This window comes from Brassica napus, chromosome C9, assembly GCF_020379485.1.
Source record: "Brassica napus cultivar Da-Ae chromosome C9, Da-Ae, whole genome shotgun sequence".
Lineage (NCBI taxonomy): Eukaryota > Viridiplantae > Streptophyta > Magnoliopsida > Brassicales > Brassicaceae > Brassica > Brassica napus.
The window spans coordinates 42,338,387-42,405,231 of record NC_063452.1 but is presented as its reverse complement, the minus strand read 5'-3'; the positions used below and the strand labels follow the sequence as shown (position 1 = coordinate 42,405,231).

At 35.5% G+C, this 66,845-nt stretch overlaps 5 protein-coding genes across 16 annotated transcripts; all 5 read right to left on the bottom strand.

The window, feature by feature from the left end:
- Positions 1–22,634: 22,634 nt before the first annotated feature.
- Positions 22,635–24,856, bottom strand: LOC106417865. 7 transcript variants are annotated; one of them, XM_048768884.1, is made up of 6 exons: positions 24,616–24,856; positions 24,437–24,504; positions 24,023–24,121; positions 23,757–23,856; positions 23,617–23,654; positions 22,635–23,229 (listed from the first exon to the last, which is right to left on the bottom strand). In XM_048768884.1, exons 3-6 carry the CDS (start codon positions 24,062–24,064, stop codon positions 22,891–22,893), a joined length of 519 nt encoding a protein of 172 aa, XP_048624841.1. In that variant the 5' UTR covers positions 24,065–24,121; positions 24,437–24,504; positions 24,616–24,856; the 3' UTR covers positions 22,635–22,890. The 7 variants fall into 7 exon arrangements, with proteins under 7 accessions (XP_048624841.1, XP_048624845.1, XP_048624844.1 ...); XM_048768888.1 differs by having other exon boundaries at positions 24,023–24,065; XM_048768887.1 differs by having other exon boundaries at positions 24,437–24,498; positions 24,616–24,847.
- On the bottom strand, positions 24,691–28,708 carry LOC106417864 (importin subunit beta-1). Its single transcript, XM_048768883.1, has 4 exons — positions 28,690–28,708; positions 28,578–28,647; positions 25,542–27,963; positions 24,691–25,438 (listed from the first exon to the last, which is right to left on the bottom strand). The coding sequence occupies exons 3-4, from the start codon at positions 27,947–27,949 to the stop codon at positions 25,240–25,242; spliced, it is 2,607 nt and encodes an 868-aa protein (XP_048624840.1). The 5' UTR covers positions 27,950–27,963; positions 28,578–28,647; positions 28,690–28,708; the 3' UTR covers positions 24,691–25,239.
- Positions 28,709–29,836: 1,128 nt separating this feature from the next.
- Positions 29,837–33,335, bottom strand: LOC106418369 (probable plastid-lipid-associated protein 14, chloroplastic). Of its 3 annotated transcripts, none has more exons than XM_013859058.3 (14): positions 33,098–33,335; positions 32,700–33,007; positions 32,567–32,610; positions 32,399–32,477; positions 32,199–32,318; positions 31,930–32,112; positions 31,753–31,839; positions 31,560–31,666; positions 31,382–31,470; positions 31,228–31,307; positions 31,038–31,114; positions 30,812–30,947; positions 30,650–30,712; positions 29,837–30,562 (listed from the first exon to the last, which is right to left on the bottom strand). In XM_013859058.3, exons 2-14 carry the CDS (start codon positions 32,991–32,993, stop codon positions 29,924–29,926), a joined length of 1,998 nt encoding a protein of 665 aa, XP_013714512.1. In that variant the 5' UTR covers positions 32,994–33,007; positions 33,098–33,335; the 3' UTR covers positions 29,837–29,923. The 3 variants fall into 3 exon arrangements, with proteins under 3 accessions (XP_013714512.1, XP_013714513.1, XP_013714514.1); XM_013859059.3 differs by having other exon boundaries at positions 31,228–31,284; positions 31,383–31,470; XM_013859060.3 differs by having other exon boundaries at positions 31,228–31,281; positions 31,383–31,470.
- Positions 33,336–39,339: 6,004 nt separating this feature from the next.
- LOC106418551 (histone-lysine N-methyltransferase ATX5-like) lies at positions 39,340–45,478 on the bottom strand. Of its 2 annotated transcripts, none has more exons than XM_013859275.3 (23): positions 44,257–45,478; positions 44,142–44,197; positions 43,845–44,058; positions 43,650–43,778; positions 43,506–43,574; positions 43,337–43,405; positions 43,152–43,243; positions 42,973–43,068; positions 42,700–42,835; positions 42,510–42,612; positions 42,319–42,418; positions 42,025–42,149; positions 41,678–41,823; positions 41,469–41,573; positions 41,309–41,373; positions 40,986–41,199; positions 40,814–40,900; positions 40,661–40,720; positions 40,481–40,570; positions 40,306–40,392; positions 40,143–40,217; positions 39,954–40,054; positions 39,340–39,852 (listed from the first exon to the last, which is right to left on the bottom strand). In XM_013859275.3, exons 1-23 carry the CDS (start codon positions 45,037–45,039, stop codon positions 39,762–39,764), a joined length of 3,093 nt encoding a protein of 1,030 aa, XP_013714729.2. In that variant the 5' UTR covers positions 45,040–45,478; the 3' UTR covers positions 39,340–39,761. The 2 variants fall into 2 exon arrangements, with proteins under 2 accessions (XP_013714729.2, XP_013714730.2); XM_013859276.3 differs by having other exon boundaries at positions 43,506–43,556.
- A 2,230-nt stretch (positions 45,479–47,708) lies between these two features.
- Positions 47,709–50,244, bottom strand: LOC106416437 (putative zinc finger protein CONSTANS-LIKE 11). 3 transcript variants are annotated; one of them, XM_013857316.3, is made up of 4 exons: positions 49,943–50,244; positions 48,591–49,145; positions 48,362–48,493; positions 47,709–47,976 (listed from the first exon to the last, which is right to left on the bottom strand). In XM_013857316.3, exons 1-4 carry the CDS (start codon positions 50,048–50,050, stop codon positions 47,899–47,901), a joined length of 873 nt encoding a protein of 290 aa, XP_013712770.1. In that variant the 5' UTR covers positions 50,051–50,244; the 3' UTR covers positions 47,709–47,898. The 3 variants fall into 3 exon arrangements, with proteins under 3 accessions (XP_013712770.1, XP_013712771.1, XP_013712772.1); XM_013857317.3 differs by having other exon boundaries at positions 47,709–47,965; positions 49,943–50,224; XM_013857318.3 differs by lacking the exon at positions 49,943–50,244 and adding an exon at positions 49,242–49,570.
- Positions 50,245–66,845: the final 16,601 nt, after the last annotated feature.

The window sequence follows — 66,845 nt, the reverse complement described above, 5'->3', positions numbered from 1 at the left end:
TAAAACTTCAGAAAAAATCCAGATAATCTGAAAAAATATTATTATAGTTAAGGTTCTTAAGGATGTAACGTTTATATTTTCAAACCTGTCGTAGAAACATTAATAATTTGGCCAACTACTAGATCAATGACTGCTGAAACATAATGCATATGATCTTGCAACAAAGATTTATTTAGACAGAAAAAGTTACTATTTGTAATTGTAAATGTTCATGAAACCAAGTGAAGTGTGAGCCATTAATTGTATGTAATTTTTATTTGTGCCTAAGCCATCCGATAAGGTTTTTTTAAGTGGTTCGGATTCATAATGAAAAATGGTTTGATTGATGCAAGAAAGGTGACCTAACTCATTAACTTGAAGAGGAAGTTCCTCTTGACTATTTATATATACGTATACTAGGACCAGCTTCTTCTTCTTTTGGTTAAACCCGCCTAAGGACCACTCCAGAAGTAAGCTGCGATTAACCGGCTAACTTCCACTGTCCTAGCTCTACTGTATCTTTTGTTTCATTTCATAAGGGAGGGGCCTATATATTTGCATGACAGGTCTTTTTTGAAGTCTATCCGAACCGAATTAGCACTTCTCAGATCAGACTATGTAGTACCTGTCTAATGCGGTAACTGATCTCATAGAGTAAGAAAAGGAGAAAAGCTTCAAGGTAGAACCTATCAATTGACTAACTAGCTGACTTTCCAGCCCGCACGCACCAGTTGAAAAAACTCTTTCCCCTTTCTCTGATAATAAGCATCTGCAATGTATTACTTCATTTTTACTATAAAATGGTGTAACACTAAAATAGAGTTGAATTTTACTCCAATGTATTACTACATTTTTTACTCCAAAAAGTATATTCCAAAATAATTTCACTTTTATTTAATTAATAATTGTTAGTAATACTTTCTACTTATAAAATTACCAATTAACCCCAACTATTTTATGTTTACAAACTTCCAAAAATATATAATTTATTTAAATTAAAACTTATTATTAAAAAGTACCATAATCGTAAATATATATATATATATATATATATATATATATATATATATATATATATATATATATATATAATATATAATAGCATTTTTTGTTCAATAATGAACGTTATAATATTTTTCCACAAATGATCAACTAATGTATTTTATAATGAATAATGAGTTTATTTTTATTCGATTTTCCTAAATCAAGAAAAAAATCTAAAAACTCTCATTTTTATCGTTTGGACACTACTTCACCGATTTTGGAGGGTTCCATAATTGATTTACAAGATTATTAAATCACTTATTTTATTTATTTTATATTTTTATGTTTAGTTGTGGTATTTTTATTAGTTTATGCATATTTATGTAAAACCATCAAATATTCAAATATTATCTTATGGAAATCATATTTTCATGTTATTGTATTATTTTTAAATAGTTAAGTATTAGATAAAAATGAGGAAAATGTATGAAATAAAAATATTTAAAATATAAAGGACTATTCTATAAATAAAAAAAGTTCAACTCTATTTATGGAGTAACCCTAGCCATTACCCCATATTGGAGTTGAAAATGGAGTGAGGTTGGAGTATAATTTATTCCAAAATGATATTTGAACTAGAAAATAGAATAGAATTAGAGATGTCCTTAGTCTATTACGGGTATAACTTTTAGGTCTAGCACTACTCTCTTTCACTATAAATGTTATTTTTATCTTCAAATGTTGAAAGCAATTTTTTTTTTTTTTGAGCAAATCGAAAGAAAATATTCACATGTCTTTTTAATGTAATTGTGTTTTATATAATAGCACCAAACAAACTCTTTTTCATATGAAATATCATTAAAAACCTTATGTGTATAGATCTAAGAACTTGTAAACAAAATATGTTTTCCAAATTGCTAAAATTATATATTATCCAAAAGAAGAGTAATATAAGTTTGGATATATATAAACATATGTTTTTTATAAGTAATGAATATTTCAAAACCAATCGGAAAGTTTATCATTAGCTTCTATAAAACTTTAAATAGTCAATATATTCCTATTTATTTTTTATGTCAAAAAATTTAAATGATTTATCCCGCTTTACTTTCTACGATGTCAGTTTTATTTCTCTTTTTCATACTTTAATCTTTTGTAATAATTGGTTGTCAACTTGTCACTAATCAAAAATTGTTACTTCGTATATGTAAGTACTGCTTTATTGTAGACAAATATAAATTTTTAGTGAGCGCCAATATTTTCAAAGTCTAAAACCCATTTGTTTCACCACGTTTTTTCCATACAACTGTAATGTATTATATTTATAGGTTCTATGGAGTACCACGTGTGCTCATAAGTCAAGTTTACTTATCGACGCACAATTTAATTGAAAATTGCATTTTCGTCTAAGATAATTGGGTCCATTATCAAAAAGTAAGATGGGATCGTACCAAACTCGTACGTAATTATGGTTTTGTTTCATGCTGTTAATAATTCATAACGACATTGAATTTTTCATACCACGGGTACAATATATACTCAAAATTGAACACACTAACAATTCAATAATTTTATTTTTGAATAAATGTTAAATTTTATTCATAAATTTTTTTTTTTTGTTACATCAATGTGTAAACCAAAAATTTAATCTACTCCAACTCCAACTCTAGAAATGACTTTTATCTACATTCTTGTTGCAAACCAAACTTGGAGATTTTCTTCTTTACTTCTCACCTTTGTTGATCTCAATAAACTTAGCTTGTTCCTTATCCCTTTGTCAATGAACTTCATCAAACTTGGCATAGGAAGAAATTTATCTCCATGCCTTATCTTGTTTCTCTCCCTCCACACTGCATGAACACAACCTTGGAGAGCATATCTCAAACAGAAAAGAGTTTTCTTTTCTCTGTTCCCATCCGTCAACAATCTCATAATCTCTGGTCAAATTTTTGTATTGATCACGCAAAATCCCTTTTGTGAGATGCTCCCATACCTGAGCAGAGTATGAGCATTCAAAAAAGAGATGATCACGCGTTTCAGCTGCTTGCTTGCATAATACACAAGTTTTGTCCACACTCTGGTTCCATCGATAGACTCTCCCCATAGTAGATAGTCTATCTAACATTGCAAGCCAAGTAACAAACGCAAATTTGGGTGTGGCCTGTGAGAACCAAACACCTTTCGCCCAGAGACACTGCGATTTTGATTCTCTCAACGTCAACCACGTTTCCTGCGTCGAAAAAGTGTCTTTATACCCAGCTCATCTTTTCCACATAGACAGATCTTCTTCATTGTTTCTCATTTTTTCTTTGATTACCAAAAGTTCAGCTTCAATAGAATTATGAACCTCAGTTCGATATCTCTACGCCTCATACTTATAACAGCTTCCTCAACACTAGCTTCTCTACTTATACCCATCTTAATTATACCTCTCTCACCCAATAACTCAATTAGAACGCCCTGTTCTGGCCAATTATCATACCAATAAGAAGTATGTCTGCTATTCCCAATTTCTTTTTTATAGAACTACTTTGCCACCTCTCTTAACTTCAATAATTTCCTCCACATCCAAGACCCACTCTGAGTTGTAACCTTCACCTGCCAGAAGCTTCTCCCTTTGAGTAGATAAGTTTTAATCCATCTCCCCCACAACGACTTTCCTGTTAGCATCCTCCAAATAAGCTTCAGACCACATACCAAATTTACTTCCTTAAAAGCTCTAAGTCTTAAACCCCCATCATTCTTTGTTTTACATATTGATGTCCATGCTACTTTAGCTCCAGAAGTTTTGAGTTCTGGACCCAACCAAAGAAACGCAGCACATAGTTGCTCTATCTCCTTCATACACTTACTTGGGAGTCTGAAAACTGCAGCCCAAAAGTTCACAATGCTCATCAAAACTGACTTTATAAGTTGAAGCCTTCCTGCATATGAGAGGAATTTACAGGTCCAGGTACTTATCTTGCCTCTGATTCTTTCAAATAATGACATATAGTCCTGTCTTCTCATTACACGAGTCATCAAAGGGAGTCCCATGTTTCTTACTGGAAGAGTACCTTGAGCAAATGGAAAATTCGAAAAAATCCTTCCCTTCTCTACTTCAGATACTCCTGCCATGTAAACCATAGATTTCTCCAGATTAATACTCAATCCTGACCATACCGCGAACTCCTTAAATACAGATAAAGCCCCCTGTACTGATAATTTCTTCCCCTCTACAAATACCATCAAGTCGTCCGCAAAACATAGATGAGTAAGAGACAAAGATTTGCACCTCGGATGGAAGTTAAATTTCTTTTTCCTTACTGCCTTGTATATCTTGTGAGAGAGGACATTCATGCACAAAACAAATAGGTAAGGAGACAACGAGCAGCCTTGCCTCAGCCCTCGAGAACTCTGGAAATACCCTGCTAACTCACCGTTCACTTGCACTGAGAATGATGGTGTTGTTATACAGAGCTTTATCCAATGAATGAACTTGTCAGGAACTCCTAAAGCAGCCAAACTTTTCAACACAAAACTCCACTGAACAGAATCGAATGATTTCGAGATGTCGATTTTCATGACACACCACGGGGAGATATCATTTTTATGATACTCTTTCACCAGCTCTGAAGCTAATAACACGTTCTCCATTAGAAGTCTTCCTTTGATAAATGCTGACTGGTTCTCAGTCACTATTCTTGGTAGAATCAGCTTCAAACGGTTTGCCAATATTTTTGAAACCACCTTGTAGATGACGTTACAGCAAGCTATCGGCCTGTAATCTCTCATCTCCAAAGAGTCTGTCTTCTTAGGGATTAGTGCTAATATTGTAGAATTCACTCCATTTGGTAGAAAACCAAATTGAAACACAGACTGTACTGCAACCCTAAAGTCGTGATAATCATGTAACTCATCCTCTGTTACACCTTGATAATCATCAGGTATCTTATTCAAAAACTCTGAGAAGAATATTTCTCCTTCCCTCTTAATCTCCATCTGATTTGTAACCATAACCCCATTTTCACACCGGATTTCTCGGATAGTATTTTGCGCTTGACGGATTAGATGGCAGAATAGAAAGATTTATTATTTTGATCTCCTACCTCAAGCCAATGCAGCTTCGCTCTTTGTTTGTGAAAATCTTCTTCTAAACCCGCAATAACAATCCATTTTTCATATGCATCCGCTTCTTCTTGAATAGCTATTGCACTTGGAACTGAAAGAATTTACTGCTGCTTTTGACACAATAGATCATATGCCTTCGAAGCTCGTTTGTTAGATTTCCAAGTTGAGTTTTACCCACCTCCCTTATGATTGGTTTCAGACTCTTTAGCTTCTTTGAAAATCTAAACATCGCAGATGTGGAATGGAACAAAACCAGAGTAGAGTCGCAGAAATCATTTATCATCGGCAAGAAAGCTGGTAATCTTCCTATTGCATTCACATATTTAAATGGCTTCTTCAACTTCTCAGTAGGAGGACGAACTTGAATCTTACATCTCAGATGGTCAGAACATCCTCCTGCCTCAAACAGTGAGAAAGAATTGGAGAATCTGTGTAATGCCACATCATTTATGAGAACTCTGTCTAGTTTCTTGCAAATTACTCATTATTTTCTCTTGTTGCACCAAGTAAACTTAGGACCCTGATACCCCATATCTGATAGATTGCAGTGAAGAACCACACGTTGAAAATCCCTCATTCCCCTTAAAATCCTACGAGCATTAATAAACTCCGAACTTTCTTCCACTTCTAATATCTCATTAAAGTCTCCCATTACCATCCCAGCCTTATTACGAAAAGACATACTGTTCTTATGATGACTTAAGCCCTCCCATAATTCCCTCCTATCTTCAACTTCATTATTAGCATAAACAAATGTGCAAAAAAACTCATATTCATCCTTCAAACCCACAGAACAGGTGATCATCTGATCTGTTTTATACACCGGAGACATACAAACTGACTCTCTCCAAACCAACCATATTATTCCACCCTAACTGTACTCATAATTTGTTATCGATGACCAGCCACTGAATAATGTGTTTAGAATACTATCTGACTTCCTTTCCTTTACCCTTGTTTCAATAATACACACGAACTTCATTTCATTACTGTTAACCCACTCTTTTACTATGGAATGCTTCAACTGCTTGTTAAATCCTCTCACATTCCAAAAGAAACCAGCCATGTTAATGATTTCGTCGAGAAACCCTTGTGCTCTTCAGACTTGCATCTTGAGCCTTAGGTTTTCGACCTCTCTTCTGACCTTTCTTCATTCCCGTTCTTTCCTTGTCTTTTTCTTGCTGATCTAGTATGTTATTCTCCAACAGATCACTCTCACTTCTCTCTTCTTCTACCCTCATTTCTTCCTCCATTAAGCTCATTTCTTCCTCTAAAAATTCTCCCTCCTCAACATCTTCCTCATCCAAGAGAGAGAATTTAGATGCTGAGATCAGTATCTCTTCTGTTTTTTTGGAGTAGGAGTTTGTGATCTTCCTATCTTAGCAGGCGAAACCAAAGACCAGCTGTTCCCCTCCGTTCTCACATCTCCTCCTTTATCAATATCTTTGTCTTTTCCTCTATTCTTCGAGTATACTTTCTTCTCAATACCCTCCTGTTGATTTATATCTTCTTTAACAACATCCGTTTCCTTTGTTTCTTTCCCTTTGCTCTGCACCATAGCTTCCCCTTTTCCTTTCATCCTACAGACTGACTCATTATGACCCCACTTCTCACACAACTTGCAACGTGATGGAAGCCAAGGATAATAATACTTCAATGTGAATTCACTACCTCCCTTTGAGAAGGTGATTTCTCTTGGAAGGACCTTAGAGACATCGACCTTGACAAACACTTTTGCAACCTCCAGATTGGTACATGAGCTTGTCTCCGGGTGAAGCTTCACCAGAAACCCTACAGTGCTAGTTATGAAACTGAGCGCTTCCCATGAAAACATGTTGAGTGGAACTTTCTCCAAATGAACCCACATTGGAATAGATTCTTCTTCTTGTTTCTCTTCCTCACTCTTTGGTGTCCATTTCGAGACTATCATCGGCACACCCACCACATTCCATGCGAATAATCTTCTCCCTCGTTTTTGGATTTGGAACTCTAAACCTCATCGTCGTGGGATTAACTTCATAAACCTCCCACTACAAGAAAACAGGGGGATTCTGATGGCCGAAATCGTCGGAAATTCGTCGGAATAGACCGATTCCGACGAATTTCCGACGAACCCGTCCGTCGGTATCGTTTCGTCGGAAAAAAAAAATTCGTCGGAATTTCGTCAGAACTTCCGACGACTTTCTGACGAATACCGAGAAACGTCATTCTGACGAACTTCCGACGAACCCGTCCGTCGGTATCGTTTCGTCGGAAAAAAAATTCGTCGGAATTTCGTCAGAACTTCCGACGACTTTCTGACGAATACCGAGAAACGTCATTCTGACGAACTTCCGACGATATTACGATGCGGATACACGAGACCAGAGTTCATCGGAAAAACTACGTACCGACGGAGAACGTTCGTCGGACAATTCCGATGTAGAGTGTTCCTCGGTGTATTCCGACGAACTTTGGGCGTCGGAATTTACCGTCGGACAACGGTCGTCGGAATATACCGACGAACCTCGTTCGTCGGTATATTCCGACGGAAATGTGGTTTGTCGGTAAATTCCGACGGATATATGTCCGTCGGTATATTCCGACGACCATTGTCCGTCGGTATATACCCATTTTTTTTACAAATTAATTTTGCATTTTAATATATTTTTTGATATTAATAAATTTAAAAAATCAGAAATTTAAAACTAATAGTATTATAAAATTTAAATTCATAATAACCGAAATAGGAAAAAAACATTCATAAAGTTTAAAATTCATACAAACCGAAATAGAAAAAAAAAACATTCCGAAAGTTTTAAAAAGCCGAAATAAACTAAGATGAACTCGAAGACATCAAACGATCTAGCTTCTGCATTATCTCGGTGTTGAACTTCTTCTGGGATGCCAACTCAGCAAGGATAGTGGCATTCTCCGAACGGATAGTGGCATTCTCCGAAAGGATAGTGGTGTTCTGCTCCTCCAATGCCCCAATCCGTTCATCTTTGTCATGTAGCTCCTCGAGAATCATGGGATCGGCATACGGAGCTTGCGAAGAAGATGCCGGATACGAAGAAGCACGACGGGCCAACCCAACTAAACGGCCTCCTTTCCTTTTAGGAACCGCCTACAAAAATATTTAAAGTAAGTAAATAGGGACAAGTAAGTAATCGACATTATAAAAAATATATTAATAAAAAAAATTACCTTTTCAACCATCTCATTTATTTGCAATAGAGACAGGTTGGTTGAAGCTCCCGTGGAGTCGCCGTCATCAGAGAGAGGCTGAGATTGGGAAACTATTTCAGCTTCCACCAAATCAACTACACCTTTGATCACGGGGTCCTGAATTTGACCCGTCGTCTTGTTAGTGTGAGCCACCTTAATGAGTTGGAGACGATCAACGGGATTACCGTCATTTGCTTCGATCTAAAAAAACCGCCATTATTAGCCAAGAAATATATAAAATATTTATTTAAAAAATATAAAGATAAATAATAATAAAAAACTTACAAGTTCATCCTCCTTAGTAGACATAGAGCAAGCGCCGAGGTTGTGCACATACATACCTTTCCCGCCACGATCGCTCTTCCGGTTCCTGGAGTTCCTAGAAGACGTCTCTGCAGTTTCTTCCTTCTCCCAATGAGCTATCAACTGCTCCCACACCGCCCCGTTGATGAACCGTGGCTTCTTGTTCTTCTGCCAAACTGTCTTCCACGCGTTTATCTGCTTTGTGTAAGAGTCCATGGCCTTTTCGTTGAATTTCTTACGGACTGTTTCCGTAAGATCGGAGTGCCAGTTGAACTCTTGCTACAAAACAAACACAATTTAATAAGTAAATATATTTAAAAAATGTAAAAACTTTAAAAAAATGAAGAGTTACTATACCGCAAACTGACGAAACCACAACTCTCGTTCGTCGGAAGGGATCACACTCCACTTTGGATATCCAAAACGGAGCATGGAGTACATCATCTGGTTGATGCTCCGGCTAATGCCATTTTTCGACTTGGTGAACCTGTAAAAAAAAATACAAGTTAGCAAGTTAATTAAAGGAAAAAATATAACGGTACAAATAAAAAAAAAACTAACCAAGTGCTATGGCCTCGTCGTGGGTTGGGTTGGAGAAACGGGAGATGCTCTCGACCTGGTTGTTGAACCAAAAGATGAACCGGCGTGACCCCCGGATCCTGTTGAGCAGCAGCGTGAGGGGCAGCGTGAGGGGCAGAGGGAGCTGGAGCGGGAATATATGCGGGAACCGAGTCATGAGACGATCCCGATGCACGGGAACTGCTCACCGAACTACGTCGAAGACGGGCTGCGGGGCGGGCTTCATCCTCGGCCCTAAAAAAAAAAATTAATACATCAAACATATTTTCAAATCATTTCAATTTTTAATGTTTTCATTTATATATTTACAAAAGGTTTATAAACGTTTTAAAAAAAACTATTAAACCCTTTATATATATATATATATATATGTATACAAAATTATAAAAAATTTATAAATATAGAAAAATGTTGTTAAAAATTTATAAATGAAGAAAAATGTTGTTAAATATTTATATTTTTTTTAAAAAAAACGTTTTATTATACATAGTTTATTAGTGGAAACTTATAAAAAATTATAAAAAATTTTAAAATTTTTATTATACATGATTTACATATATATATATATGTATACAAAATTATAAAAAATTTATAAATATAGAAAAATGTTGTTAAATATTTTTAAAAAATTCTAAAAACGTTTTATTATATATATTTCATTACTGGAAACTTGAAAAACGTTTTTAAAAATAGAAAAAAACGTTTTTAAAAATGAAAAAAAACGTTTTAAAAAATCAAAAAACGTTTTTAAAAATAAAAAAATGTTCCAAAAAAACTTAAAACAACAATCCAAACAACAATCCTAACTTATATATCCTAAACTATCAATCAAACAACCTAAAATCCAAGATCTAACATCCAAAACCCTAAACAATTGAGATTAAAGAAGGTTTGGGATGATTCTTACATGATTTAGGGTTTGGGGGAGGAATCGCCGGTGTAGAGGGATGAATCGCCGGTGTAGAGAGAGGAATCGCCGGTGAATCGCCGGTGGAGAGAGGAATTTAGAGAGAGAGATGCGGAGATAACGAAGAAAGAAGAAGGAGGAGGGTTATTATATCAGGCGATTCCGACGGACACGGGTTCGTCGGTATTCCGTCGGTATAATTAAAATATACCAAATGCCAATTCGCGAAAATTTTCAAGCGGTTTGGTTCTCCCGGGCAAATTTAAATTCCGACGGAATGTATCCGTCAGTATATTCCGACGGACACATTCCGTCGGTATATTCCGACGGAATTCCGACGACTTAGTGTTTAGGGTGTTGTTTCAAGTTTCTAAATGCGAAATCCAAATCTTTGATAATATATATAGTATTTTGCATAAAGATTTAACAATAAAAATGTTTTATAACACGATTTTACACAATAACATTTTTTGTAGTGTAAGCTTATATAAATATGATTGTATAAGTATATAATGTTAAGATGAGATGTTATGAAAACAATGATATGCATACATAAATATTTTAATGAGTTGTTATATTTGAACGGTTGCGATCTAATACTATACTAAACACTTATTATGTGTTATTTTCATAGTTTTGGCATCTAAATTTATAGATTTTTATGATTGAAACTTTATAGAAACACATGTCGTCGGTATTTCGTCGGAAAATACCGACGACCTTTCCAATTTTCAATGAAACCCATTGTCGTCGCTATGTCGTCGGTATATTGCGAGGGATTTCCGACGGACCATTAAAAAAAAAAAAAAAAAAAAACTAATCAGAATCTTCTGAATCTTCATCAAACTCCCCAACCTCGGCTTCCGGCTCTGAATGTACGACAGCATCATGTCCAAACACAGTCAAATTCTCAACGAGTTGAACATTTTCCAAATCTTCAACTGCCTGGGCGTTGCTGGTAGACTCTGGTTGCAATGGTTCATCATCATCAGAAGTTCCATCCACTCGTCCTCTTGGGTTGATTTGCGTTACAGTAACCCATGGATCGTCTCTGTACGTCACCCGAGGGTAACTGATGTAGCACACCTATACATATCAATTATACAAGTATTAGTAAAATATATAACATTAATTAATTATATTGGTAAAAAATTATGAATAGATTGACATACCTGATCAGCTTGCGAACCAAGAATGAAGGGATCATAATATTGAAGTTTCCGCCGCGAATGAACTGATGTAACACCAAACGCATCAATCTTCACTCCTCTATCTGGGGTGGTGTCATACCAATCACAATAGAATACTACACAACGCAATCCAACCATTCCAGGAAATTGGATTTCCAATATTTCTTTTATGTTGCCGTAGTAGACATCGTCACCAGAAGAAGATGAAACACCAGCATCATATGTTGTCTTAGAATGACCTTTCCTTGTGAATGCATATCCTCGCGTACAAAATTTAGGATATGATTTGACCACATAGTTTGGTCCCTGCACAAATTCGCGTATCCAATCATCGAACACAAGACCTCTGGCCAAACCATCATTCACCTATAAAAAAAAAACATATATGATTGCAAAATTAATTAGTTTATATATATTAAATTTAAACTAATCATTTGCATAGGGTAATATGATATATGACTCACATAACTACGAAGCCACGCAGCAAATCCGTTATCTCTAAGTTGTCGAAGCTCATCTTCTGTTGCATGCCTGTGAGTCATACGCAACTCCGCCATATATACACTATATACAAAAATATTATCAATATGAAATAAATTTATTGAATATTAATCTAACAATAAATGAATAAATATTTTTACCTCTCATATTGTAGAACATCTTCACAGTTGGTGAGCAAATATGTTTGCAAATGAGCGTGCTCAGTGTCCGTAAGTCTCCGCTTCGTGAATTTTCCACTAAGTCGTCCTATTTCCTTGAACATGCTTGGGACAGTAACATGATATGTTGCTCTCTCCCCTCTATCATCATGCCGAGCAGGTCTTCGGTGGTTTGTATGCACTTCTGGTGGAAAATAATTTTCAGCAAAGATTGCAGTTTCTTCATTGATCACCCGTGCCACTATAGATCCTTCCAGCATGCTTTGATTTTTGACCATCTTCTTCAGATGATGCATATAACGCTCAAAAATGTACATCCATCTGTACTGCACAGGACCACCAAGTTCCAATATTCTTGCGAGATGAATAGCAAGATGTTCCATTACATCAAAGAATGATGGAGGAAATATCTTCTCAAGGTTGCACATGCTGACTGGTGCGTTTGTCTTCAAATTATTAATACCCTCTTCAGTCACTACTCTGCTGCATAAGTCGCGGAAAACACTAATCCCTACATAGATAAAAGACATAATTTTCGTAAATATTAAGTTCTTATAAGCATAATTGTTAAATATAAAAATAAATTAAATTGTAAAAATATAATATACCTGCAATTGCTTCATGAACATTACGTGGCAATAATGCTGAAAAAGCAAACGGAAGGAGGCGCTGCATAATTACATGACAATCATGACTCTTCAAGCCAGTAAACTTTCCTTCGCTTCTGTCAACGCAGTTCCCCAAATTTGGTGCATATCCGTCAGGAAATTTCACTTTATCTGTAATCCAATCAAAGAACTCTTCTTTTCTAGCACCATCTAGCCGATAAATGGGAAAAGGGGCCGTACCGTTCTCATCAACGTGAAGTTCAGAACGATCACAAATATCGACTAAATCCAACCTTGACTTCAAATTATCCTTCGTTTTACCTTGGATGTTAAGGACTGTGTTCATCAGATTATCGAAGAAGTTCTTCTCAATATGCATGACATCTAAATTATGCCGCAATAGATGACTCTCCCAATATGGCAGATCCCAGAAAATACTCTTTTTGTGCCAGTTATGTAGCTCTCCAACCGCATTGACTCGAATGTTTTCATGTCCACCTACATCTGGCGTCCTTTCTGCATCAAAATACCTAAACTGCTTCAACAAATCTTTCCCACTAACTTCCTCAGGTGGACCATCAAACACCTGCTTGTTCTTCGTAAACGAAGTCTTACTCCTGCGGTATGGATGATCAGGTGGTAGAAATCGTCTGTGACAGTCAAACCAACACGTTTTCCTTCCGTTCTTTAGTTGGAAAGCATCTGTGTCATCTTGACAATATGGACATGATAGCTTCCCATGTGTTGTCCATCCAGATAACATACCATATGCTGGAAAGTCACTTATTGTCCACATAAGTACTGCCCGCATCTGAAAGTTTTCTTTGCGCGAAACATCGTATGTCTCAAAACCATGCGCCCATAGTTGTTGCAACTCATATATTAGTGGTTGAAGAAACACATCTAGTGATCTTTTAGGATGATCTGGCCCGGGGACGAGAATTGAGAGAAACAAAAACTCTCGTCGCATGCACAAGCTCGGCCGTAAGTTGTACGGTGTCACAATAACTGGCCATAGAGAATACTGCCTTCCATGCTTTCCAAATGGGCTGAAACCATCAGTAGATAATCCAAGATAAACATTTCTTCTCTCTTCCGCAAATTCTGGATATGTTGACTGGAAATGTTTCCAAGCCTTTGCATCTGAAGGATGTCTAATCTCACCATTTGTGGAATGCTCTGCATGCCATCTCATTGCTTTTGCTGTGCGCTCACACTGATACAACCTCTTCAATCTTTCCGTCAAAGGCAAATACCACATTCTTTTGAATGGGATCGGAACTCTTCCCCTCGTCTCCTGATAACGAGGTTTCCCACAAAATTTGCATACATTCCGTGTCTCATCCGCTCTCCAGTAGATCATGCAGTTGTCAATACATACATCTATCACTTCATACGGTAGTTGAAGACCTGCAACAAGTTTCTGAACCTCGTAGTATGAACCCGGTGCAAGGTTATCCTCAGGTAGAATACCTTTGACAAAATCAGTAATCGCATCCATACATTCTTCAGCCAAATTATAGTCTGTCTTAATACCCATTAATCTAGTTGCAGATGATAAGACTGAATGACCATCTCTACAATTTTGATACAAAGGTTGTTTTCCTGCATCCAACATGTCAAAAAATCTCCTAGATTCGGGGTTTGGTTCTTCCCCTCTATAATGATCATGTACCATCTGCTCAGTACCTACACCATAATCTATATCCGTTCTAGATTCTTCTAACCTAATATCAGGCTGAGGTTCACTAACAGGCTGAGGTTCGCTAGTACTACCATATTCATAACCAGTTTCCCCATGAAGGTACCAAACTTTATAATTACGTGAAAACCCTTTCATATACAAATGAGTCCAAACATCAAATTCTTTTATAACCTTATTATTATTGCAAGAAGAGCAGGGACATCTTAACATACCACTTTTTGCATCCGGTTGCTGTTGAACAAGCCTCATGAATTCTCCAATCCCTTGAACGTATTCTTCCGTAAGCAAACTGGTGTTCGGATCCAAATGAGGTTTATCCATCCACGAACGATAATAAACTTCTGAAGACATGATTTTCACGGAATTGTTATGACTCAAGAGAATGAAGAGAGAATGAAGTGTGAATGAGTTGAATGAGGAGGGGTTGTATTTATAGAAAATTGGTTACGGACCTCCGACGAAATTCCGACGGATGTAAAGCAGTCCGTCGGAATTCCGTCGGTATTGTCCAATCTCAAACGGCTATACAACGGTCATATATATTTGTCGGCAACGGTCACATGGTTCGTCGGAATTCCGTCGGAAAATACTGACGGAATTCCGACGACTTTGCTGTTAATCGGAATGTCGTCGGAAATTCGTCGGAATATACCGACGAACTTCCGACGACTACAACGGTTACATTTTTCATCGGAATGTCGTCGAAAAGTCGTCGGAAAATTCCGACGAACCATATTTCGTCGGAATTCCGTCGGAAATAGCCGACGGAATTCCGACGACTTAATTTTTTTGGATTTGGTCGGAAATTTGTCAGTATTCCGTCACAAATGTCCGACGACCTTGGTGTCCGTCGGAACCTCCGTCGGAATTCGGTGTGTTTTCTTGTAGTGTCCACCTTTGCAGCTTCATCTCCATATTTCCAGATTTTATTAAGAACCATATGAACCTTGGCAACAAGAGGCGCTAGATCCAAGAACTTCCCTACCACAAAATCTTCCCACAAAGGTGTTGTACTCTCTAGGATTTCATCTGGAATCTCCACCAAATGCTTCCCATCCTTCATCAAAACCTCAACATCGTGCTTCTTCAATCTTTTCTTATCCTCCACGACCTCAACCCAACTCTGTTCGCCATGCCTAACCTTCTCTTCTCGATCTAATTCAACATTCCTGCCCTAATTCTCACTTACTCCAATCTCTTTTCCCCTCTCCGGTGAAGCCAATACACCCGGCGGCCTCGCCGAATCCGTCTCCGAAACCCTCGTCGCTATCCCACTCGAAATCGCCCAGAAAATCACCTTTTCTAAACGACCTTCCTTTTGTAATTTTTTTCAAAATTAGTTTAAGGCTTCCAACAATTCAGTAATTGATTGACAAGCTCCTTAGCAATCAATGCCTAAAAATTGGCTGTTCAATTACAGATGAATATGTACATGGATTATCATAGCACTAGTGCATATCAAATATCTATATGCGAAAATTTTAAATTAATTACCCAATTGTAGCAGCTTATGTAAAATTTACAATGATTATATATGAAATCTATGCGTATAAACTAAAATCCGACAAACACATGGTAGGCAATTGCTAGGTAGAAAAGTTTTAAAGTGTATTTAGGAAATTAATTATGAATTCAAAAAATGTGCTGGGCATATTTCAAAAGCCGTGGTACCAAACAATAAACAATTAGGTATAAGTAAAGAGAAATAGTGGAACTAATCCTTCCATTTTCGACGTTCACAACTTTATAAGAAGTCAACTTAGATTGGGACAGACATAGCGAGTGGCCTACAAATGTATCAGAGAAGTGCAACTTTTTGAGTGACCCATTATAGTGAGAGACCACTATCCTCGAAATCTTATTTTAAATTTAAGATTTTGTCTCAATAATGCTATGTATTTGGTTTGACCTATAAATATCCACAGTTCTACTCTTAATTACACCATTTTTATGATCTAAACAACAATTTACCCACCTAAAACTTTGAAGTGCCATAAAAACGCATAAACATACGCTTAACGTTTGACCACAAGAAACCCTGCAAAGACATGTAATACATTTCAACGTTGAACCGGGACACATTAAATATATATTATCATGGTTTAGTGATAATTTAGACAAGCTGCCTTTCGTCAAACATTTTCACTAATGGTCTAATGTATCCAAAATTTTCGCAACGGTTATAAAAATGTATAATCGCTAACTTCTCTCAGCAGTACTGCTTTTGTTGTAGGGACCAGAGAAGTTGCAGCAATCGTGAACATCTACTTCCCATAGTCACTCTGGGCAGGGTAACCTAACAATTCAGTATACTACATCGACACAAAATGACCTTTAAATAAAGACATAAAAAAAATTTCCTTCGTAAACATACATTAATTGAGTACGAAGAAAATCGTCGCGGGCCACATTATAAATGTGTTGGTGTTGGTTTTCTGCGTAAAAATATTTTGGGTTTGCTGGACAGTTTTGACAATAGAAATGGTCCACTTAATTCTAATTACCACCGATTATTTCTCAACTCCATTTTTATCCTCGGAATGGCGTCTTCTATTCATCTCGTGGATGTTAACTATTTTCTATTGTTTTTAGTTTTATATTTTTAATTTTTTGAATGGAAGATAGTGTATGGTCCATTTGATTGAAAGATAGATGAGTGTTATTGTTGGTTATTAGGGGTTGTAACTCGTAAAATTGTGAATTATATACTTGGAGATTGAATAATGATTGAATCACCGTGCTTTCTTTAAAGAGTATTTCGACTTTATTCCAAACCTTGGGTTACACGAAATCCCTTTATAGGATAATACAATCAAAGTCTCACTCTTGTTCTAAGCTAAGATACAAGAGAAACAAATAGAATTTTAGTGTTTATATGTGTTTCTTCAAAGTCTTTAATGATCTTTGAACAATGAATCTTTTTCTCTCTATCTTTCTTACTAACTATTAGTTTCTGATTTTTTCTATCTCTATTTGTCAGTGCCTACATTTCCTTATATAGAGAGTGAAGAGTTGCAACCCAATAGTTGCAATGGTTAAACCAAAAGTTGCAAAAGTTAATGAAGAGTTGCAATGATTAATAAAGAGTTACAATGGTTGACCAAAAGTTGCAATTAATTAATATGGTTATTACCAAAGGTTGCAATCATCAATAGTTGCAATATTTTATTTCTATAGTTGCAATTGTTCATATAAACAATTGCAATGGTTCACATGAATCATTACACCTATTCACTTAAATATATAACATTCCTCCCATATTTAAGTGTAATCATAGATTCATTAAATAAATAATACATATATCAAACTCATGCATAAATGAAAATGTTCGAAGAATTGAATTTCCATCTTAGTGTACTACACATTCCAAATGTCCGAGAATCAGGATGTCCTACGGATTGAATCCTTCAACCCATTTTGGGCACATGAAGATAATATACACATGTGTTACCACACTACTCTAAGTGTTTATACTTGACATTGTTATTAGCCATGTGTCCCTATCCATTCTTGAGCGCTTACAAAGTCAGGTCCCAGCTTATTGAAGCGGCATCACTTCACATTCATATAGGTAAATACTTTCACTCATGTACCTGCAAATGCATTTTTTCAAAGTATTTATTAAGATTAATATTTCAACCTATCTCATTTTTGCAGGTCCAGGCACATACCTTGAGATGATATAAAAAAAATGTGCTTCAATCTTTAAGTGCAGGCTTTCCACATTGAATTCAGCCGCTAACGTCGTATTAGAGGGGAATTGGGTATCCCACCATTAAAGATTTAAAATGGACTTTAAACTCATCCCTTTAACCGACTTAATCACTAAGTCCCTAGCTAATCCTTTGGTTAAGTGATCAGCTAAATTTTGTTGAGACCGAACAAACTCTATTGTAATCACCCCATGAGTGATCAGCTCACGTACTGCACTATATCTAACGTCCAAGTGTATAGACTTACCATTATACACTTGGATATAGGCCTTAGCCAAGGTTGCTTGACTATCACAATGGATAGAAATTGGTGATACTGGTTTCGGCCACAATGGAATCTCGTATACTAAGTTTCTTAGATACTCTGCTTCTTTACCAGCAGGTGCTAATGCTACGAATTCTGACTCCATAGTCGAATTTTTAATGCAAGTTTGCTTCTTGGAAGCCCATGAAATTGCCCCCCCCCCCCAAGCAAAAACACCCAACCACTTGTAGAAGAATGATCTTCTATGTTAGTAATCCAACTTGGATCTGAATATTCTTCTACCACCGAAAGAAATCCGACATATGACAAACCATAATTAATGGTTCCTTTCAAATACTTGAGCACCATTTTTAAGGCTTGCCAATGTTGAGTACTAAGATTACTAGTGTATCTACTCAACCTTCCTACAGCGTAAGCTGTATCTGGCCCAGTGCTCGTCATTGCATACATTAAGCAGCCAATCACTTGTGAATATTCGAGTTGTGATATTGCTTGTCTTGTATTAGGCATAAGCTTCACCCTCGCATCCATGAGAGTGCTCATTGGAGAACAATTCTCACAATTGAACTTCTTAAGAACTTTCTCAATGTAATGAGATTGTGTCAAAGATAGTCCTTTGTTTTCACGTTTGATTCCAATTCCAAGAATCACATCCGCCTCCCCCGTATCTTTCATTCCAAAATTTGATGACAAAAATGCTTTTGTAAGCTCTACTTGTCTAAGGTTAGTACTAAAGATCAACATGTCATCAACATACAAGCAAATGATTACTCTGTTTCCAGATTCATCAAATTTGCTATATAAACACTTATCTGATTGGTTTAACTGGAAACCATTTGATAAGACAACCTCATCAAACCTTTGATGCCACTTCTTAGGTGCTTGCTTTAGTCCATACAATGACTTGATGAACTTACACACTTTATGCTCATTACCAGGCATAATAAAACCTTCAGGTTGCTTCATATACACCTCTTCTTTCAAAATACCATTTAAGAACGTTGTCTTAACATCCATTTGGTGAACCACAAGGTTATTAATTGCTGCCAAGGCAATTAATAATCCTAGAGAAGAGATCTTAGCAACTGGAGCATATGTAGTGAAATAATCAATACCTTCCCTTTGTTTAAAGCCTTGAATAACTAATCGTGCTTTAAACTTATCTATTGTTCCATCAATTTTCATCTTCTTTTTGAAGATCCATTTACAGCCTAAAGGCTTGCAACCAGGTGGGAGATCCGACAAGATCTAAGTATTATTTCCCATGATGGAGTCCATCTCATCATTTATTGCTTCTTTCCAAAAGGCAACATCCTGAGAGTTCATAGCTTCGCTATAAGTTCTTAGATCATTATCAATATGATAACATTATGAGTGTTTTAAACCAATCTCATCTTTTGATCCTTCAACTAAATATATTTGAAAATCATGACCAAATGATTTTCCAATCCTTCCTCGCTTGCTCCTACGAAGCATAGGTGACACGTTAGGAGACACAAGAGTTTTATCCCCTTTATTAGTTCCACTTGAACTTGAAACCAAATCCTTTGGTATAGGCATAGATGAAAAACGATTTTCATCAAATATTGCATCTCTTGATTCAATTATAGTGTGAACTGCTACTGAATCATTAGGTTCTATTACATAAAACCTATAAACTTTGGAATGCTCTGTATATCCAATAAAAATGCAATCAGTACTTCTCTCTCCAAAAGTTTTAATTTTGGGTTGGGGTAGTCTTACAACAGCCCTACATCTCCAAACTCGAAGATAATTCAAGTTTGGTTTTCTCTTATACTAAAGTTCATAAGGGGTAATTTTGTTCTTTTTTTTAGGAACTCTATTTAATAAATAGCAAGCCGTTAACATGGCTTCACCCCCAAAATCCGTCACTTAATCCCGAGTAAGATAACATGGAATTAACCATTTATTTATGGTTCTATTTTTCCTTTATGATACACCATTTTGTTGTGGTGTATATTGAGCTGTAGTTTCATGAATAATGCCTACGGACTGGAAATATACAAGATCATAATACTCTCCACCTCTATCGGTGCACAACTTCTTAATCAAACCATTTTGTTCTAATTCAACCTCAGTTTTATAAACCTTAAATTTATCTAGGGCTTCATCTTTAGCATGTAATAAATACACATAACAGAAACGAGAATAATCATCTATGAAAGTGACAAAATACTTCTTGTTTCCTAAAGATATTGTAGCATGCAAATCACATAGATCACTATGCGTAAGTCATAGCACTACATAATTTCTTTCAATGCTTTTAAATGGTTGTCTAATTATTTTTGTTAACATACAAGTACTACATTTTTCTAAATTTATATCAAAAGTAGGAATTAACCCTTCTTTAGACATATTAATCATACGATTATAATGTACATGACCTAATCTAGCATGCCATAGAGATGAATCATTTTTACTAGAACTTGCCATATAAATAGAATTGACAACTTTATTAATATTAAGCATAAACATTCCATTACAAAAATATCCTAATCCAACAAATACACCACACTTCGATAATATATACTTATCGGATTCATACACTTGTTAAAAACATATTTATTTAAAACACTACCAGAGACTAAGTTTTTCCTAATTCCGGGTACATGAAGTACTTCCTTGAGATCAATGGTTTTTTGAGAACTAAACTCTAACACCACTTTTCCACGACCTAGGATAGGGGCAGTTGACTCGTTTCCCATATGAAGTACGGATCCATCTTGAACTTGCTCATATGTAGTGAACCATTCACGATCCTTGTAAACATGTGTTGTTTCACCTGAGTCAATCCACCATGCCACTTCATCATCATGCACATAAAATGCCTCATAAATCTTTGATACATAATTCACATGAGAATATAGGTTAAAATCAGAGATTTGACCTTGATGAGTGGATGGACCTTGGTCCTTAGACACTTGTCCCAAACGGTTTTGTCCCGTTTTATTTTTATCCTTCCCTGCTCGGCAATCACGATTTAAGTGACCCGGCTTGTTACAAGTCCAACAAATGCTCTTAATTTTTTTGTTAGATCCATTGTACGTGTTGTTATTAAAGGATCGTTTCCTCTTATTCTTATTCTTAGAACTCTCACCTTCCTCCATCATATTGATGGAAGAAGTACCAGCCTCATTATTTTTGGATTGTTCTTCCTCTTGCACCCTTAGAGATTCCTCTATTCGCAAATGGCTGCCAAGTTGTACAAGAGACAACTCTTCCTTTTTGTGTGTTTAACACGTGTTTAAAATCTTTCCATGAAGGGTAACTTATCGATGATACTCGATACTGAGATGGATTCGTCCATCTTCATGTTGTGTTGTGCAAATTGACCTAGTATACGAAGCAATTCATTGTATTGCTCCATAGCTGGCCTAGGATCAGACATCTTGTAATTATTAAAATTACTAACAAGGAACTTCTTACTAGAAGCATCCTCAGCCATGTACTTTGATTCTAACGCATCCCACAATTCTTTTGCGGATTCGACATTCTGATAAACATCAAAGAAAGGATCTGACATACCATGGAGAATATGGCCACGACAATATGTAATCGTCATTTTCCCATTTAAGTTGCTTCCTTGTCTCATCTAGAGACTCGTTCTCAGCATCCTATGGTACACTAGGCATAGACATGCTTAGAACATACACTACATTTAGATTTGTGAGGAGAAAATGCATTACACCTATTCACTTACATATATAACATTTATCACAACAAAATCAAAGTTAGCAATAGACTTTGACATTAGTTATTATTTATATAATAGGTTGAATTTGGTGAATATTCATATTGGACCTTAATATTAAGCTTATAGCCATTCTACAGTGGAAAGCTTCCGATGGGACTAGTTACGCCCAATATTGCCAAAAATAACCCTTCAAGCGCGTGGACGTGGGAAGAGGAGTGAAGTTAAAAACACATGTGCTCAATTTGTGCCTGCATGTTAGGTTATGAAAAAACGCAGAGGCAATACTATACTATAGTCTATGTAGTCAAGTCAAGTTCTGCCAAATACAAAATCACAACAATTGGTAACTGTGTATTCACAAGGAGCCCGAAATTGTACAATGTACCCGTGCAAGGGGACGAGACTATCCTATATTCAATGTAGTATGACCACATTTTGGTGAAAACCATATACGCTCACGTTCGATTTGTTTCCATGTTTTTATGTAATGTTGAATAAAGTTCCAATACATGTGTATGAGGTGACCCAAACAAAGCTATACTATATGATATATGGTATAGTTTAGGTAAGGAAGTCAGATCCTCAATACATGCGTTCAAACAAGTTGCAGTGGCCTTAATGTTATGACATGGATTGAGGCTATATAGACACACAGAAGAGAAGACAATTATTAAAGGTAAGCAAGCAAAACGGGACCACACATTGTCTACTAGTCGCAAGATAAAATATGTTAAAGATGACATGAAGGCAAACGTCATTTAATACAATACATAAGCCTACCATGCTATGTAATGAAATGGAAAGCAAAGTTATAACAAACACGGTTAGAAGATTTAAGTCACAAATAAAGGAAACATAAGAGAGGAAAAACATGATAGGTTTTTTTGGGGCAACCCAAAACACTTCATGAGAATAGAAAGTAAGAACGAGTATGACATGTGCAGGGGAAGACCATTCTTTGATGAGTTACTGCAAAACCGTGGAGACAATGATAGAAGTGGCTACGAAAAACCCTGCCCAAGAAATGGCAATAAATTGTCGAAGTAAATTCTCTTTCTCAACAGCCTTAAGAACTTTGATTTGAAGCTTCTTATTATCATCGAAAGCCCTGGGGGTGTCACCAAAAGCGTTAGAGCCTTCGTGAACATAATTTCTCTCACGTAGGAATTCATTGTTCACTGCTTTGAGCTCTCTAATTTTGTCTCGTTGGCTGTGCATGATGTCGCGAGCCTCCATTAAGCAGGTCTTCTGCCATAGACATTGAGTTTCCTGGTCCGTCCATATGAAAATAAACAATCTGAAGGCCTAAATAACGCTGTACCAAGTAAAAAAATGCATAGGAATGAGGCAAAAGAACATAAACAACAAATATAAATATGTGGGGTACTATACTATTTAGTTTTATAGTACAAAAACATGTGAACTATACAACATAGCATCCAATACTATTTATTCATATAGTATAATCATATTTCCAAATTTTTCAGCTGGTACATTTGGCATCATCCCTACATCAACACACATACTTATGTTTCTATACCCCAACCAAATCCAAAACCGTGTGTAATCCAACAGACCAAACAAGACAACAGACCAACCAATACATAGACATAAACATCGCCAATTCCCGATTTTTCGATGAAATCTGAAACTCATGCCTGTACCGCAACTAAAACAGTTGTCAGAAGTTACCTTTCTCCCCCGGTGACGTTCAACCCTTGCACCCAGATCTGCAAAATAATCAACGGTTCCGCTTTAAGTCCCTAATACCCAAATCAGGTTTTCTTCGAACAATTATGTTACTTGCTCTTATGGTGTTAAAACAAACATACATAATTCAATGCCTTCTCTTTCCGCTCTGCAATCAATCCTGACTCTGTCGATTACCCTTGCCTCTGTAACCCTAACTTTTAATTGCCGGATGCGAAAGCTCTTTACCACCGGATATCAAAAATTAAACCTTTAAACCTTTATCTACCCCAAGTCAGACAATTTTTTTGCTCTTCAAATCTTGATTTTTTTGTCGGTTTTTTTGATGTTAAAAAGTGAGAATAAACTGTTCAGTTTCCAAAAAATATAAAATGAAGAGAAGATGGACCTTACTCTTTATCTCACGCTCATGCTGGGGTATTTTAGGCATTCTGCATAATAATATATCATATATCGTACCCTAATATTGTCATGCGGTCAAATTTCCCTATATAATATCAAGTAAAAAGTTCGAATCATGTCAGAAAATGTTCAGGACTGCGTAGAAGTGCTGAGACAAACTCGCTAGAAGATATATCAAACATATATAGAGTTCACCAGAAAATGTCAGATTCTACCAATAATGCTAAAGCTATTGACATAACTTGCTGTCATATATAGAGAGTTTAACCCATAAAGTACACACAACTTCAATGGTCGAGATTGTTTCAAACAGCAAGTCATGTATAGGTTCGGTATTATTTACAAATATACGTAAATAACAGGTAACTTGAATGCTGGATATGAGTGAGGTATGACGTACTTAGATTTAACTTGGCTCTTTAGAGAAAGAGTAAGGCAGGACGTTCCCTGTTAACATGCGACCTTTCCCTTACAGTTCGAGTCAACCAAGTAAATAAGGAACTTAAATGAGATAACAATTCCTTTGTAATAAAATAGATGTACACCTGTTGTCTAGAGACATGACAACATCTAATGTACCTGTAAACAGAAGCTTTAAGCTAAGCGCACTAACTGTGCTAATTGCAATCTCCTAAAACTGCATCAAAGAGGAAATAGACCTGACAACTTTTTTTATATAAAAATAAAAATGTGAACATGCTTTTATAACCAAACATACAAAACCCCAAAAGAAAGTGACAAAACGATGATGCAAAGAATGCAAACTAAACAAGGTAAAAAAAAAATCCAAGGGATTGTGTCATCTGATAATGCCCCCTCACTTGATAAAAACCAGAGACCTTCCCCTCAAGGGGGTTGAAGAAAAAGAAACATATGACAAGTAGAGTATTATGATAATTCGATGAACCTTTTGTCCCCAAAACCACCTGAAAACGACTCCTCCTACTCACCTCCGGCCAAAGTCTCACCGGCGTCTCTTTCCAGTTTCATTATCTACCCCCCCCCCCCAAAACTCATCATCCCCCCCCCCCCATCCGACTCAATGCTGACCCCAGTAATGCTGATGATGCAAATGAAACTGATGATGATGTGACTCTCGGATATTGCAGCTCTACCCTTCCCCAGACTCAAACCCACCCAGAGATGCATGCAGACTTTACTGTAAAAGAAAAACAAAACGAAAGGCACAGAGAAAAGAGCCCTTCAAACAGAAATGGCACGGGTGATGGCATGCTTTGCCCATTCAGCTGCTTCTTTGATTGTGTGGTCATCAGATGACAAACACTCGTTTAAGAACTCTTTGCTCGACACTGACTGTTGTATCAAACCCCCCACATGACTCCCTAGTGTATCCGCTAAATCCCCTAACACCCCAATCGCTGTCTTCATCACCACCTCGTCCCTGTCACACAAGCCATTTTATCCACAAAATTAAACAACTTTTTATATTTTCGCAAAACTAATCTATAATTTCGATTGGGTTTGAAAGAACAAAGAAAACTTACATGTCTTTCTCCATGTATATACTGTCCAGAAACTGGAGGATATGGGGTGCGTAAGGAATTAGGAGCTGCGTTTTCGGAGAGTTCTTGAACCCTTGGAATATGCCTGAATAAGCTTCGAGTATTCCATTTCTCAATGAGTTCGTGTACTCTGTCATCTCGTCATCAGCTCCAGACGCGTGAGCTGATAGTTCTGCTGCGCTCTGAAGCATCGGCATTGAATAGTTGATGTACTTCTCAAAGTTTTCCCCAATAGCCAGTGCTATGTCACCAAAACAGGAGAAAATCGGCGGCTTTACTGATCGGTGCAACTGGTTGCTCGACAAATCCTTCAGAAGCTGCGTCATAATCCCATCGCAGTAAGGTAAAATCTTGTCCTCCAATGCTCTGCAGATGTCCCCAATAACGCCCACAGTAACAGCACATACTTGGTATTCTTCAAAGTTTTGAAGACCCATTTCCAAATACTTGTAAAACTCAGGCATGTACTTGGCAAAATCAGGACCTGCTGCATAAGCAAGAGCGCCAATGGCGAGCATGGCTTCTTCATGTGCAGTTGCACTTTTACAGCCAAAAACCCTCAGGAAAAGTCCCATCATTTGATCTGCATGCTGCATGAAAACATACTTGGTCGGTTCAGATCCTAATTTTTGTATGATGACTTGCAAGCATCCACATAAAAGTCCCTGAAGCTCGTTTTGTTTCTCCCTCTCGTCTGAAGAAAGCTTCTCCCCTTCCAAAGTATTGTGGAGCTCGAGCATTATCACAGGTACTAATTGCAGAACCATGGCTGATGTTTCATCAGTCGAACACCTGACAACTTCGTTCAATGCCTCGTACGCTGCAGTTCGCAAGCGTGATTCAGTTGCATCCTCTCTGTGTGCAACAGCTAGAAGGGACTGGATAATTTCCTGGAAGAAGGGTGTTAATGGAGAGTTGGGACCAATATCCTCATAGCCTTGAGCCAGAAAATATAGAGCCCCACAAGCCTTTTCTGCAACATTAGGTGCATCTTTCATTGTCTGGATCAATACTGTGATAATTTGCTGACAGTTTGCCTGAGTAATTATGGGTGTCTCGATTGTTGAACCATGCAGGAACTCAAATATCCGACCAAGAGTCCATGCGGTCGTGTCTTTCACATGGTTGCTTGGGTCCTTTGTTAAAGCATTGAGCATAAATGTTAACGCTGCGTTAACAATTGTCATCAGCTTATCTGGTGAAGGGCCCTCCAAAATGGAACCAAAAGCATATGTTGCAGCTTCCCGCTCTCTCCAATCAGGCTTTGATATTTTCTCTTCAATGAACGGCATAACATGAGGTACAATGTCATCTCCAACTGCCCTAGCAACCAAACCGAGGCAAGTCCCACCAGCCATTGCAATATTCCAAGCCCCTTCATCCAAATCCTGATCTTCTTCTTGCTTGAGCAGAGTTTCCAGCAGTAGGGGCACAAGCGCAGGGAGGGCCTGCTTAGTGAAATAGAAACATGGAACATCGGAATCCCCAGTGAACTCACCACCATACTCTTCTAAGATGTCAATCTCCTCATCACATATAGAGCTCCAGAATTCAATCGCTTGTAGAGCGACAGACTCGTCATCTTCTCTAACAGCCTTAGCTGTGATGTTGAATATATCTTGCATATAATGCGCCAACTTCTCATAGTATGTGGAAGCGATGGATACCAAACACTCAAAAGCAGCCTGTCTAATTTTCACCTCAGGGGAAAGAGTTGCTTCACACACGACTCTCATGATATAATCACGCTCCATGTCGTTGTTGAAATTTGCTTGGGCGAAACCCAGAGCCATGTATAAAGCACGGGTTGCTGCAAGTCTAACATCGTTATTTCCTTCAGCAGCATTCATACCCTGAACAACCGCTGTGAGTATCTTGTTTACATGCTCCTGTTCTACAACATCAGGAGACACTTCTTCACAGAGGTATCCAAGAGTCTCCAAAGTGGCTTGCTTGACATGAGCTGGTAACTGGTGAATGTTGGAGAGAAGAGATCCGACAAGCTCAGGCCACTGGTTCTGGGGCAACTCAATACCTGCAACCTTAGCAATGACCTGAGAGGCAGTTGAACGAACATCAGGCACAGGGGAGGAAAGTGTCTTCAACAAGAAGGCTCTGATCTGTGTCTTTGTTGCCATGTCAAGAGACAGCCATCTCTGGACAAGCTCATACTTCCTGTGCTGTTCCTTAGCATCGAGAGCATTTTTAAGGACTAAACCGGCAAGTTTCCTGCTATCTACTGGCTTCTCATCATTGGCAAGCTCTCCAGCAAGTGAGAGCAAAAAACCAGCAAGGTTTTGACTCTGGAACAGTTTGAGATTTTCTTCAGCGTGCTTACGAACAGTTCCATCAATCGACTGAGCGTTTAAGAGCAACTGGGTGACCTCCATTGCCACAAGTTTGTCTGCAATCATTCAACAGATGTGATTTACCAAAAGAAAAATCAGAAACATAATAAATACACAAACGCAAAACAAAACAAAAGTAAATTAAAAGTCAGAAACTATCTGTAAACCAAAGACTAAGACGCCAAAACACAAAATAAAAGAGAAAAGGTAGCAACTTTGATAAAATCAGTAAAACTAAGACGCCAAAGAAGAGATTTAGGTGAAAGCCAACAACAGTGGCATAAGTCAGCATACGATCCTAGCTCTTCCAACAAATTTTCTTAAACGTCCAGAGCAAACTAGCCTAAAATTGCAAGGGATGCACACCATGGATCATGAAAAGATGCACAGTTAAAAGACTATACAAGTTGATTCAAAATAGTGAGGACCACAGATCCGAAGACGCAATCGAATTCAAAATTGAATATTCAGCAGACTAAGAAAGGAGAACGACCAAATCAAACTAGTTTACTAGAACAGATTCGATACATATAAAATTGAAACGAGTTCAAATCCTAAAGATCTGGGTAAATCGAAACAGTAAGGTTGGGTGAATCGATGAACGCGATAGGGAATCGGAGGATGGATCTAACTGAAGCAGGTTCGATACATGGAAGCGAAGAAGCTTTACCTAGAATCTCGACGGCGGCGGCGGCGATCGGAGACTGAAACCCTAGAAGAAAGGTATGGAGAGAGAGAGAGAGAGAGAGAGAGAGAGAGAGAGAGAGAGAGAGAGAGAGAGAACAGTTTCCAGCGAAAAAGGGAAGAGAGAGACAGAGAGATCGTAACTCGTAAGAGAAGCAAGTTATCGGATAGCTTTCATATAGGGCGCTTATGCTGTACTTCGCGTGTTGCCTGGTCCTTATCTGACCCTCAGATCAACGGTCCAGAATATTTTAGATTTATCTTCTTTTTTTTTTTCTCTTTGGAAGCAGGTGAACCAAAAAAATACATTATAAGGACATTTATATTAATTTAATAAGTGGTAATTATTTTACAGAAAAACATGAAGGGGGCCACAAGCCAGATAGATAATTATATTAAACTTTTTCAAGTTTGCTGTCATTAGGCCTGAGACTTTTATCCGAGATCCGGATTCGATCCGAGATTCGATCCGGATCCGATCCGAAAATCCGGATATCCGGAGGGACCGAATCCGGATCCGGATAGTAAAATGTTGGATCCGTCAAAGTCGGATCCGGATCCGGATATCTTAATTTTTAAGTCCGGATATCCGGATCCGTAAGTTTTATTAATAAATATTTCAAAAATAGTAATATCTATATATAAAAATTAATTTTATTTAATATATTTTCATTTTTATAATAATATATATAAATTTTATGTAAATTTTGTAATATTGTACATAGAAATAATTAAAAACGTTATATATATATATTTTAAATTATTGTTAATATTTTATATATATATATATTAATATTATTTTTTATTTATTTTAAGGATCCAAATCCGGATCCGGATATCTGCCGGATATTACAATTTTTAGGAGGATATCCGACATCCGGATATCCGAGAACCCCGGATCCGGATAAGGATAGTAAAATTATGGATCCGCTGGATAAGGATCCGGATCCGGATACCTTAAAATTGCTCGGATATCCGATCCGTCCCAGGCCTAGCTGTCATACAAGAAAAAAACTTTATTGGGCTTATTTATGTTCATCTCTCTACCTGGTTCAGCATATTAACCAATCAAACCAGTCACCACTCAATGCATATAGCGCTAGAAGAAGCCAAAGACTCTTGCTCAGACAGAAGCATCGCAAGACTTTAAGTCTAATTAAGAGGTGAGCTTCTGAGTTTGCTTCTGCGTTTGCTCAGTCTTACGAATTTATAATGCCAAGTCTCATCATGTACAACATACACAGAGATTACAAAGGTTTTTTTATCCCAAAAAGAATGCTCAGTGTTTATATACACACATAAGAACCGAGACAAGTGAGCTACTACATAGACTTATGGTCCAAAGCTAGACCTTGTAAACAACAATGCCGAACCATTCACACACCTAAGCACAAGCAACCTACTGTCTATATACGTACCACACACAAGCTTAGACAAATCAAACATCTCCTGCGGAATCTGCTTTCTAACTTCCCCAATCACGTTCCCAGGCGACTCTATACGATCAGCCATGTTCATCGTCACTTCGATCTCTCCAGAGACGAGTTTCGCTACAGGAAGACTCGACGGAAACTCCTTGAAGGGCACCACTTTTTTCCATTTCTTGGTTCCTAGCTTCTCGACTAGGCCTTCTTCAGCGTTTGGTTCTCCCATAGAGAACTTACCGATGTTCTTTTTCTCTTCTTTGAGGTAAAGTCTTTTTCCGGCTACTAGTCTGAACTGAGAGAGCGTTTGTAGTTTGCCTCTGGCTCCGGTTTTGTCGTGTGGCCATTCTTTGCTGGTTATGGCCGTGAAGCCTATGTCAGAGGTGAATGATAGCGAAGTGTTGTTGGAATCTTCTGAAGCTCGGCTTATTGTTAAATGAACATTGCCTATTAGAGCACGTGTAGAAGGCTGACGCAGAGTTAGACCAATGTGCTTTCCGGTTGAGTATAACAGACGCCATCTTCCCGGTAACAGCTCCAACCAACACTGTGTTTAAAACCAAGGTTCACAAATTAAAGTACTATAAATAAGAAAAGTTAAGGAAGCATGAGAGTTTTTTTTTAAAACTCGTACATTTGGTTTTGGACATGGGTTTAGCATCTCCATTAGTTCAATGAAGTGGGCAAGTCTTTGGCGCTGCATAAGATTTGTGTTATTCCAATTTGGTCTTTAAGAGTTGTGAGTAAAGGTTCAAACTTCTTAGAACTTGTAGAAAAACCATCTCATATACATTACCTGAGGCATGCTGTAAATGTATTCTTCTGAAATTCTTACAGCGGTTGATCCAAGACCCCATCTGATGATATCCATTGATGGGGCAACACGCCATCTTGGTCCACATAGAAAGGGATGCTTAAGAGCATCCAAGCAACTGCACCAAACCCCCAACAGACTTTGTTAATGAACCACATTTATTATGGCCTCCATAGATTGTTAATTGTTAATATTAGAAGAATGTTACCTTATTCGTTTAGAAGGTCTGGTAGCAATCAATGAAGATAAAAGGTGCCAACCTGCTCCCCAGTTTCTATCAAGTATCTGAGAACAAACAAGAGGGTGATGATAAACAACTCCTTAATCTCACGGTAGAGTGAGAAAAAAACTAGCAATTATGCTAAGAGGTGCAAGATAACACTTGGCTGAGTACTTACTTGAACTCCAGTATTTCCAGATTCAGAGTTTGTATTGAGCGTCGTCACAAAGAACTCCCGCAGAGAAGAAGGATCATTCCAGGAAAGACTTTAGTTTGGAACAAGAATGTTTAAACATTTTTTTTATAAACATTAAACTCATCTATGGATGATACCTTTGCCAGGAAAGACTTTAGTTTGGCAAAGATTAATGGATCCATCAGTTCTTGGAGTACCATTTTAGCCATCATGAATCCAACACATCTTTGACCATGAAAGGTAAAAAGAAAAATACAATTAGTCTGAGTGATGTAAACGAAAGGAATGATGATAATTTAAAAAAAAAAAGACACCTCATGTCAAATGCTATCATCATCTGTCGTCTGTCCATGGTACTGTAAGCGTTGCTACTGCTCGGACCGTCCCCATAAAAGTCAGCAGCATTTCCCAGAATCCCTACCTATAGTTGCTAAATATTAATTTACAGAACTAATCAATAAAATTAGCTTCATCATAATCGAAATTGATTGAAAGCATAATACTAACTTTGATATGTCTATCCACAGGGCTAATGTGCACATTTTCCAATCTCAGTTCTGTGTGAGCAAGACCATGGCTGTGCAAGTAATTGACCTTTCAAGACCAAAAACACACATGTTAACCAGATCATGATGACCAAAAGAAAGAACTATTCTGCTGGTTGTAAAGGAGATAAATACATACTCCGATTAAAAGATCTCTCATTAAAATACGGATTAGTCTTAGCTGCCTTGAAACTGCAGGTCCTCCAGTTGTATCATCCCCTACTCTTCTAAAGGATTCTTCATCTAGCGCAAGTGTAGCTTCTAACGTTGGAAGCCAATCAGATTGCTGAAGCCAGTGCCTAATCGAGAAACTCCCATGGCACTGCAAGAAGAGAGAGATACAGATTAATTAAACGGGGGAAACCTAAGAAGTCATTTAGAGCAGATGTATATATGGAAGAAACCTACCCCGTGAACGAGGGTGAATGAGTAGGGATCATCGCTCCTCAAGCTATTAGAGATATAACCGTGAACTTGCATTGAGTAAGAATGGTACAGAAGCCTACGACGAACTAGCTTCTTCAATACCTGGAAAGTAATACAACAAAAAGACTGAGCAGAGATACAAGAAGCTAGCAAGTGATTGTGATTGAAAAGGAAACACGAACTTCAATGGCTCTTCTTCCCCTTCTTTGAGCATGAGTTGTATTCAGTTTCCGAAGAACAACTCCTTGGTTAAACAAAGGGCTGTGAAATATGAAGCACCACACACAGATGAAGCCCCCTAAAAATCATTTTATCTTGAAACCTGGTAATACATTGAAGTAGAAACTGACCTATCTGGAATCTGAACTACAGCTTCAAACACAAGTTCATCGGCCTGTAAGAAGGTAAACTCAATTAGCAACATAAGTATAAGTATAATATAAAAAAGAAACACGACCGATCAAATTGGTGATGTATATTTACCCGACCACCATGACCGATACTAACACGATCAAGAATCTTGAAATCATTCCACTTGAACTGCATCACATGTGCTGATTCATCCTCCACAGAGACAGAGGAGCTACCATTACCAACATCATCCTCCATCTCCACATTAGACGATGAAGATGAACAACGGAGTTTTACAGGTTTAGCACGATACGAAGAGCTTGTGGGATGACATAAACTACGGTTACGTTTCAGACCAATGCTTGAGTTTCTAGCAGACTGCAAAAGTTGCAGATTTGGAGTCGATGAAACACCACAAAGCGCCATCCGACACTAACCCGCTACATGAAATCAATGAAATGTTCAGAAAGTTTCCAAATTTAGCAAATAATTCCAATCATTACACAATTAATCGTACTGGAAAATCTTACCGGTAAGAGGAACCCACCAAACACACAGAGAAAACAGAGAGAGAGAGAGAGAGAGAGAGGAAGAGATCGGTCTGAAGACGACACGCAACTTCTTCACCTTCGAAAAAAGGATTAAATTTCACAAATTTAAAGAAATGTAGAAAAAAAGGAAAGTGGTATAAAAGGAGAGAGAAGCTCGTGAGAGTTGCGTGATGAAGTACGCCTGAGGCATCGCGCCTCGAGGTCGACTCGCGTCTACGTCTGCCCCCTTTGATTTTTCTCTACAAAAATATCTTGCTCCCATTGGGCCTGAATCGACGTTATGGGCCTTTAGAGGACAACCCTTTACTGGGCCTCATTTGTGTTTCATGATGACGGGGCGATGGCTGATTGGATGGATGACGGGGTATGAAAATAGCCCACCCAACCACAAACTTTACCGAACCTTGCAATTTTTTTTTTTTAACAACAATTGATTTTATTAACACTTTAAATGGTAAATGGCCAATACAAGAAATTCACCAACCAAACCGGTGAAATCATATAAAAAACAACGATATTAGGATGAATCTGTTATAAATATTATGGTGATGCCATTATGGCAATTCTTAAATATACTTGTTCTCCAAGTGGCTTTGTCCACAAGCTATTATAATCCTATATAAAGGACTCATTACTCATGGAATAATACACATCAATTTCTCCTCTTCTCTTCTTACTTATAACACGTTATCAGCACGAAACTCTAGCAATCTTGAACTAGTAGGTATAGATTTTTATTCTACTATACTTTTAGTCTATATTCAATCCCTTTTCAAATCATGATTATTATCAATTTTGTAAGAATGAATTCATACAGAATATGAGCTTAGGTGCTTTAGTCCACAATATTGATCTACCCTTGTTTTAGGGAAAGAAAATCATTGGATTGAAAAGAGATCTTGTCGATGTTTATAAGCTAATGCTCAATTTTATTACACTTTATACCCGTATGTGCTCTCTTTGTAAGTTAATCATATGTGATGCTTATATTGTGTTATTGAAAGTCATCACGTTGGTATCACTTTTATTACTTATTGTTAATATTGCATTCATTCGTAAAACTAAACATGTCAAAGTTAGTATTACTTAGCATCCTTGCTACTGCATCTTGTTAACCATATTTAAAGTTCTCATACGGCTGCTAATTTTTAAAGAATATTAGTTTAATAACTTACGAGCTATACGACTGCATGTTCATAAAAAGAAAAAAAAAATTACTAGGGCTTGCGACTGTTTTAGTCATACGGCTGCACATATATAACCGTTGTTGATATATGATAATTAGTAATAACATCTTATCTTTTCTTCGAAAAGGCATCATATAGACATGAGATTATTAATTTTTCTCATGTTTACGGCTGAATATTGTTATTAGAATTGTGCATTTTTATTTACGGCAGCATATTGTCTAATGGTTATTAAAATTAATTAACCTATGAAACTGTGTATTGGATTCATAAAATAAGAATTATTTTAGAATTGATAAGAAATTGCATTTTAGACTTTAAGGCCAAGTAAATACAATATATTATTTACATATATGAGTGCATACAATATTGCAAAAGTCTTATGGTTGAGTGCTTGCAATATATTATGCGTATATATGAATAGATATAATATTAGTAAAATTTCTTTTTAGTATATGAAGTCACTTTACTCGAGATATATGGTTTTACTAATATCAATGTTTACTAATGTAATAGCCATACTTGCATAAGCATACTTATTGTTTGTCTTATTATTATGTTGGTTCAATGTTCATTGGCTACTGATTTGAACCATTTAAGTTTTCGTAAACAATTGGTCATTGTTCTCCGTGATTAGTATTCACTTTACTGGTATTATAATAAGTATTCTGATTTTGCATAATTACTAATGAAATAGCCATATTTTGTATGAGCAAATTTTAAGTCTTTCAGAATTATTTATCAAAGAGAAGATTGTAACTACCTGAAGTATGAGTGTTTGGATCACCGATTTTCCAACACTCTTCAAGATAAATATTTTAGTTTTATGCTTTATTTACAAGGTTTATTAAAGTTGGATTAAATAAAGTCATTTGTGTAAAAGTTATTACAAATGATATACATTGTATTCATTAAATTGATTGTGTGGTTAAGAACCTTGTTAAATAGCATATTAGTAAAAAAAAAAAAAATATCCATATCTCTATCGAAATTGAAATAATTTTATACCATTTATATACGTGGGTTTTAAGCTTAAGGCTTGATCTTAAAAGATCCATGACTTTTGGAGAAAATCCAAAGAAGATATAATCACCTGAAGTGATTACCTAAAGCTCATTATGTATTTTGCATCTTAATAATCACAAGACATGAAGTCCGTAAATAAATCCAACTATGTTGGATGTTAAGTTTAAAAGTAAATTTTCTTGAAGAAATTTTTAAAGATGCATATGTATTGAAAAATACAATATCTTATACAAGTAATGTTGTCCAGCAGACACATGATTGAGAAAATAGATTAAAGAAATTTATACTTATATCTTATCTCCCTGAGACTCAGAAAAAGAGTGAGCTATTAATGTAAGATGATAATCATGTCTAGTTGATTATGACCCATTCTCCTGAAGAGAATAGGACATTTATACCACAAATAGTATTGTTCAAGAAAACGAACCTAAAAGTGGTTGTAGACGTGAATATGAATATAAATAAGGTCAAGATCCAAAGAGTTTCTTTTTAGAACTCATACTCTCACTTGAAGTTGAGAAATAAAGATGATAATAAAGAAAGACCCAAGAGTTTCTATTTAAAACTCATTCTCTCACTTGAAGTTGAGAAAATAAAAATATCATTCAATCATCCAAAGAGGAAAGAGGATTATTGTGAGTACAATACATGATAGTAAAACCTTATAGAATGTTCAAGAAGAGGATATATATGATGATCCAGAAGAGTACATAATATTACTGCACATAAGAATGCAATTTAAAATCCTTATTGCATCATATTCTTATAATTCTCAAAAGTTAAAAGGATTTGAGAAAGAATACATGACCCATGTAGGGTATGTTATTGATTCAAAAATGAGATTCATTTGAGATTGATAAACCTATAGTAAAATCATCTCGAGGGGAAGAATTAAAGAATCTTACATTTTATGATAAGTGAAACATCCAGAAGATTATGTTTGCACTAAAACTAAGACTGATGAGTCATTCTCAAAGTAGTCTCTGGAATTTTGAGACACTTATGTTGAGACAATAAGCAAAAGAAATGCTTAAGGCAGTATAAGTATTTTAGAGAAAGTATCTATAGCCTTTTTGTACTACACAAATATTATTGTAGTGGAAATAAATATATAGTAAACCCGAAGTTTACAAAATATTTGGCATGAACCAGTTAGACCATTTTGGTTCAGTAATGATGCGAAAAGATACATAAAGATTTAGTGAATATTCATTGAAGAACTAGAAGATTCTTGCGAATGATTTCACATATGTTGCTTGCTCATAAGATAAAATGGTAATACGGTTTTCACCAGCCAAATAAAGTAATTGACATGAATAAAGGAGATGTTAGTGCACTGATCACCCACTATGCATCTTTATAATACCGTTGAATCCACTTCATAAAGTCTCTCACGACTATAGAAAATCATTGGATAAGTGTTAAACATTTTGAGCAACACTTATTCGCATCAAGCCAACAAGTAATCATTGGTTCTCCCCGTCATTGGTATTGGGTTAGAAATCAACCATTTTCCATCAAAGAATGTTGGATGTGCGATATACATTCCATTTGCTCCACCATAAAGCTTTAATTAAGATGGATTCTCAAATGAGGTTGGAATTATATGTTGGATATGAATCTTCATTGATACTTAAGAATCCATAGTCATCCCTGAAGGATATAAGTAAGGCTCGATTTGAATGCTAAAAGTGAATTAGCATTTCCAACATAAAGGGGAGAAGATAAACAGCTGAAAAAGAAAATAAGTTGATATGAGTTATCGTTGATCCTCAGACTAAATAAAATGTAAAATACAAGTCCAAAAGATAATTCAATTATAGTGCTTAGTAAAGCAGTTGCCAGACAAATTTACTGACCCCAAATAAATATAGTGATCGAGTCACATATACCAGCTGTAAATGCTCCAATAAGAATAGATGTTCTATAAGAACAATATCAAACTGCAAGTCACGCCTGAAGCGTGGTAGACATGTGGTTCCAAATATAAGAATCCTCACAAATGAAAAGGAGCATAAATTAATAATGGTCACGAGGAAATAAAGTTTTTGAATGATCTCCAGAAGAGACATTAAACATAACTGAAAGAAATTCAGGTACCTGAGACAATGAAGAGATCTCAATAAGTTATGTCATGTATAGAATAAAATGCAACGAATAGACAAATCGACGTCGATGATATTTATGCATGCAAAATAGCAGTTGATATGATAAATGAGAAAGAGGATCATGAAAAAAAGTCTATTGAAAAGTGTACACAAAGAGATGATTGGCCAAATAAAAAAGAAGCAATAGACAAAGATAAAAACTCTTGTGAAGAGTGAAGTTTTTGGACCAGTAGTCCAAGTAGTCCATACATTAGAAGGTGTAAAACAAGTGGGATAGAAATGAGTCGTTGCACCAAAGGAAGATCAATATGAAATTAATTGTGAAGAGACATAGTCTTAGGTGCAACTACTTTTATGTTCCTTATTAGTCTGACAATAAAGGAAGAACTTGAATTATACAACCCACTGGAAATTGATAGTTCCTAAGAGATAGAATCCCTAAAAGATAGAATCCCTGAAGGATTGATGATATCAAAATCATATTCGATCGAAATATGTTTATGGGATATATGAAATATTTGAAGTTAATAAATATATCTTTATATTTATCAAGAGATTATAGATCAATAGAATCATTGATTTGAATATAATCAAAAACTCCTAAAGAGTTATAGAAAATTATATTTTGGAAGAAATCTCTTGACAATACAATATTGTCTTTATGTATTCCAAATCGGAGATCTAAAATTAGATGTTATCATAAAGATCCTTGAAGGATTTTATTTAAGATGCTCATATATGTTTGGTCTTGAAGTACCATATTTAAAGTGTTATTGAGCAAATTACTAATCTTTTTCATAACCAAAAGATGTAATTTCATATGACAAGAAAGAAAGTCATAATAGTAACTTTCATAGTTACGAATGAGTTATTCGTACGTACGAGACGAATGTCTAGACGATTGTATGTAAGAAGTTTGGTTTGAAGTCCAAATAGACCAAGAAAATATTGTCTATATCAAATAAGAATTGTGGACCAGAAATCTATAGACCTTGAATACTCTAATGGAAAGAGTATTACAATATTCTCAATTTCAAAAGGAGATTTCTCTGATTGGAATGCATATCCTGAAGATATTGCTTTCCGGAGAAGAAATGTGAAATATGTGTGGTTGTACTCTTTTCCCTCATCATGGCTTTTATCCCACTGGGTTTTTTCATGACAAGGTTTTAACGAGGCAACAAAGAACACACAAAAGATAGACACCCAAAGAGAATGTTACAATTTGGGAGATGAAAATCTATCATTGTTCTAAAGTTTTGGAAATAAAAAGAATCCAAGAAATGGTCAGATCATGAAGACTCATGTACCACTGAAGAATGGCGAAGTTCGTTTCCTACAAGTTCGTTCGAGTAAATATTTGGTTGTTTCATTCACCAAAACGCTACCCCTGCTACTTTCAAGAAGCTCACTCATCTTATTGAACTACGTTGTCTCAAAGATCTCGACGCATGTACACATGAGGGGAAGTCATTGCACGCTGCACTCTTTTTCCTTTAACCATGATTTTTTCTATTGGGTTTTCCTGATGAAGTTTTTAATAAGGCAGCATCTTACGCGCATAATGGACATCAAGGGGAAGTGTTATGAATATTATGGTGATGTCATTATGACAAGTCTTAAATATACTTGTTCTCCAAGCTTTACTTGTTCTGCAAGTGGCTTTGTCCACAAGCTATTGTAATCCTATATAAAAAACTCATTACTCATGGAATAATACACATCAATTTCTCCTCTTCTCTTCTTACTTATAACAGAATCCAGGATTGCTTGCAATTTTGTTTATCTTCTCAAAAATCCAATGAAGGATTGCTTGCAATTTTGTTTATCTTCTCAAAAATCCATTTGCTTTCTTCTGTTCCTCTTTTTTTGTGCCCTCTTTCTTTCATCGTTTCGTAAATTAAGAAAATAATAAAACATTAGATAAAAAAAAAGGTGCTTTCAAGTCTATTTTTTGTTTGCTTTTTGATATTTGAGTCATTGAAAAAGAAAAAAAAAAAGAACCTAAAAAGGAAAAAGGTGTTGAAGAGTTAGCTATACAGAAATGGGATTATAAGAAATGACTAAGCTACAAACCTCTCTCGTCTTTCTTTCTACCTACAAAAACAAAACAACTTGGAGCTTCTAGAGATAACAGAAGAAGTGCCTTATTAGGGTATCCGAAAAAAAGAGGTGTCGCTGTAAAGGTTCTATTTCATCAGCTTTTTAAGCTCCCTGAGTTTGTCCTATTCAAGCTTGGAGTGCAACATGTTCTTGTGTCAGTAGTAGTCAGCTTCTTGGCTTCTTCTTCTTAAGTGTAAAAGAGCAGCTACAAAGTTTTCTCTAATTCATGAATTTCCTGCAGTTGGCAGATTTGCATAGGCATGGCACCTTGAATTCATCCGGCTCATCTGGATCAAACAAATAATCATATCTGCCAAACACACACACACCAACCAACCATGTCAGTCATATTTAGTAAATGAACCAAAATGCGTTAACTGTGTAAAGAGAGTAGTGATGTATATATTATACGTTAACTCCTCCCCAGTAGGTACGGTGGCCTTGGCAATCAGTACAATCCGACTTTCATCATCTCCTACGCTCATTATCCTTGCATAGCAATTTGGCATACACTGCATCACACCAAAACACAACACACCAATTAGTGTTTTTAGAGTCAAGTCTCTCTGTTCAATGAATTTACATGATTGATTTGCTTACCGAATGATTTATTAGTCTAGCGATATTCCCTTTTTCTGTAGCATCCACCACTACTTCCTCACTTATCTTAAACAGCTGCAACATATTCAAAACAAACATAAAGGTTTCAGAAATCTATACTCAAAAACTCATGTTAAGACTGTAGCCATAGAATTCAACTTACATAGCAATCCTTCCCTTCCCTACGATATCTTGCTTCCCTTAAGTCTGCAATGATTCCTCTCACTTGCTCCCCGCGGTATTCGAGAACCTGAACAGAAAAATACATTTCAACACTTCACACAACAGATGCAAGGAAACGAAGAGGTACTGTTATGTTGAGATGGCTCTCTGCCTACCATTTCTCCTTCTTGAATATTTCTTCTAGCGAAAAGACCCCATCCATGTATTCCCGATCGACCAAAGCACACCCGATCCATTTCAGTCCTCTGTCACAAGACATGAAACTCGTGACTAGATGATAATACAACAAGATACACGTACATAATCTCTTTCAAACTTTAATGTAAAAGCTTTACCTGCAAGTGGTGAAGCCGTTCCCTGAACGAGGAAAATGATTTGGGTTCTTCTGCCACATGCTACACAAATTATATTTAACCAAAAAAAAAAAGCTTCAGTCTTAAGGCATGCATTTTGCTTATTAGCAGCACTACAGAGAGCAAAATTCTTACCCTGAATGCATTCAGAGTTTGGATGGCTGCTGAAGGATGATGACGTGGTCCTCCTGTATGGTGAGGAATACCTTCTTCTTCACTCCTCTGTACAATCACAAGCACGCCGCACACACATAATGGATCAGCTCACTGAACAAACCTATGCATAAAGAGTTTTCCAAAGATTTACCTTCTTGCTATTAACCTTTCTTTTAAAAACTCGACAACGAGCACAAGAAAATGGATCAACTGGTACAGCCTCCTCTGGAGGGGGCTCTTCAACTTCTTCTCGGTTTGCTAAAATAAGCCTCGAACCTGTACTCTTCTTGTTTTGAGCAAGATTTTTGGCAGAGAAGACCCCTGATGGCGTTTGTATTATTAGCACAGTATCTGGATTCGGCTCCCTACACCCAGAAAAAAAAAAGTTAAACAACACAGGAACACCAAACTTATAAATCCAAAATCAGATTGCAACGACATTGCAGCAGAATATATATAAGACCATTTATTTACCTGTGAAAAGCACAATACGACACCATCTTTGTAATCTGTCGACCATTTTTCACCAAGCAGTGCAACTACATTCAAAAATGTGCATATATTATTACCAAACAAACTCATAGTATCTTAGAGAATTAAACGCAGAAGTCAGATAAAGTAAAAAAGTTGTTACCTCCATTCTATAGCCAGCTCGGGAGGCACACATGGCATGATAATAAGTAGAGCACTTGCAACACTGAGTGCATGACCCATGTATTTGCTTGCATATCACACAAATCTGGATTTTATTACAAAAAAGGAGAATAGTCTCTTGCTTTTTCAGTTTTGCATATAGGATAGGGACAAGTTACCATCAAATGAGAGTAATAACATATATAGTACCTTCACAAAATTACTTGATGGAATACTCAAAATCCCCAACGCTGGTTCCATTTTTTCATCACTCGCAAAACATACTTCAGGCTGAAACCAAGCACATGTCACGTGAACCCACAGTGTCTCCACATCAGTTGGCTTCAGTGCACCTCCTATTGATCAGCACACAAAAATCGGCAAAAAAGTTAGTTGACAGGCAACAATGCTACAAATTCTCTTTATAAGTAATATGCATAGGTGCCACTAGTTGTAACAGTAAACTAAGAAGACCGTGTTAAGTATGCGTGAACAAATAAGAAACGACATGCCTTTTACAGGACAGAGTATGCGTGAACAAATAAGAAACGACATGCCTTTTACAGGACAGAGGCAACACTCTCGTTTGATCTCAGGTGTCTCGCAGGCTTTGCAGACCCATGATGTGAAGTCACGAACGTTTCTCGTTCCATAGCATTCCTGATGCACAGCAATCTGACATCTGAGAAAAGAGAAAGAAGACATCATTTTCAATGGTATTAGATCATGTTTCACAAGTCCTATAATTTCCATCTAATATTACAAGAAAACAACTATCAAATCATGCTTTTCACCAATAATATATGATTTTTATGAAAAGCTTAGAGCAACTATGCATTTTAGAACAGTACCTGTTGCAGATAATGATCTTGTTGTAATCCCAATCTTCAACCCATCTGCATACTGCACATCGCTCCGTTGTCCACTTCACGTTGACCGGCTCATACTTCTCTGCCAATGGTGAAAGAACAAGCCAACATTAACAACGCATAACGAAAGCATAAACCTTTTGCTAAGTTCTGAGATCCGATTTGCTTAATACCTCTAAGAAAGGAAAGCAACCTCTGCTTTCTCTGCTTTATAGAAGGTCGTTTAGGAGGTTTAGCTGCAGTAGCATTTGCGTGGAACTCTGCTAATTTCATCATCTGCATAGTGAACGAATATATGGCAGTCAAACTTTTATGTAATTGATAGGACAAGTACAAAAGAAAGAGAGGAAAATAAGCACAGACCCATTCTTCTAGAGGCAGCTTGGAGCTTTTAACTTTAACACTAGTCTTCCAATTTTTTGCTTTTGAACCAGTATGCCTTTCCCATTCACTAAGTGCTTTCCTTTCAGGTCCACAAGATCCACACTTACATACCACTCTGTAAATATACCAAAAATGGAGTAAGAATACTCTCTCTAAATCATTCAACATAGATACATAAAAGTCCGGAAAAATTGGAGAACAATGTGAAATAAAGATCACAGGAGAAATTAAGATCAGACTGTGTAAACTTACAAATGAAGGCTTGGAAAATAAATGCCTTCAACTCCGGTGCATACAACAATAACCTTGTCAGGAAGCACCATGGGGGAAGAACTGTTTTTGCCAGGTCTACCACCAGAAAACTCTCAACTTTAGAATTCGGTAATTCAATTGTTGTAAGAATTTAAAAAGTTGGAAGTAAATAGACCTACTTGGATTTTGAGTCTTGTTTCTCTGAATCTGATAGATCAAAGTTAAACTTTGCTCTGCATGTTGGACAATAGTAATCTGTTTCCCCCAAGTCCTTCAGGTTATTCCAAATGAGATCTGATGTCAGCACAAGCAAGCAACAGGGAACAAGATAACCTTGATAAAGAGCAACAACATGGACATGTACCTTAAAATGCTTATGTGATATCTGATCACACACTGCATGAATCCAGATTTTGCAACCATCACAACGCACCTGATTCACCGTTATGTAATCAAACAGTAAGATTGCAAGAAGAAAACATTAGGTGATTCTTGACCGCAATAGTATAACATGATTTGTATTGTATTTTTACCCAGCGCTGACTATCAGAATGATTCCATGTCTTTGTGCATATACCACAAACCTGTTTTGGTTTTGTCAACTGCAACAATAATTAGTTTTGAGCTCACTGAATTGAAACTGAATCAAGAAGGAGAATATAAGAAACTTTACGTACCCTTGAACAAGGTTTACACAATAACTGATCTCCGGGAAGCAGAGCTTTCATTTTCTTTGCCATCTTAAAAGAGAGAACCATTCCGCATCCTACACATGCTCTTGGATTTCTATATTTCTTCAACATGTCCTGCAAACAAATAAAGGAATAAGCTATACATGCTCGAAAAGGAACCCCAAGAAAAGAGAAACTTGCCTGGCTTGGAGCAACGTGATCAAGATATTGGCTCGAGCCTGCAGCTTCTTGAATCCATCCGTATACAGAATCATCAAACGGTTGGTTACCAGCGGCCATGTGGATATCCTGCATCAACTTCTCTGTGAATCCTTGGTCTGCCAAAAGAGCTTCTTCAAGTGCCATCTGAAAATCACCAGGGTTGCATCCACGCAGCTCAGACTGTTCTTGAAACCTAATTAAGAAAGTAAGTATTAAGCAAAATATCCACATGTAAAACAAACAACATATTTTTGTAAGATTATAGCGGGGACACACCTGTCTACATAATCCACAAATGGGAAGATCATGCCCCTTCTAACCCATGCATAGTCCTGTTACATAAATTAAAGTTAATAACAATCATAGAAGAAGAAGACAATATACACATTACCCTTTCATTCTCTGTCCCGGAGTGACCAAAGAACATGACACATGCAGCATCAGGTATACAAGACCGCAAAACAAGCTCCGGGGCTTGCGTCATTGGATCGATGATAATAGCAGGCCAAAACGGTTCGTTCTTCCCAGATTTACCCCAAACCAAATCACCAGCGTAAAAATCCTCAGGCCCATAAACACCTTCTTTCTTAGGACGTGCCTCCTCAAGCGTACTAGTGCGTGAGCTGCTCATATGCTTCCTCATGTCATTACTATACCTCACCATCGCTCCATCCGCATCCTCATCATCATCATCATGACACGGTGCACTACTATTATACTTATGGTTCCTAGGAATGAACTTAGGTTTGACTTTCTCCTTCCTGCATTCTTCACTCTCTTCCTCTCGCTCTTCTTCGCCACTACTCCTACTATCTTTCCTCCAATTCTCGAGAACCGAGTCGTTAAACCGAGAAGGAAGCACCTGAACTCTCCCCCTTGACGTCCTCACAAGCGGTGGCCGAGAAACACCAGCCGTACGATCCCTTCCACGGCCAGGATCAATAACTATCCTCTTAGACTTTGACTCAGGCTCAACGGGAGACGACACTTCCTTGCACCACAAAGCAGAGAACCCATTCTTCCCGTTGAGTTTCCCCGGAACTATCCCGGCGCCTATCTCTCCGAGAAGACTGAGAGGGTAATAGTAACTCGCCTTTCTCTTCTTCCGAGGAGGAGCCTCATTACTACGTCGTTTCAAACTCGGCATTCGTTTCAGTTTCCGTTTGATAATCATTCTTCTAGGAAGCCCCTTTCACGAAACCCTAATCTCGCCTCAAAAGTTCAGATATAGGTCGTTGATTGAACTAACACTAATCAAACAGAGACGCACCTTCCGAGATTGACCCACTGCCGCAGATCGCATTCAATTGCAGATGAATTGATTTTTTTTTGGTCAAGAAGAGAAGGGGGAGAGATCTGTTCTCGATAAAAAATCCTTACTTTATCTTTCTCTCTCTAGAAACTATAAGAACCCAGAAGAAAACAAGAATGCGTTGATTCCTTTTTCTTTGATTTGGATAAGGAAATTAAACGGAATGCTGAATCGAAAGACGAAAGACGAAAGCTTTTTCTTTTTTTTTTTTTTTGGCTCGGTGAGGAACTTTTAGAGAGAGAGCGTGACAGAGTTGTTAAGAGAGAGAAGACGACGACGACGAAGGGCAGAGAAGAAAATACTAAAAGATAAAAAAAAATATATATATATATATATATAAGAGATTGGTTTCGGACTTGAGACGTGTGCACATTACCGGAGAATCATGTAATTAGGCTAACTTGCGCGATTATGCCTTTCTTCCCTTCCTTGCTCGTTTTCTTGTCTTCTGGTTTATTAGAGTTTTTAGACCGATTCTCTCTTCGTGTTTTTCTTTTCTTTTCTTTTAGTTTGGTGTTTCATCCATTTTCTTTCAAATCAAACCTGTGTGTTCTTTTTATTTGATGTTCTTTTATTAGAACCTATAACAATCTCCAAGAACTATGGAACTGAAACTGAAACTGAAACTGGAAGTTACATGGTACGGTATTTAACTATACTGTACTCGCGAGCTCTTGTTTTGTCATAAAACTCAGTAACCTTTTTTATTTCTTTTTAAGTAAACTCCTCGTTTTCTTTTAGAAGATTTTTAATTAATAAAAAAAGTTCGACTTTTTTTTTGTTAGTATACTTTTCCTCGAACTCGTTACTCAACTTTGTTTCTTTTTAGTACGTGTTTTTGTTGTTCTTTATTGGGTTTCAAACCAGTTGGTCAAGAGAATCCAAGTCTTTTGGATCAAATTCGATGGATGATCTAAATCGGCCGGATGTGTAATTGTTCCGTTGCCCGATTGTTCTGGGTATTGATTGATATATCTTATATATTAAAACAGAAGTGACAATCTTGAATCCTGTGTGATTTTTTTTAAAAATAGACCTAATGAACATATTCTTATAAAGTCATATTACATTTAATCTCTAATCTTATCATCTAAATTTTGGGCATGCCAGAAATTTTTATTGAGCTATCAATAATTGAATTTAAACAATAGAAGATTCATTGAATTTATAGATAGTATAAATTAAATAGATATAATTTAATGTTAAAATAATATACCTCCATATGTTAATTATTTAAATATTTGTCGATGTTAACTTTTAAAATTATAAAGATTTTTTTTTAAATAAAAAAATCATATTATCTAACAATGATTAATCTTTACTAACTTAAACCAATGAAAATAAATTTTAAACTATATAGTTTATTTTAAAACTTAAACGAAAACTAAATGTTTAATTATATACTCGATAATATAAATCTATGAAGCGAAAATTTTATTTTTTAAAACATTTTCTAAATTTGTGAAATGTTACAATATCTTTGAATATGACAATAAAAAAATATTTTACTAATCTTTATATATAGTTACGATTTTAATAGTGAAATAATAATTCGAAAATATATATATAGAAGAAGATAGAAATACATGTGAAAGTTTGAAACAATTTATTCAATGAAAAAAATATACCGTAAACTTATTATGTTTTAAAAATTGATAGACACATATACATTATAATATATACCAATTTAGAATTGAAAATAAAATGTTTATATAAAAATAAATGAAAACAAAAATCCGTTCGGTTGTGCGGGTCGAGATCTAGTTTTAATTAAAATAACATTCGTTGGATGATTTGTGTGAAAAAAAACACTGGGGTTATTAATCTAAATACAGAGTAAAAACTAGTATGAGTAGTTTGAAAACGCCAAAAGAATGTTTTATTTTTGATAGTGATCACATGTCATGTGTTCACAGCATTTGTTATGTACTGCATATTTAGTATAAGCTCCATCCAAAACGCAGTAACACCAAAGGGAGTTAGTTATTGAGCAAGAAACATGTGCAATTGGTAAAGAAAAGAAGAGACACCAGTAAATGAGTGGTTGAGAAAAAAAAAAACTACGAGTGGTTGAAATCACTTTGGGAAATCACTTTGGGGATCCGTCCCAATTGTCTTGTTGATTTCTCTCTTATAAATTCAAATCGAATTCTAATTTGCAAGAGGATTATTAAACGAACTAGAACAAAATTTCTCTAAAATTAAATTCAAAAACTATCTGATTGGTGAGATGGCAAAAAACAAAAACTATCTGCTTGATTCAATAACTATCTGATTGGTGAGATGGCAAAAAAAAAACTATATGATTGGTGTTCCTTTATGATAAAAAGGAATAGAATGAAATTGCAAATTCTCTGAAACCTGTAAATAAGAAAGGAGTTAAAATCTAACTTGTTGCGGTGCTTACAAGCAAAGAAACATCAAATCACTTTTTACTTCACATTATCTAATAAATAATTATATAGAATTATAGATACATATATGTATATATGTATATATATATCTACATATCTAACCGCCATTACATGATGTAGCTACAATTTCTTTCCTTAAAAAGCTTATTTAGAGAATTCCTTAATATACAAAAACTAATTTGAATGCTTATATAACATTTTATGATCATACATATATAACAAAACAAAACTAGTTTCTAAGGAGATGGGTCTTGTCTCCTTTTTCTTCCTTTTGCTCACTCCCATCACCATTTTATTTGAAACGATTCTACTTCCTCTCCTCTGTTTTCGCAAACCTTCCTCGGATCCTCGGTTGGCTATCTGCCAGAGCTTTCCTACAAGCATACTAAAACCAAACAGGTTACTTTGAGTTAAAAAAAAAAAGAGATTACTTCTCAATTAGTTAGGGGTCTTCAAAACTTTTATTTTTTATAGCTAATTAAATGATTATGATAAGTACTCCTTCCGTTCCCGAAAGTAAGATTTTTAGATTTTTTTCTTGTTTCACAAAGATAGATTTTCTATATTGTTAAAGTATTTTTTTATATTTTTGAGAAACATTTATTGAGAATATTTGAATTGATTAAATTTTATTGGTGGAAAATTATTGGAAAGTGTATAATAAAGTAAAAAGTAAATTAAATTATAAACATTTATTAAATTCTCAATAAATCAATCAGAGATTCTTAATAAATCAATCAGAGGATGTTTAAGTGTTTTGTTTTGTATACCTTGATTTTGCGTCCGAAATTTCGCCTGCTCTTCTTGTTTCTGTATCGGGATAGCTTCTCACGTCGTTCCTCCGAAGTACAGCTCACAATAATCCTATGTAATGGAGATGGAACAAGACCAGTCCCGAGCTTCTGCTCATCAAGAAGATACACTCAAATCAGACTATTCATATACATCTAGACTCTAAAAAGGATTTAACAAAATAAAGGTTCACAGAATTGTTCGAACCTGTATGTCACCTTCACTAAAGGCTCGTCGCATCCCATAATCAGAACAGAAATCTAACTGAGCAAAATCAGGAAAGTTCTGAATCACAACAGCCTCCTGCTGTGCCTGTGACCAATCCATAGAGCTCAAATTCCCCGAGCTTACGCTCTTCTGCATATCCTGCTTCTCATTGCTAGCCGTCACCAGAGAGACGTTCTTGATGTCTAATACATCAGAGACGTTCTTGACATCTAACACATCAGAGATGTTCTTGATGTCTAGCACATCAGAGAACGAAGACTCCATAGCTGACTTCATCATGAGATCTTGCTCACATTCATAGAAAGCTTTGTCAAGAAGCTGCTGACCACTTTGTAACGATCCGAGATCGAGATCAGGAAGCTCACAAAGCCCTTGCGAAGAGTCTTCACCGCAAGAGATCATGGTTAAAGCAGCTGAGAGTGGATCAACGGCTAAGATTGGTTCTTCAAGAATTGGATCAGGAGCTTTGAACAGATCTCCTTCTTCCCCGATATCATACTCATGCATGTTTGATGACTCAGCAAAAGCGTTGTTCTGGAGAAAGTCACAATCACAAAGTAACATCAGAATCAAAGACCACAACACAAAACAGAACAGAACATAGTTCGAGACATTGAGACAGTAAAGTACGGATCTTTTTGTAAGTGGAAAGGGTATAGCGAATCTTTTAGTGGAGCCAATGAAACAAACCCATTTCTTTGTTAAGGGTTAAAGAACAAAGTCTTGAAGAACACGGAATCTCTCATGTTCCAGAAATTGTGGAATTTCATGTGAAAAAGAAACCACTCTCATAAAAAACAAAAAAAAAGGGTTTCTTTGGTTTTCCCGAGAAAACTATTTTTAATCTCTCACGGGCAAAAGAAAGAACTCGCTTTTTGCTGCACAAGAAGATTCTGTTTTATCAAAAAAGATTCTCCTTTTTCTTCTGTCCAAAGAACAAAAAAAGACCTAATTTTTTTCTACTCAACTTTCTCAGCAGCAGCCAAAACACACTTGTGGTGAGGTCAGCAGAACAAAAATATCTCATCAAGTGGCCACACAGCCACTTAACAGTTCACACCACAAGTTTTTTTTTTTTTTTGTCTCTGGAAAATTCAACTTCACTAGTAGACAAATTTGCTTTTCTCATCTTCTTGACACTTCAAAAGAGAGGAAGAAAGAAGTTGATAACATCAGAAAGACCAACCCCCTATCAGAATCTTCTGAGGAAAACACAAAATCTATAAATCAACTAAAGAAAAAAGAATAGTCATCACAAGTAAAAGAAGAAGACGAGCATTCAAAAGATGACGTAGAGAGTGAAAAAAAAAATGGAGAATCAAAATTCTAACCATTTCAGCATCTGAGAGCTTGTATGATTTGAAGAGGTCTTCAAATTGTTGAATATCTGGAGAACAGTTTTGCATGTAACGGAGCATTAACCCTGAATCTGCATACATTTTGTGTTCTTGCACTTTTGTCAGAGAAAGTTTTGGAAATAGGAAATGGGGTTTTCAGAGAAGAGTAGGAGAAGGTGAACATAAGAAAGCAGAGGCCAAAGTTGAGATTATTGAGAGGAAACCCTGAGAGAAAAAGTTTGGTACTTTGCTCTCCTCTTGCCCTTTTATTGACAGAGAGAGGCTTATTGCATTTATATTTGTATATTGGTGGCATTGTGGACACACTAGAGTTAAAAAAGCCCATTACAATTATTTTATTGAAAATATTTTTATTTTTATTTTTCAGCATAATAGAAAACAAACAAAAAGGTGTCCACAGAACATATAAATGTCTTTTGTTTAATGTTGTAATCTGCATTACTTTTAAGTTTTAAGTCATAACTGTTAACCATAGAGAAAAAGTTCTGACTTCTTCAGCAATAAACAATTATTTATGGAACGTTTTCATTGTTTTCATCAATACATTTTACATTGTCTCGGTTCATTTTTGTCTCATGTCTACTGAGGGATGAAAATCCATTTGACTACCACAAATATTTTTTTTTTGTTATAAATTAAATATTATATATTCAACGCAAATCAAAAATAGGTTCCGATTACAAATTCGAATAAAACCGCAAGAATTTTAATTCTTCTAAACTATTTTCATTCGACTCATCACTCCGACACATTTCGCTAGTCCGGATCCAAAATCATCGAGCATCGGTTACCGTTCTCAGCAATTAAAAAAAGCCACGTGAACGTGAGATTCACCTTGTTGTCTTAAATTCTAGAAATTCCCATCTTCAGAGTAGCAGGATCCCGATGAATTTGTCAAACTTGTAATTTTCACTGACTCGTAAGCACAAGACGACAAAAGAGATATCATGAGAGGACACCAACCATAAGTGGCCAGAAACCTGACGAAGCATACACCTTTGCCGCCGAATCACGGGCTGACCTCATTGCCACACACTGACCGAAGACAACTCTACCAATCTGCACTTAAACATCAGCCAAACAAGACTACCGATAGTAAGTCAAATGACCCACCATCAATAGTAGGAAGTGAGAAAGGCCAAAATGTGCCACCGCCATGACTATGACAAGAACCATGATGCCATTTGCTCATTCTGAGAATCAGAGAAAAAAATGACTGTGACTCGTATAAGCTGGCTACAAATATTTGTTATTTATGTGTATTGTCTCCAATTTGGTAGATACTCTTTTGACATAATGCATACAAATTTGAAAGTTGCACATTATTGATTATAATTATCAAATTCACAAAATAATTATTTGTTATAAATTAATTAAGAAAATGTTTCATATTTCATATTTTTGCATTCGAAATGTAAATTACTTTTACAAAATCAGAAAATCAAAATCACTTAAAAACTGTTTCCAGCGTTTTTAAAATAAGTAAAAATTATTTTAATATATGTTTCTAAATATAAATAAAAGAAATATTTAGTTTAGAATAAAAATAGAGGTGTTAGAATATAAATATTTCTATAACATTGTAGCATTTAGAGAGTTAATAATAATAATAAATTGGAAATATTGTAAGAGAAACAATTAGATTAATTAATGAATCTTCACAATAGTTTAAGAACCCAAAACGAATACTACTACAAATTAACCAAAACTTTTGATATCTATATAAAGATGTTTTCTTCACTCACATGAAGCCACATGGGATCCATGTCAGAAAGTCGTTTATTGAGGAGCCGACACGTGTCAATCTGAGCCAAAACATACTGTATTATTTAACTACGTCGTCTTGGGCTTTGATTCCGTTTTGTGGGATTGGGCTCTGAAACTGGAAGATTTATCAGGCCCGCTGAGATGAATGTCGCCGCTAACCCTAATACGGCTGAAGCGAAGAAACAATGTTCGTCTCTCCTCTTCGTGCGGTGGCGAGGCGGTGCCGTTTGCACTTCATCTCACGACCTGAAACGGTCCGCGTCATGGCTTCGTCTTTAATCACATTGATTCACTCCCCCACAATGTCATCTTCAATGTTTTGTTTCGATTTGAAAAGCTTTTTCTGGATCAGACCAAGCACTCTCTCTACTTTGCAGAAACAGTACCAGCAGGCTTCAGAATCTCCACAGTGGTCTCTGTTGTTTTGATGGAAAAATTGAGGATATGGTTTGGTCTATGTTCGTGGTTTTGAGGATAGGGTTCGGTTCCATGATCTCTGATGTTTTGTGTATTGGTTGAACTTGCTTTAGTGAACGTTCTTAGGGAAAACTGAATCAAACAAACTATTGTTACCTACACCATTTTGATTCCAAGTTATGTGCAGATCCAGTAAAGTCCACTACTATTTCTACTTTGTTTTTTTCTTCATGTTTGAACAAAACCAGTTAATAATGACATGCCGTTTTCAATTTAAAGAGTAGCAGAGAGATTGAAGTGTGACTTTCATTAGGAGAAAATTATTACATTTAATTAAAACATACACAAACCAAGCTACTCACACTAGCAAAACGTTGTTTTGGCTTAGATAATATAAGCTTAACTTATTTCTCTGGTATGATCATTGCATATGATGCGCCACGAATCAGCAGCAGAAACAAATCAAGAAGTTTTGGCTTATGGGTTTGCGATTAATCGAGATGAGCTTGAAGTATATTGCAAATGTGTTTATGAACATGTATCCGCCCAAAGAAAGAAAGGCCCAACAAGAAATTATAAGTGATGGTAGTATAATATATCAATCTGACGGCAATTCAGAGACTGTCGACCATGTGGAAGCACGAGATCAGCCAAAGAGTTTGGCGACCACAATCTTCCAATTTCGGTCAAGTCAAGACATTTATGATTTTTGGTCAATTCAAGGTCTTTGGTCAAGTCTTCCTTGTTTTTATAAGTTGCTAATTTCTATGTTTGACTAGTCTTTTGTATTCCAACCTTTTGTATGCTTTGCCTATTATATAAAGGCCATTTGATCAATGAAATAAAATAAGCTTTGATTATTATTTTTGGAACCTTGAGATGGATTCTCACTTCTTTCTTGGTGTGGTTAGCTCCAAGTAAACACCTCTTTCCCGTTGGACTTGTGCGTCATATCAAGCAACGGATCGAGATTGCTTCTTTGTTGGACCGGTGCGTCACATCCGGCAACAAATTGGCTTCGGGAATATCAGCAGCCTTCCGCATCTGCTGTGCGACCCTTCAATCCACCATTTCTTCCTTTGTTGGACTTGTGCGTCATATCAAGCAACAATCGAAGCTCGGTAGTATCAAGAGACTCTCCGCCCCTCTTGTGTCACCATTCAATCCACCAGTTCTCCCTTTTGGCGAGTTCATATCCTTAAGACCGATTGAGTGATCCTTTCCCTAATTTAGGACGTATCAAGTGGTATCAGAGCCACTCAACCAGTACTTGTCTGTTCATTTTTCTCATCTTTCCATCTTCTTCATCCATCTTCTACCTTTCATCTTCTTTTCTTTATTAAAAAAAAAGAGTTCTACGGAAAGTCAAGAGACCATCCCATCTGAAGCTAAAGAAGCAAATCTTTTTAAAGGAGGAGGGAATGATGCGCCACGAATCAGCAGCAGAAACAAATCAAGAAGTTTTGGCTTATGGGTTTGCGATTAATCGAGATGAGCTTGAAGTATATTGCAAATGTGTTTATGAACATGTATCCGCCCAAAGAAAGAAAGGCCCAACAAGAAATTATAAGTGATGGTAGTATAATATATCAATCTGACGGCAATTCAGAGACTGTCGACCATGTGGAAGCACGAGATCAGCCAAAGAGTTTGGCGACCACAATCTTTCAATTTCGGTCAAGTCAAGACATTTATGATTTTTGGTCAATTCAAGGTCTTTGGTCAAGTCTTCCTTGTTTTTATAAGTTGCTAATTTCTATGTTTGACTAGTCTTTTGTATTCCAACCTTTTGTATGCTTTGCCTATTATATAAAGGCCATTTGATCAATGAAATAAAATAAGCTTTGATTATTATTTTTGGAACCTTGAGATGGATTCTCACTTCTTTCTTGGTGTGGTTAGCTCCAAGTAAACACCTCTTTCCCGTTGGACTTGTGCGTCATATCAAGCAACGGATCGAGATTGCTTCTTTGTTGGACCGGTGCGTCACATCCGGCAACAAATTGGCTTCGGGAATATCAGCAGCCTTCCGCATCTGCTGTGCGACCCTTCAATCCACCATTTCTTCCTTTGTTGGACTTGTGCGTCATATCAAGCAACAATCGAAGCTCGGTAGTATCAAGAGACTCTCCGCCCCTCTTGTGTCACCATTCAATCCACCAGTTCTCCCTTTTGGCGAGTTCATATCCTTAAGACCGATTGAGTGATCCTTTCCCTAATTTAGGACGTATCAGCATAGTTATACTAGGGCTGGCCCGGACTACGCCCGGGTTTTTTGTTTAAATTTTAGTTTTGATTATATATTTAGTATGTTTATTTTAATATAAAAATATAAGTAGTTATAGACAAATATAAAATAATTTTAAAATTTTTGTCTTACACAATTCAAAATTTTTTTGTATCCATTTTTTGTTATTGAAAATTATATATAAGGTGAAAAGCAGAATGGACGAAAATTAATTAAATTGTAGTTATGTTGTTTAATTGGGTGAATTGTTTACATGTTTCAGTTCACTTAAAACTATTTATAAAGTTTGTTTCAAATTAGTCTCTAAGTAATTTAATGGACTCTCTCCCTTAAATTTGCAACCCTATATATTTTATGTTTTTTTCTTTTAAATCAGCTGTTTAAAAAATGTAATATTTTTTAGAACAAATTTTTTTACAACTATGTCACTAAAAATTATAAACTAAGTTCTTACAATAAAAGTTCTGCATTTACAACCCAACTCATCGGACCCATTATCCAAATATTATTTATCTTACTTTCACAAATGCTTGAAAATTTGCCTTTTCAAAATCTTGTTCCACTTCGTCCAAAGCCTGTTTTATGTAAATGCACCATTTATATAATATATAATCAACTTTGAACAATGATAATCGTAATTTTATCTCAAAATTTGTTGTTGATTAAAAAAGTTATCACCAAAGTATAAAAAAAATTATGTTGTGGTTTTGTTTATATTGTAGTTGTTATGTCAAACAATTATGCACTAAATCGGAATATGCAATGAGGTTTTTTTCTTAGAAAAAAATAATATAGAAAACCACGATAAGCTGTTTAAACAATCATGGAAGCTTCTCAACTTTCTCATTTGAGTTATTATTTCCTTCTGTTCTCCATTTGGTTCAAGTGGATGATCAAAACTGAGGATCTTTTTCTCACCTGGCAAGGTTATGACTAATATGTTTTTTTTTTTAAAGTTTTGACTAAAAAATTCAAGTGCTTCTAAGCTTTCATTTTATTTTGCTTCTCATGTAGCTTTAGGTGTGAGTAGTGACAACCAAAAAACTGACTGAATGAAAATGTTTCTCCTTGGCTGTTTTAAATGGTTCATTCAGAACCGTTTATTCTGAAGTTGACATTTCTTCCAGTGTCTAAACATAATAATAGTCGTTTTCACCTGTTGTTATTGAGGCTTATGACGATTTATCGGGTTACTTGAACTAATACATTGAGTGTGTTTTCTCCAGGCAGGTGCGCCTATATACTTTTGTTAAATTATATATTTGTGTTATATAATGTAATTTTGTTATATTGTGTATTTCATTAAATTGTAATTGTCCTAGCTATTTATATTTTATTATAAATAATTTAAAAAAATATTTTTTGATTGTTTGTTATTTTTTGGTTTCGGTTTCCAATTAAATATTTAATTTAACAAAGGCTACAAAAAATTAATTTATCAAATTTGAATTTGGTGAGAAAAAGAATAAAATTCAATTAGATTAATATCATGTAACAACATATAAGGAGTATGGAGTTATATCGTGCTTCATGTCGGTGTATGGAGTTAAGAAGGCGATAATGACGTTGAATCTGTAACTCGGAACGTTTCGGTTGAACAGAGTAGAAGGCTAAACGACGGGAGTGGAAACAAACAAAGAGATTCTTCATCTCGATTTCAGTCATCCAATCCTCTCAGACGCCATTGACTGTATAAACGTAAAATCATTGTTTTAGGTCTCGTAAGAACACGAACACGTGAAAGTGATGAAGACTGAAGGGCTTTCAGGTTTTGGGCTATAATTCTCATGATTAACATAAGCCCACAAAATCCTTTTCCTTTAGTTTAATGAAACGCCGAGTTTTAGGTAGAGGACACGTGTCAGCTGTTGGACGCACGACTTTCCTAGCTGAAATCCTATGTGTCACAATGAGGAGGAAGTAAAACACTCATTTATATAATAAGATGCACATGAAGGGCATCATTAATCCTGTTATATGAGATTGTTTTTTGATAGAATAATGTATGTTACTGTCATTTTAATTCACTCCATAAGTATTTATTAAAATAATAACATGATCTCTGAATTCTATTTATTTTTTGTTTATTTATAATATCGTTTTCAATCTACAATTTTTTTTTAAATGCTTCATAAAATTAATATAAATTCATATAAAATAGTTTTTTTATAACTTCTCGACCGTAGGGCGGGCCAACCCTAGTATATATATATATATATATATATATATCTAAAGGTTCTTCATATTAATACACTCTTAGTAAAACCACTGGACAAAGGGGGCTTACAAAATTATTTACAATCTCTTAGATGCATATTTATACTAGCTTCAAAATCCGATAATCATTTTCACTTTTCCTAATCCAAAAAATCATATTGTACTGCAGGGACTTCGTCCTCGACATCCTCCAAATGTCGACCTTGTTTACGAGTCAATTCTTCTTTATGTCTACGAATGTAGCCTTTATTGGTGTACAAAGAGTTAACTCACTTCCAAAATAAATAAACATCACATTGACAAAAAAAATCTCTACAAAATTTTTTATCCAATCTATCTTTTGGGGAAAACTTCTTATGCTTTTAGCATCGTCAAAATGGTGCAAATCCAAGTAATGCATGAACTTATCCGTTGTAACGGATGTAACGGGATTGGTCAATGTGTCGGCTGCATTTTCTACGTATGCACATTTCTAATAAGACTTCTCCAGAAGATTCTACCTCCCTTACTTTGTGAATCCTTTTAGCTATGTGATTTGTCCTTGCATCATAAACTTGATTCTTACCCAAACACACCACACTTTGCTATCATAGTCTAACTGAACATTTCCTTGATCAACTCTCAACTCAGATACAGGTCCTTGTACCCAAACTACTTCCTTAGCTGCTTCTTTAAGTGACATATATTCAGCTTCCTCAGTCAATATTCACTACACTAGATTGTTGCCCCGATCTCTAACATATTGGTCATCCTGCAAGGGTAAAATGTATATTGTTGTTGACCGTTAATTGCCAAGACCTCCACCATAATATGAATCCACGAATCCACAAATAAACCACACTCTTAACCTCTGAACATAAGCCCATAGTCACTGTTCCTTATAAGCATCATAGAATCCACTCAATGACTTTTACTAGGATCTGACATATACTTACTAACTTGACTAGCTTGTGCTAGATCTGGTCTAGTACACTTTATTGCATATATTAGGCATCCAACTGCGCAAGCATAAAGAATATGTACCATATCTTTGATCTCCGTAGCAGACTTAGTATATTAATTTGCTGAAAGTATGAAGTGTTTCGCAAAAAATGTAGAAACCGATTTTGCCTTAAACATGTCAAAATGTTTTAAGACCTTTTCAATGTAATTCTTTCGAGAAAACTATAATCTCTTGAATTTTCTGTCCATATGAATCTCCATTCTAAGAATCTTTTTTTATCACCAAGATCTTTCATCTCAAGTTCATCTCCAGCAACCCTTTGAAACGATCAATAGCTTTTAATCTTTCTCAGAAATAAGCATATCATCAATATATAACAGTAGGAATATGAGAGAATGACTGTAAAGAAAACTTAATGTAAAAGCAGCAATTATACTTGCAACTTTGATAACATATTTAAACATATAGGAGTCAAAATATTTGTATCACTCTCTAGGAACATGCTTCAGTCTGTAGAGAGACCTTTTCAATCTACAGACAAGATGATCATTTGGAAGTTTAACAAAACCTTCATATTGCTCTCTCTATATATATCTGGTCCTCCAAATCTTCACGAAGAAAGTTGGTTTTACATCCATTTGTTCCAGGTGTAAATCTCAGTTATCCACCAAACCTAGGACAATTTGTATGGAAGTGTTCTTTACTACAATGAGAATATCTCATTGTATTCGATTATTATCCTTTGCGAGTACCCTTTTGCTACCAATCTTGCCTTAAATTTTACTTCTTCTTTCTTAGACATCCTTGTTTTCTTCTTGAAAACCCACTTACAACTTATTTCCTTCTTCCCTTCCATTAATTCCATAAGATCCCAAGTCCAATTCTTCTCTAGACTTACTGACTCTTCCGTCATTGAATCAATCCCTTCCCACTTCTTGTCTTAATAGCTTCCCAATAATCAGATGGATCACCGTTTCGACCATAAAACCATAATTTTTCATGTCTTTAAAATCGAATCTGACAAAGGCTGTATTGCATGTTCTGGTATTTTAGCAGCCATACTCTCTTTCGTTTCATGTTGATCTTCTTTGTGCCATTTTTCGCAGATCACTAATCACTAACTGCTTTTGGTTTATCTCCACAGAATTCTGATGGGTTATTATAAAATATGTGTTAGTCTCAATGATCACATACAGTCTGTCTGATCTCGCATGTTGCACTATATATTGCTCATCAAAAACCATGAATCGAATAGCATGCTCTTCTTGGCCTCATGATCCCACAGTTTGAAACCTTTTACACATTTTTCGAATCCTAGAAAGATGCACTTCTTGGATTTTGAATCCAAATATGACCTTTTCGTCACCCAAAACTAACATGCAAGATTGACATCCAAATATCCTCAAGTTTGATGGATCAAATATCTATTTCAGTCCATAATTATTTCGTGAATTTCTATTCTATGTAACTCCTTACACATCTATTGATAACGTAGACCATCATGTGTATTGCTTCTATCCAAAACTGCTTAGGTAACCAAATATTCAACCTCAAACACATTAATGCTTTCTCTACTGTTCTGAGGTGTTTTACGCACTGTAAAATGCCTTTGAATGTATTCTATTTACAAAACTTATGGAATCCATCAATATACTTTGTACCATTATCCAATCTCAAGTACTTCACTTTTCTCTTTGTTTGATTACCTATTTCGGCTTAAATCACAAATACTTCAGAGTTTTTCCTTATAACATATACTAGTCAAACCTTCCTTATATCCTCCCAATGATTGTTCTCGAGATGGTCCCCACACATAAGAATGAACATAGTTTATGAGAAATTTTGTCGTGTGTTTCCCATATTGAAAGATGCCTTGGATTGTTTTCCCATCACAAAATATTTGTAAATCTCCATCTTGAAAGTCTTCAAGCCGTTGAGAAGACCCTTTATCATGATTTCTTTCAACCCATGCTCGCTGAAATGGCCAATACGATATGCCATATAGATGTGCCCTCCGACTTAAAACTGCAGTTGTGAGTCTACGTACAGCCACTTTCCCTATCAACCGATACATGCTTTCAGATGTCATGTGCCCTTTCATCACCAACATAAATCCATTGAATACCTTCCATATTTCTCCATCATCAAATCTGAATTAGAAGCCATGTATGAAGCATTCTCAGAGGTATAATATTTTTCATCATGACTGGAATATGCCTGACATCATTCGGAGTCTCGGTCGTGCAATCATATATCTGAAACTTGACTTGTCCAATTCATATGACATTACAAAATTTGTCGTCCACTAATGAAGTATAGCACATGTGTCCAGCTGTATATGTCTAAGACCACTCTTTACTAGGATTCATATGGAGTGAAGCACTCGTATCCATTATCCAAGAATCTGAGTGATCTCCTGATGCACAACAAGCATGCCAGAATCGGCTGATCCCTCTGAGTCATCGTTCTTCTGAACCTCGTTTGCAGAACCCAAACCTTCTTTCGAATTATGCTATTTTCAGGACAATATCTTCTTTTATGACTAGCTTTGCCACACTTATAGCATACTAACACCTTCTTCTAGAAATTTTTCTTTGATCTTTTCTTACTAGAACCATCTGGATGCTTTTCCGGCTGCTTTCATTATTTATCATGATTGACCTATAATCAGTCACTTGAGAGTTGTCGTTCATCCCAGTATTTTGTTGTTTCTCATGATGCGAGAGCAACACTGCAGTAACTGTCTCCAGCTTTTTAGTCACCTTGTTGACATTTAGAACTTTCAAAGCGTCTCATATTGAAAATGTAGAGAACACATCAAGATCATGGCTTGATATTTGTCATCAATATTCACATCCACACACATCATATCTGATTTGATTTAAATTGTTGATATGCATTACAGATCCCTCTCTCTCAGACATCTTCAAAGCGAACAACCTAGCTCTATTTGAGGTATAGCTTGCTAAAGAAAGATTTTGACGTGTACATTTTCTCCAATTTATCCTACATTTGTTTTCAACTTGTGAAATCCATCACCTCATTGTTATGTCGTCTGGCAACATAATCAGATAGCTGAGACAGCATCTAGTCTTTATCATTTGTACGATGGGTTCCGGTTTTGAATCTAATATAGTCTTCTTCATCGCTTCATGTGTTAGAAAATCATTAATTGGTTATTGCTAGATACCAAAGTTTCATTTTCCGTTGAACCGCGGAAAGTCGAACTTTAGAGAACTTTCTCTGGTCATTCTATAGGATTGTTACTACCTTGAATTGATACCATCTATTGTGAAGAAACACAAATTAAGATCAAGGAAAAAAAAAGCACAAAACATAATTGAGGAAAATACTCATTTAAAGGTTTTATACTGATTATGTGAATAATTATTTACAATCCAATTAAATCCGTATTTATATTGACCTCAAAACCCAATCTTTATTTTTCTCATAAGAAAACATTCTTATCTTACTAAAGATAATTTTCCTAATCTTAAAAAGCATAATATACTGTGGAGGCCGAACACTCCTAGATGTCGACCTTATCACGAGTCAATTTTCTTACGCCTACAATGACTGAATTCTGCCGGACTTAATCAGTGTGGTGTTCAGGGGCGGATGCAGTAAGGGACGTGCGGGGTCATGTGCCCCCGTCTCATTCTTAATTTTCTTTAAGCAATTAAAGTTAATCAAAGCCAGTGCCCCCATCTAACTATAAAATATAGTGAAAAAAATTTATGTACCCCCGGTTAAATGCAGTTCTAGATCCGCCACTGGTGGTGTTTACTGGTATAGAGAGAGATTCAATCATTTCTAGAATCAACATATCTTTTTTGCTTTGGTATTTGATTTATAATTTAAAACTGTAAAACATAAAAAATTAATAACTTGTTGTGGATTAGTACAAAAAATGTATGAAAGGGTTGTAAATGAAAACGATACAAAAGACTATATTCTTTAATTTTCATTCAATTTGATATTTCATATATAACAACATAACTTTTTCAGTCAGTTTAATTGTTGTTGATAATAATAATCGTAAACTTTATATTCATAGTTATAATAAAGAATTATACGCAAATTAGATGTGTGCCTGTGTGTGTGCATCTGGAGGTATCCACGCGCATACACGCTCACCCAAGAGGCCGAAACCATAAGTGGTACTAATAGTGGAATCGGTCAAAACACTATTTACATCTACTTTACAAAATATTATGGTTTATAATATACAAAATCATGAGCAAATCAAGGAGTATAAAATTAGTTACAGAATTTCCAAAAAGCAACCTTCAATCAGAAAGAAGAAAACTGACTTCGATCAGCTTGAACCTAACCATTTATATATATAAATTAGAGCTTGATCCGTGCGGATGTGTTGGTTTTTACGATTTTTTGTTTTATAAATTGTTTAGTGATATTTCTAAAAACATAGTTTTTTGTTCACTTAAAATTCTTATACATCAGAACCGAACTCATCCGGACCCGGAAAGAACAGACTCAAACCCCACCCAAAATTTTATATTACCCGAGCGGAGCATAATTAAAAAAAAACTCAATACCAAAAAGAACCTATTCTTATCCGAACGGATACCTAAATACACATACATAACTGATTAGTAAACAAATAAAAACTTCTTTGTTAACTGGTTTGAATTCTTGTTACGAATGAAAACAATCATTCAAATATGTGGAATATTATGGTTAACACGTAAAGTAAATGATATCAAATTACTATGGCAAAGACAACTAATAAAGTATTTAAGAAGTGTGAAAAAAGAATGTAAAAGATATACTAACACACTTAAAATAAGTTGTTTTATACTTTTATAATAAGGGGTTCTTTCAAAAATGACTCAAAATTTCAAGTCAAACACAAAAATAACCTATGTTTTTTTTGAAACTTTGTTTTGTCCTATTCACCCTAGAAGTTCTAGTTATTCAAGAAAATGCCATTATTTTTTTTTTGTTTTTGAAAATATGGCTTTTACCTTACCATCCTCATCTTCACCAAATATTTACAATTTTGCCATTGACATCAATACCTCAACCACCATGAACTACCAAATTGAGAGTGCTAATGCCCTAAAGTTTCGTTTTTTTTCTCATCCTTTCTCATTTCCTATCCACACAAACCACATATCTTACACTTTCTCTCAAAATTCATCAAAAAAAAACTGAAGATTTTGATTACAAATTATGTAAGGTTCATAAGCTCACGATTCTTGGTGATTAACGAGTAGGTAGCTGTTGTGGTGAAGTTCTGGGTGATTGGAGAAACCACGCAAGTCATCTCACGAGTTCAAGGAATGAAATCGCGAACTACATTTTATTTTTCAGATCTGTTCGACGAATTCATCGAGAAGACTTCTTTAGAAGTCTTCTGGTCAATGCATAGGTTAGTTTTGCAATTGCCCTTTTGTGTGTGTTTTAATAGAATACATCCCTAGAAGTCTTCTAACTTTCCTTTGTAAATAAAAAATTTCGAAATTCCCAGAGAATACTTCTTTCGGATAAACATGTTACTTTTAAATTTGACCGAAGTTGGTCAGAAATTTTACTTTTTGTAGAAGAAGTCTTCCTGGATAAAACTTCTATAGAAGTTTTCTTAAAGTCTTCCCTAAGTCTTCTCAATGCTGGAAGATGTCTGCGTGGGTTACTTTTGCAATTGAAAAATAATAGTAAAACATTTAATATCAATGAGAAGACTTCTAAAGAAGTATTCTCGAGTTTAATTCTGGGTTTTGGTCAAACCTTTGCACGTGAGAGAAGACTTCTAGAGATGTCATCCGACGGAAGACTTCTAAAGAAGTCTTCTCTCAAAAAGTCAAATATAGTCAATTGCAAAAGTAGCCCAGCAGACTTCTTGCGACATTAAGAAGACTTCCGGAAGAATTAGAGAAGACTTCTTTTGAAGTATTCTCCAGGTAGACTTCCCTAGAAGTCTTCTACAAAAAGTCAAAATTCTGACTAACTTCGGTCAAATTCAAAAGTAAACTGTTTATCTGAGAAGACTTCTCTGGAAATTTCGAAAAAATTTCAATTTCAAAAGTAAGACAATATTTACAAGGGAAGACTTCCGAAGATGTCTTATGTAGAGTAGACTTCTTAAGAAGTCTTCCTTCGTAAATTTGCAATTGCAAAAATGACCTAAATAGAAGACTTCTTTTGAAGTCTACACAGAGTAGACTTCTTTTGAAGTCTTCCGTGGATGACTTCAAAAGAAGTCTTCTACGTAAATCTTTATTAAACTTCAAATTTATCCAAAATTAAAATAAATTTTTAATATCTTCTTACTAATTCATGTTTATTAGTCAATATTGGGACTACTGAGTCGAATTTATAACTTGATTTGTGATAATTATGAAGTTACAAACATTGATGTTTAATAATGTTTCTAGCTAAACAGAGAAGTCTTCTGTAAGTCTTCCTCATAGAAGACTTGTAGAAGACGATGATTTTGTTTTATTATGTTGATGTTCTGTGTTTGTGTTGTCTTCCTCATAAGATACAATTTTTAACTTCCATGAGATTTAAAATTTAAACTTTCACTTAAAATTAAATTTTGATCTTTTGTGAATTTGACTAAGGTTTCTTGAGAAGTCTTCTCTCTTAGTTTTAGCAAATTTTACTAAGTTTTTGTGTTGTTGTGTTTTGTTATGTGTAGGTAGAATGATTAAAATATTTTTTGATATGTTGCATCAATAACTTTAATGAAGTCTAGTACTTTTGGCAAAACATGAACATATTTACCATTCTTTTGATTAACATCTCTTAAAGTTTACAAAATAATTCACAACTAAAATATTACACATACAAATCATAAAAAGATCATAAACAAAATTATTACACAGCTAGATATTATTCCTCAACATAGATAAACTTGGACTCCACTTCACATCATCTCTTTGTACTACTTTGGGCAGAAGACTTTGGAAGACTTTCTGAAGTCTTCCAAGAGTCTTCTAAGAATTATCCCAGAAGTCTTCCAAAATCTGTCTCAGATCTGAAAAATCTGCATATTTAAAAGCATTCAAATGACTTCAAAATAGAGAAGACTTCAAAAATAATTTTTTAGATAATAAACAAAACAGTCACATTAGGTTGGATCTATAATTTTTTAGAATCTAATATATAAAACACACAAAATACATATCCAAAATTTATACAACTTTAGGCAAAAGACTTCGGAAGACTTCCTGAAGACTTCGTGAGAAGTCTTCTAGCATAAAATGCATTAGAAGGCTTCTGAGAAGTCTTCTGAGAAGTCTTCCGAGAGTCTTCTGAGAAGTCTTTCAAAGTCTCTCAGATCTGGAAAAACCTGCAAATTCAAAAACATTCAAATGACTTCAAAACAGAGAAAAACTTCAAAAATGAAACTTTTATGCTTACAAAATAAACAAAACAGTCACACTATGTTGAATATATAGCTTTTTAGAATCTAACACATAAACACACACATAAATTCATTTCCAAATTTTAGAGATCTACCTTTGAAAGAGTGAAAGATGAGAATCATGTAATGAAAAACCTGCAAAAAGAAGATAAATTAGTGAGAAGGCGTAATAAAAAGTGAGAAATGGATATAAAGTTTGGTGTTTTGATGTTCAAAGAGATTAGAGAGAGGTTGGAGAGTTTAAGAGTGAGAAACATTACATTTTTGTTGCAGTCATTTGATAAAAAGAAAGAGAATGTGTAAATTTTCTTTATATATGGAGACAAAAATTCCAATTAGGTTAAATATTTTCGACCGAGAAGACTTCTAGAAGACTTATGGAAGACCTATGTAAGACTCATGGAAGACTCATGGAAGACTTATGGAAGACTTTGATTTAGGCGGGATGTGTCGGAAGACTTCTTTTTAAGTTTTTCTGTGAGTCTTCTAGATCCTAAAATCAAATAACTATGCAAAAAACCTTTTTAAACTTTAAAAAACTTAGAAAGTGTTTAAATCAAATTGTTAGATCGTTACTAAACATATATAGGTCAATTTGAAAAACGAAAAACAAAATGAAGATAAAATTTCAAATCTAACCCTAAAGATACCAACAATACTATAACATATGTTACCAAACCCTAAACCAATGACTCATGAACCAATCTACATTCACTCATCTATTTTGAAAATAATTTAATTTGAGATAAACTAAATTCACATCAGTGAAAAATCTTTATTATTACATGATTTCAAATTTTAACCCATGAAAATATTTTTTATAAAATTTTTAAATCATTTTTAAGATTTAATCAATGAGAAGACTTTCTCTGGAAGAATTCTGAAAGACTTATGGAAGACTCCTAGAAGACTTATGAAAGACTCCTGGAAGACTTATGAAAGACTTTGATTTAGACGGGAAACCTAAATTCTTCCAAAATTTAGGCGGAAACCATAAATTCTACTAAAATTTAGGCGGGATGTGTCTGAAGACTTCTTTTTAAGTCTTCTGTGAGTCTTCCAGACTCTAAAATCAATTAACTATGCAAAAAATATTTTTTTAAACTTAAAAAAAACTTAGAAAGTGTTTAAATCAAGTTATTAAATAGTTACTAAACATATATGGGTCAATTTGAAAAACAAAAAAAATGAAGGTAAGATTTCAGAATTTAACCCTACAGATACATACAATACTATAACATATGTTACCAAACCCTAAACCAATGACTCATGAGCCAATATACATTCACTCATCTATGTTGAAAATAATTCAATTTCAGATGAACTAAATTTACATCATTGAGAAATGTTTATTATTACATTATTTCAATTTTTAACCCATGAAAATATTTTTTATAAAAATTTTAAATTATTTTTAAGATCTAATCCATGAGAAGACTTTCTCTGGAAGACTTATGAAAGACTCTTGGAAGACTTATGGAAGACTCTTAGAAGACTTATGGAAGACTTTGATTTAGGCGGGAAACCTAAATTCTTCCAAAATTTAGGCGGAAACCATAAATTCTACTAAAATTTAGGCGGGATGTGTCTGAAGACTTCTTTTTAAGTCTTCTGTGAGTCTTCCAGACCCTAAAATCAATTAACTATCCAAAAAAACTTTCTTAAACTTAAAAAAAAAAAACTTAGAAAGTGTTTAAATCAAGTTATTAAATAATTACTAAACATATATGGGTCAATTTGAAAAAAAAAAAAAATGAAGGTAAGATTTCAGAATCTAACCCTAAAGATACATACGATACTATAACATATGTTACCAAACCCTAAACCAATGACTCATAAGCCAATATACATTCACTCATCTATGTTGAAAATAATTCAATTTCAAATGAAC

Coding starts and splice junctions, on each gene's coding strand:
- LOC106418369 (XM_013859058.3), bottom strand. CDS start 32,993: ATGGCGCTTTGTGGTGTTTCATCGACTCCAAATCTGCAACTTTTGCAG. Junction 32,478..32,566: donor GTAGTTCAGATTCCAGATAG/GTCAGTTTCTAC, acceptor CATATTTCACAG/CCCTTTGTTTAACCAAGGAG. Junction 30,563..30,649: donor ACCCATGTCCAAAACCAAAT/GTACGAGTTTTA, acceptor TTTTAAACACAG/TGTTGGTTGGAGCTGTTACC.
- LOC106417865 (XM_048768884.1), bottom strand. CDS start 24,064: ATGCCTAAAATACCCCAGCATGAGCGTGAGATAAAGAGTAAG. Junction 23,857..24,022: donor AGCGTGAGATAAAGAGTAAG/GTCCATCTTCTC, acceptor CCGGTGGTAAAG/AGCTTTCGCATCCGGCAATT. Junction 23,655..23,756: donor AAGAGAAGGCATTGAATTAT/GTATGTTTGTTT, acceptor ATTATTTTGCAG/ATCTGGGTGCAAGGGTTGAA.
- LOC106417864 (XM_048768883.1), bottom strand. CDS start 27,949: ATGGAGGTCACCCAGTTGCTCTTAAACGCTCAGTCGATTGATGGAACT. Junction 25,439..25,541: donor ATATACATGGAGAAAGACAT/GTAAGTTTTCTT, acceptor CTTGTGTGACAG/GGACGAGGTGGTGATGAAGA.
- LOC106416437 (XM_013857316.3), bottom strand. CDS start 50,050: ATGTATGCAGATTCAGGGTTAATGCTCCGTTACATGCAAAACTGTTCT. Junction 48,494..48,590: donor TTAGTGAAGGTGACATACAG/GTTCGAACAATT, acceptor CTTGATGAGCAG/AAGCTCGGGACTGGTCTTGT. Junction 47,977..48,361: donor ATTTCGGACGCAAAATCAAG/GTATACAAAACA, acceptor GTTTGGTTTTAG/TATGCTTGTAGGAAAGCTCT.
- LOC106418551 (XM_013859275.3), bottom strand. CDS start 45,039: ATGATTATCAAACGGAAACTGAAACGAATGCCGAGTTTGAAACGACGT. Junction 43,406..43,505: donor ATTCTGATAGTCAGCGCTGG/GTAAAAATACAA, acceptor ACGGTGAATCAG/GTGCGTTGTGATGGTTGCAA. Junction 40,571..40,660: donor AACGGCTTCACCACTTGCAG/GTAAAGCTTTTA, acceptor GTCTTGTGACAG/AGGACTGAAATGGATCGGGT.